The 72,089-nt window shown below is 31.7% G+C and overlaps 1 protein-coding gene across 1 annotated transcript; it reads left to right on the top strand.

Annotated features, from left to right (window-relative positions):
• Nucleotides 1-35,639: 35,639 nt before the first annotated feature.
• Nucleotides 35,640-50,846, top strand: LOC127731820 (E3 ubiquitin-protein ligase TRIM71-like). Its single transcript, XM_052240659.1, has 6 exons — nt 35,640-36,410; nt 37,398-37,442; nt 40,794-40,838; nt 43,714-43,779; nt 44,777-44,797; nt 50,831-50,846. The coding sequence occupies exons 1-6, from the start codon at nt 35,644-35,646 to the stop codon at nt 50,844-50,846; spliced, it is 960 nt and encodes a 319-aa protein (XP_052096619.1). The 5' UTR covers nt 35,640-35,643.
• The last annotated feature ends 21,243 nt before the right edge of the window (nt 50,847-72,089 follow it).

Genomic DNA, 72,089 nt, shown 5'->3' with positions numbered 1-72,089 from the left:
TTGAAAATATAATCCTTTTATTTATTTTGTAGATTTATGGGGTATATCAAAAGAGAGTAAAGAGACAGCAAGCAACACACATTTACTGGAAACAGAAATTGTGAAAACACTCTGATGAAACAACAATAGAAAGCAATCTTATTCTAATGTTTTCTTGTTTTATTTGCATGTTATTTTTATACAGAAATATGTTATGATTTTGATAACATCAAAACGTTTACTACAACGTTGTTTTAGCCACAAATAAATTATGTTGTACTTGTTGCACCACAGGACTGGTATCAGTCACACATTGATATTCTCTTGTTTCAGATAACAGTTAAATGCAATGTCAAAACTGTGCTTTATATTAATTTCGAGTTTTTCGTCACTGGATGAAAGTGTATCAAATCTACAATTAATACAATTGAGTCAATGGGTCTTCAATGCAGCGAGAAACTTCCGCACCCGGAGGCGTCCTTTAGCTGGCCCCTAAACAAATATGTATACTAGTCCAGTGGTAATGGACGTCATACTAAACTCCAAATTATACACAGGAAACTAAAATTAAAAATTATACAAGACTAACAAAGGCCAGAGGCTCCTGACTTGGGACAGGCGCAAAAATGCGGCGGGGTTAAACATGTTTTTTGAGATCTCAACCCTCCCCCTATACCTCTAGCCAATGTAGAAAAAAACAAACGCACAACAGTACGCACAGTAAAACTCAGTATATGAGAAGTCGGAGTCCGATGTCAGAATAGGAAACAAAAGAAAATAAACAAAATGACAATAATACATAAATAACAACAGACTACTAGCAGTTACTGACATGCCAGCTCTAGACCTCAATTAAACTGATTGAAAGATTATGTCTTCATCATATGAATATCAGGCACAATCCCTCCTGTTAGGGGTTTAGTATTATACCGTCAGAAAATATATGAGAAGAACATAACCCGTGTCATGCCAACAACTGGTTTTAGAATAAATGTGTTAATTCCGATGCAAAGACCCTATAAGTGAATCAATATTAAAGCAAAAATATGCAATTTTTAATGACCTGACAACAGTATCGTAACTATATCCCTTCTTAATTAAAGTCTGATTAAAGGTTTTGTTAGCTTTTGAGGTGAATACTGACATTTTTGTGCTTTGTAAAGAATATTACCATACCAGATTGGATGTGAAATACCCGAACGTATAAGATGTCTGCATGTTGAGTTATATTTACGAATGATGTCCTCATACCGATGTTACAATCAATGTTTGAGTGTCCGTTAATAGAAATATAAAATCAATCACATTACATCAAGTTCACTTTTCTAATAATCCTACATTTAACCTTGCATTAGACTTTTACGTACTGCAAATCACTATAATCTGTCTGATTAGTCGTAAATCAATTAATTCTAAACTATTCAAAAATGTACAGAAATACTAGTACCTTAAAATATTTTTTAAATTGTACACAATATAAATGGTAAATGTCTATATATTACGCTATATCTATTTGATTAATCCGTTTTTCCCGCTATTAAACTAGTTATCATGCATATTCAAATTCACATTTTATTATATTTTAATACGAAACTATCACACATATTTTACTAATATGTGTATGAATGTTGTTTTGTGTTTTGTTTTATAGAATGTTATGGTTATATTGAACTAAGTATGATGCTTTTTATATCTTGAAATAAAGTTTGCAACTATTTTTACTATGCCTCGCCAACAGGAACATAAGGTATTGTAACCGCTTGACTCCGGTTCGTCAGTCAGTCTGTTCGTCAGTCCGAGAGATCTTGGGACGAAAACGTTCGTCAAACTTTTCATGATTAATGTATATACAGATAAGGATGTGTGGTAAATCACTACAGATACAAGTTACAGTAAATACAAATAAGGATGTGTGATACACTACAGATACACGGTACATTATATACAAATAAGTATGTGTGGTATGCTACAGGTACAATGTACAGTATATACAAATATAGATGTGGTGTACACTACAGGTACAAGGAACAGTATATACAAAAAAGGACGTGTGTCACTACAGATACGAGGTACAGTTTATACAAATAGATCTGTGTGATACACTACATATACAGTATACACACCTAAGTATTTGTGGTACACTATAGATACAAGGCACAGTATATACAAATGAGGATATGTTGTACACTACATATGCAATGTACAGTATATACACATACGAATGTGTGGTACACTACATAATTAATGTACAGTAAATGCAAATAAGGATGTGTGTTACACTACAGAAAAAAAGGTACAGTATATAAAAATAAGGGTAGGTGGTAATACATGCATATACAAAGTACAGATTATACAAATAAGGATGTGTTGTACACTACAGATGCAAGGTACAGTATATACACATAAGGATGTTTGGTATTTAACTTACTTGTACGTCAATAGTAATGATATTTTGATATCATATGGCTTGGTTTAAAGCATTTGTGACATGTTCTCTCTTCCATTGCACCAGTGTTTTTGTTTTGGAATCCTGGTTGGCCAGAATAAAAAAATGCTTCCAATATATTTTCCAATTGGAAAAAACATTTCTTGGAATTGGTTTGTTTTAGAGTCTTGTTAATATTAAGTCTATCTCCTGTTTCACAATTTATCAGCTTGCCATCTATTCGTAACCTTTCTCTAAATAATCGCTGAATATTACATCATTGAAGGGCTCGGTGTTTTTGCCCATCATCCACAGAAAGGAGGATTTCCTTCACCTTTATACACTTTGTGTCCTTTTGCAACGTAGATGAGCTATTAGGGTTTTGTAGGTAAAGGGGTATTTTCCTGTCAGGTAAGTTTACCGTCTGTATCAAAAAAGACAGTCTGTCGCCCTCATTGTGCATTTAAATTCGCCAAATTTGATTCTCTGTACTCCATATGTACACTGTGAAGGGACTTTGGCATCTTTTGATTTTAAGATTTCAACATTTGTTAGCCATTGCACCCAAGGAGACTTTACCGAGCCATACACATCATGATCTTTCAAAATAATTAGCTTTGCGAGATCACTTGGGTCACTTGGTTCATTTTGTTTACTATAGTAGGAGGGTTTTTTCAATGTAAGGTTGTTTAAATTGTGCTTTGTTCCAGTGGCAGTCCAAATTTCTCTGACCTAGACATGCATTTAAGCAAACAACTACCAATCAGTCAGCCTCCCAAAGATATCGCCTTGATATAGTTATGAAAATGCAGATAGTGGCGTAAAACAGTATGTATGATTAATTGTTGGTTGCCTATTGCCCAGTTGGTAGTGATGCTAGTAATTGTTTCTTTGAAAGAAAAAAAAACATTTCGATTGTATGTCAGTTAGTTTTGTTACGTTTAATTTTATTGGATGTCATTTGCGCAGTTTCAATTTTAAAGATTTTTATGCAGGAATTGAATATTTGCTTTAAAATGTCAAACATCATTTCGATAACATTTGCAATGTAATATTCGTCAATTAATGTAGCAACCAGATAAACCGATTCTTTCAGGGTAAATTGAAATCATTGTTTTCATTCCAATTTTTTACATTTTTTTTTTTTTATTAAGGGAAATAAAATGTTTGCTCCAACGGGTGAAACATCATTTAAATACATTTTTTTAAGTTAACATTCATAAATTAGGAGAAACAAGCAAGTAATTTGTTTAGGGTTACTTTAAATTATTTCTTTCATTTCCCTAAATAACTTTTTTTATTAAATCATATACTGGGTCAACAGTGTGCGCTTGCTCAATATTACTTAATATCTGTTCTGAAAGATTCAAAAATACAGGTGGTAGACGCCATATAACTAAAAAATATACGTATCGAATTCGGAAAGACCCACAAGGTTGACTGGAGTACCAACTTTATTTACAAATTCGATTATTTTTATATGAAAAGTCAATTTAACTTTTCAAGTCATCAATGAAGTTATCTTACTATAGCTACTTCATTTGGTGCATAATTATTCAATATTTTTTTTAAATCAAATCCTTATCTGCTTGATTGTTTGTATGATATGTTTTATTTTTAAACACATTTGATGAATTATTCGAACTAATCAATAAGTATAATTTGGAACATAAAAGGGACTGCAAAATACTTGTTATGAAACTAATCACTACGGTTGAATGTAGAACTGGTTTTTGTTTTTTGTTTTTTTTTTCAAATTATATATTCGTGCGTATTTGACAAATATATATACGTTGAAAGATATATTTACATATTCTAAATGACATGCACGATTCGTTTAACTATGTTGTTTCTTTTTTTTTAAAATTGACTTTACCAATTTTAAATCACGCGGTTTATTATTACAAAAAATGTATTTAAATCCATCTTACAGTATGAACCGTCAATTTGTACTGGCGTATCTATCTATGTTGTTGTATTATTAAACAATGAAACAATTTTTTTCTGTAACAACATTATTATATCTGTTTCGTTATATCGGATTGTAAATTGTTAAATTCATACATTATTGTCATGTAACTGTTAACATTTTATTTCATGAATTTTACTATGCGCACTGCTAAATACATAAATCCCATTGAATTCTCCTCGAATCAATGATTCGTTTGGTCTGATAACATCAACATTTAAATTAGATGCATTGAAGTTTAAACATCAAAAGAATAATGAATCACATACTAGTACACAAACCAGCTACGTAAGTCAACGATCCAAATCATCTTCCAAATTGTTTTATTTTTTAAGATATCGAATTTAGTTATTAAGAATTGACGAACGCTTTTTTTTTACATTTTTCTTAACTGTTGAAGAACTGAACAGATGTATAAAGGCTTAACATTATTTCAAAATTTAGCAATGTTGGTCCTACTACAGATTATTAATTACTAGTAATAGGTTGTCGGTTTTTTAATACAACTTGCCTTCTCTTGGCTTCACCATAGCGGTCAATTTGTTTGAGGAGAAAGTAGAATAACCAAAGAGAACCACGAACCTTTGGCAGAAAAACTGACAATCCTTATGATCGAAGTACAATGCACCTTGGCGAAGCGGATTTTGAAATTGCAGCCCCATTATTGCAGACACTTACAGGCTCAAACTTACAACCTCAGTGTTCACTGGAAATGAATATCAAAACCTCTCAGCCACTGAGGCCTCCGATTTTTGAATTATAAAGCAAACATCTTGATTTGTAAGGACAAAACGAAAATGTGAAATAATTTCAATTAAACAACTGTCATACAAGTATATAATACTTATCCACGTACAAATAAAGTTTATAGGATATAAGCTAGCTATAAAACCAGGTTTAACCCGCCATTTCCTTCAGAAAAGGCGTCTTAGGAATATGATTGTTGTTTTCCATTCATTCCGATGTTTGATAACGTTTGATTTTATAAGTTTTATGAACGTCCTTGATTCGGTATTTTTGTTCTACATTTTTGTGTCTAATATTTTCACAATGCCTTCTAAACAACTTCCTCCAGGTAACGACATTATTTCAACATGGAAATTCAGTTCATGCTATGTCACTATAAGTTTTTTTGTGGGATTCGTGTTGCTCAACTGTAAACTGTCTATGCTATAATTTTAGTAATGATTGATTTTTGTTTCGGCTTTTCTTTTTAAATTTTTGATCATGTTGTTGGCGCTACTTTTTTGTTTTGGTCTAGTGACATGTAATTTCACCTTGCTACCTTCCTTTTTATTCAAGTATTCGTGTTACATGTTACACTTATACAAATGTGCTAATTGTGGAGCTAGAATTGTTTAAATATTTCCGGAGTACCCTGTGTGAACTACTTGTTATTTCTTTTTGGCACAACCATCTCGGTGATCTTCCAGCTATGTGCTTACTTCTAGCACGGAAGGTCGAGTTTCAATCCCAAGATGGGACAAATCAAAGACTTTACAATAAGTAGTTGCTGATTCTCCACAACGCAGGCCGCATTATTGAATAAAGCAAAGACTGGTCGGCGTAGAATCAAAATAATATGTCAGTGGTGGGCAGCATGTCTTCTTGCTGAGCTTCGCTTTATGTGCCAGCAAGTTGAAAATTCAGCTTAGCTTGCCATTATAACACAAACATGGTTCCTATATATATGGCACGAACATATTCACGTCCTGAAATAGCATCTATGTACATGTAAGATCGTTTTCTTTTTAAGTGAGAAATAGAAAAGAAAAACGAGGTGAAGTTACAATATTTATACAAGTGCATTGAGGGAGAAACTTATCTTACCTATCTCTATGTTTTATTGATAATTTGTTCTCGTCCTGAACATGCGTCATATGTGTTGCCACAAGACTAGCAACCAACAATCAATCTAACATACTAGATCATAAACTAAAAGTATATACTTCAATCATGATGTTGAACAACAAACAGAGCACACACGATACATATTCAAAATTCTGAGTATAACGACGTGTTACTCGAGTCAAAAAGAAATGCAACTCGCAAAGTTTTTTTTTCACTTTCAGATATATTGACTATGTCATGCCACTCATACAACTTATATTTCAGTAAGTGCCTGCACCTCATACTGTATAGATGGTATCATTCGAGGGTAGTTTCTCGGTTTTGAAGGAGAATGATTAGGACACATTCTGATCTATTTTTATTTTAGCGAATTCTAACTCTGTTATTAATTATTCTGCCCGATGCAGAGCCGTAAATTGTTTGAAAACACTGAAACGTACCTATACATGATCGACCATTTTCTTTTTAGATGAGAGAGAACAAAATACGAACATGGGTTGAATAAATATATTGATACAAGTGCATTGAGGGAGTCAGCAAACATTTAATTGGCAAATATCTAACAATATAAATCACGTTTAATATACGTATCTTACATCAGATTCATTGACCATTTTGACATTGCGTGTATAGTTTATCAATGGAACTACTTGGGTGTGTATTACTGCTGTAAAATAACATAAACAATTGTGACGGTAATTAACTATGAATATGATTTATTTAAGTATTTTATGCTAGACAAACAACTGTATTTAAATTTGACACTGAATGAAATTTGATTACTTATATTTGAATATGTACCGTTTTTGACCTTCTTACTCTTAAATAAAGAGAAAAACTGTTCATAACAGCTCTAGCTATTTAAAAACGATATAAGAATATAGCATACATATTACGATTATCAGCATTCATTTATTCTTTATATATCTAGCAATATAATTTGATTTAAACATACTTATTTAACATCTGATTAATTGACCACCTTAATGTTGTGTGTATAGTTTATCTATTGACTTATCTGGGTTTTTGTCACTAATGTTAAATGACACGCACAATTGTGACGATTTATTATATACGAATATGATTTTTATAATTATATTATGTTTGGCAAACATTTGTATTTAAATTTAACACTGACTGCTATGTGCTTACTAATCCTTGAAGATGTACCATGATATATCTTCCGACTATTAAACAAAGTAACCGTCGATAACTGCTTAAGCTATTGAAAAAATATATCAATACGGTATACACATTTGCGGAATTAATTTTGGCGATTTAGGTTAGTCCACTGAATAAGTGAAATTTCACATCCCGCAAATTTAACACCACAGTGAAGCTGAGATTAAGAATATTATGGAAAGTAGAATGTCTGCATCATATCTTGATCTTGTTTTTGACATTGACTTACACGGGCTACTTTAATCTAAACTATTTGACATAAGTGGTGATTTCAACATATCAATTTTCAACTTCCCGTTTATCAGCAGCAACATACCGTTTCCGTTTTATGGCGTTTACATATCTGAAATCGAATGTTAGGCTCTTGATGCACCCACTATACTGACTTCATTGAAAGTGTTGTGCTGCTGACACAAACATTTCTCCAAAAGAGTTAAAAGAAGAACGACCCAAATTGACATAACATAAGTCTTACAGTCACCATAACGAATAGGTATATTGATATGCTGTATATGTGTTTCAACTCACTCAACCTGCACAGCCAAAGTGGGGCGCTCATTTTGCCTGGTGAATTGTAACACTCCAGATGTTATATTGAATCAACATTGAATTCCAGACACTACTATAAAATAATAAGTGATTATATTAATATTTTTTTTTTATACTGGTGCATATAAATCGATTTTCTTCAATTCTAAAAATGTTTGTTAAATTATCGTGAATTAAAACAACACATATGTTAAAATCTAAATTAGTTATTCTTACAGTGAAATACATGCAAGACAAACCAGACGCATGGAGAACGAACTATTTGAACCAGAGAGGTAAGGCAATATCTTTGAATAATTTAGTGTGTACAATTTAAACCCCTGACAATGAAAACCCTTTATCAAATGTTTATGTAAGTCACACTCTAGGTAAAAATGTCAAAATAGGGGTAAAGCAGTCAACACCGTGTCACAATCTTAATCACAACAAAAACAAACAAATATTTAACAAAGAAGCACAAAAAACATATATCACATCTAGCAACCTCGTTCGTTGCTTACTTATTTTTGTATCTTATTTATGTATGTCAACCCATAAAGGATCGAGGGAAATTCAGCATTGGGACCAAACCGTAATTTTAACATTAACTCTGGCTTAGAATCGCGTGTTTGACGTCAGAATGTAAAACTCGCACAGGTGCATAAGTACAGAGCCACGTCAATTGTATATCACCAAAAACAGACCAAACAGTAAAAGTAATATTAATAAAGAATAATAAAAGAACACTTTAACACGTTATTAAGATGATAAACAGCGTCAGTACGCAGAACCTATACTTCAAGACCATCATGTATTATTTGTGAAGTTGATACGGAATATTTATCAACAAGGTCTTGGTACCTTCCAATGAACTTTTTTAGAAAAAGGACTAGACGTTCTGTGACATACCCCTGGTTCATCAACTTTTTGCTCAGACACTGGTGACGTTTTACAAAGTCTGAGCAGGAGCTGTAAGCTCTTGCATACCGAATATGTTGGGAAACGTATATCCCATATGCAGGTGAAGTTGGTATATGCTACTAAGGTGGGGGAAATTGATAATTTTAAAACCAACATCGTCTCATTTTTCATAGATTCTGATACTAAGATGACTGTGTATTTCATATCAGAGTTATAAGAAGCATGCTACTAAGGTGGGGGAAATTGATAATTTTAAAATCAAAATCGTCTCGTTTGTCATAGATTCTGGTTCTGAGGTGACTGTGTATTTCATATTCGAGGTATAAGTCTAAAAATGAGGCGGAGGAACTCGTGTCTGTTGTTTCTTTAATTTCTAGTTCTGGGGGATATATTAATTGGAACCTAATCAGAAAAATTCGAATTTTTAATGGAAAAAACATCATCAATGTATCTGAAAGTGAAATTAAATAATCAGGCTTCTTTGATCTTCTTGTTTTTGACAAGTGTCTAAAGGGACGCCGATGTATATAAAAATAAGAAGAGGTCGGCAAGGAGAGGCGCACAGTTCGTTCCCAAAGGAATGTCAACAATTTGTTGAAAAAGTCTACCTCCAAATTCACTCTGAAATTATTTAGATTGTTTATTAATTTGTTATGGTCACTTGTGTTTCTAATTTGCCGTATTGCTTCACCTTTAATAAATCCTCGGAATACATGCTGTGAGTTACAGCTATTTCTGTGCAGATAGATATAAGAATTTGTTTCTTTAAAATGCATTTCAAGGTCAAGCATGCCGTGTGTTGTAAATCTTTGACCTTTAATTACATCAACATCTAAGAACGACATTTTATCGTTTGAGATTTCATAGGTGAACTTTAATAAAGGATTATAAGTATTTGCTAGACGAAACAAATTTATAATTTCATCTGATGTTCCATCATATATTATTAATCCATCGTCCCTATATCTGCCATGGTAGAATATTTTGTCTTTATGTTGAAATGCAGAAATAATTTGATTCATTTTTTCTAACATAAGTATGTCACAGATTTCCGGTGAAGGAACTGCACCAATTGCCGTACATAATATTTGTTTATAAATTTTTCCATCAAATTCAAATACATTGTTTTCTAAAATGAGTCTCAATAGATGTATTAATACATTGACTGGCGGAGCATTGACTTTGAAGTTTGATTTGTCAAAATTGTCATAAGCTCGTTCAACAGCACTTAATAAAGCTTCTTGAGGAAGATTAGTGAACATCTGTGTTATATCATACGTAACCAAAAGGCTATTTGCAATAGGTTTAAATTTCTCAATGATATTTATGAACGATGTAGTATCTTTTATATATGTAGACTGATTTTGAACTATTGGTATAAGAAAGTAATTTACGTAATGACCAATAAGTTCAGTTACGGAACCACACTGTGATATAATTGGTCTGCCAGGTGGAATTATATCTAATTCATTTAATCCATCATGTTGTATTTGTTTGAACGTCTCTTTTTCAAGACGGTGAATTTTTGGAAGAATATAAATTCTTCCTAAACATGCATCTCTTAATTTTTGTCCGTTTGTTAAAAATTTTAATGATATGTTGTCGATTATGCCTTGTTCGTATAGTGATTTAACATACTCAATGACCTGGGTTTTCAAGTCTGCCATGTTAAATGAATCTAATTGGCAGTAATGTTGAGAATTTAGTTGTCTTAGACTTCTGTTATGTAGTCTATTCTGTCTAATATAACACTATTTTTATCTGCCTTTTTTATAACTATTGTTTCATCATTTTTCAAATTGCGTAGTGCTATTCTTTCACCCTTAGTTAGATTGTTTTTAACATTTATTTCTATTGGTAGAAAAGATAATTCAAGCTTTGTTAAATCGATATACTTTTTCAACGTATGGCACGTAGAAGAAGGTTTATATCCTGTATTGCTACGAAATGGATGAAGTTCAGTTTTCTCTCGACTGAACACATATCGACATCGTAGTTTTCTAGCAAATTCATTGTAGTCTTTTAGTATAGACATTTTGTTTTTATAAAACACCCATGCAACTACGCATCCCATATTGCATGATAACCCGACACTATTTTAGTGTTTCGGCAGTTAAGCTTGGGATGGTCACCTTAAGATGCATTATTTAAATATAATCAAATACGAAAATTATTCATGTATATATTGATATATTTATATATTGATCACTTGTTCCTCTGTGTTGCATGTTTTACCCTTTTGTTCGCTATTAACAAAATATGCCTTAAATAACATAATATCAAATAACATTTTACTTTGTTTCAAAAATGTAATACGTAAAAACGAAATATTTATTTTTATCGATAACACGAAAGGTTCGATAGCTTTTCGAAACTTATAGTTAGACACTGCATATGATCATGTTTGTTGCAGACATGTTATGTTGTGTCTTTACAATTAATAGTCGATTTGTATTTTTTAACATCCTACGACAAGAGTGTTTATCAATAAATTAGAAATTGAGCTTTAAACTAGCTTCCAGTAATCAGATTAACGATGACAATTATTCTGCACCAGATTGCCATTTCAACATTAAACGTCTCTTCCTTGATACTTGAGGCAAACATATTATAAAATCCACGTAATTTAAAAATGAAGAGCTTATTAAAACAAAAAATGACAAAACGTAAAGCTAAAACCGGGCTAGGAATCAAAGCTTTTCGGGAGGGAGATACATACATTAATTTAGAAGAATTTCCATAAATAAACAAACATTGCATCTTTTTAATATATACTTATTTGTGAATTAAGGTGAACGTAGTGTACCAATGTTCCAATTGTTACAATGCATGTATTAAATTTTGTTATTTTATTACTTTAAAATACTTATGTTATATATCAAAGCAGATAAAAAGAAGACATGCTGGCACTCTAAATTTGATGCAGACAAAATTATGCAATTTTTGTGTTATGATATAGCTATCATTTGTTATATACAATCCATCCTGAGTTCACAAGTTTACTGATTTATGATATAACTATTAAATTGTCATTACTAAGTGCATATATTGTCAGTTTTGGTTGATGCGGTCACATATTTTTGTTATAATAGCAAGCCTGATATATCAAAACTACTGATTTTTGGTGAAGATTAAATAGTTTGAATAAAAAGAGTACACGATTGTACTCTCAATTGATGTCGCACAATTTTGTAGTCTTTGTGTTCCAATATTGCTGTCATCTGTTTTATATAATCCATACGGAGTTAACAAATTTACTGATTTATGATATGCCTTTTTAATTTCTGTAATAAAGTGCAAATATGGTCAGTTTTGATTGATGCGGTTAATATATTTGTTATACGACCCAGTCTGAGATAGGAAAATACTGATTTTAGATGACTATTCAATATTCAAAATAAAACAAAGGCCATGATGGCACTCTAAACTGACGCAGAAAAGAAAACTCAGAAATTTTGGCACTGTGAATAAAAGCCGACATAAATATTATCGACTGTACACCAATATTGCTTTCATTTATCATGATTATTTTATACAATCTATATATTTAGCGCTATTCCCATTGTTAATCGGTTGTATATGATAACAACGTTTTTAAGCTTACTGCTACATTTTAAAACAGATGAGAGAATATAAACGACTTGAAGAATTTGATATTTATTGACATATATATTCAATCAAATTAGTTGTGTAACCAATATCGTTTTCGATTTGTTAAGCAGATCACGGAGAAATTTGTATAACAAAGAAAGTTTGATGCGGATTTTATTTACACATTTATTCAATATGTATGTGATATATCAAGACACACAGACATTCAAAAATGTTTTACAAATCGAGGTAGAGAGGTCCTGGTCACAAGTTAACTTTGTGTTGAGCAAACAGGCCAACAGTTAACTTTAGATCATGTCTGGTTCAACTGGAGTTGTCAAAATTGAAGTTAACTTGTTAAAGGACTGGCTTCGAAATTAACTTTTGTAGCTGACCTGTATAAACTTTTTCGGCACTCATAAAAACAGTCCTAGGACCAAGTCTGCTTTTCAGGTTAACTTGATTGTGGACCTACGACCGAACGGAGCAGTTCTAAATCATGTTGCAGGTTAACTTTTACCAGTCAAACTGACTGGTAGCAAGTTATCTTGCGGTACAGGTTAGAACCGCACCCATCTGTATAAGTGCATTTTGGTTTAAAAAATGTATTCGAGCGTCACTGATGAGTCGTTTGTAGACGAAACACGTGTCTGACTCAAAGTGTTAAGCCTGGTACCTATCATGAGTTTATTTTCTCTATTTTCTTCCCACAAAATCATGTGTTAAGTGATACATACTATCACAACAATTTTTAATGTAATATCTGCTTTTTTAATAAATGTGTTAAATTCAATGAATCATGTAACGGGACAAAAAAAAAGTTTTTATCGACGAAAACTTCAATATTGATTCAAACAAAGTGTAAAAAATTTAAGCATTTAGAATGAATGTCATAAACAAATGCACTGTCAGTAATAAATCAAGCGTTAAAAAATACCGAACTCAATCTTTGAAGTTCAAGTAATAGAGTACACCATCGAGTGTAAAACATCATCAAAGATACCAGGCGTATACTGTTGTACACTAGACGCGCGTGTTGTCTACAAAATACTTATCAGTCGGATTTGAATTAAAAAAATGTCAAAAGGCCAGTTAAAGTACGAAGTTGAATATGAATTAATATAGCCTTTGATGTTAACATTTAAGTGAGTATCAAAAAGTAAAATCACAAAAAAACTGAACTCCGAGGAAAATTCAAAAAGGAAAGTCCCCAATCAAATGGCAAAATCAAAACAACAAACACATCAAACGAATGGATAACAACTGTCATATTCCTGACTTGGTACAGGCATATCTTATGTAGAAAATGGTGGATTGAACCTGGTTTTATAACTAGCTGAACCTCTCACTTGTATGACATTTGCATCAAGTAACACATATAAATGGAAGTGTTTCATTTTTTTTCAATGATAAACGACTAAACAGCCATTTTCATCAAAGGATGTTGGATTTGTCATTTGTACTAGCACTATACTTCTCATTCAATTAATTCCGCTGTTGTTTCTATTATTCATTGATAAATGGTATTCTGTATTCAATGACTTATTTATTTGTTTTTTTTTTAGGATGTAAGTATCTTATATCGAACAAATAAGTATAACTTGCAACTATATATCCAATTTATAACATAACGATATATATACAACAGTATAAGTCCGTAGTTTGGCTGTTGCAACGCAAGATCAATGTATCATATCTAACATGTATACATTTTAATAGAAAAAAGCCTCCTACAAAATTTTCAATTCATATATTTATTGTTTACCAGTAGCAATGCAGTCTACTGTAAAACATTCAACGTACCAGTTTGATAGAGAACTAGCCGATAAATTATCCCAAAAAGGGTTGATAAAACAACATTATCTGAGTTCTTAAAATGACAATGTTTGAAAGATTATCAGAAAAATCACAGCATTTGTATTCTTAAATTATTGTTGTCAGCTGATGAGATCTGTTAGGTCATAGAAGTAAACATAGATTGAGCCATTATGACATAGTTTGGCAGAATGTTGACATTTGTGACACAAGTTTTAATGCCTAAATCATGTTCTTAATCATATTTTACTTCAAAGCATATTCATTCATTTATTTTCATGATCCAACAAAAAGCAATACCGGTGTAATATGCTGCATTGCCATTGTTTTGTAAACATGTTAAGAATAATTTTAAAATTATAAACGTTGTGATGTTCCAATATTATCTGTCTTGCTTTTCAAGTAACAGGCAACTGACAAAGCGAAACAAACCAGACCACTTATTCGAGCTCTGGTCTCATTAGCAATCATACCACATCTTCATATTATATACTAGCTGGTTATATTTTATCTACTATGATTGCTAAATAATATAATGTTGGGAACCGTTGAAACAAATGAAGCCACATCCAGACAGGGAATCAAAGTTTTTTTCATGAAGGAGACATAAATTGAACTTCTGTAATCTAAACCTGAGTGTCTGTTAATTCTAACAATCGTTGAACTATTTGTTCTTAAGGTTATTTCTAGAATAACTGTATCTAACATTAAAATTAAAAACCAAGGATCTCATGATACCAGAGATCGAAAACTTTAAACATCGGTGGTTTTGTAAATGAACATTTTTGTTTTTTTTTCAAATTGAGTTTATTTCAGTCATATTCTAGCGTTGTGTTAAGGCAGAAGCTATCGTAAAAAAAAACAAATTATGTTCATAACAGTGGTGTCTTACAAAAATTTGGAATATTATCTCACTGTTTTCAATCTTATTGGAGCTACACCTAATAAATTCTCTTTTTAAATCGAATATTATCAAACAGCTGGTAGTTGAATTTAAGCACGGTAGTCTTCGAGGAATAGTTTTCATTACATATTGACGGTCAGGTTTTCGTAGTGTCCATAAACATACGTTATAGCTTCGTTGTTAAGCATACAATATGCTCCAACAAAAATACAGAATGAAACATTCCGGTACACACGAAGTTATAACCTAGTTATCATATTGATGTCACTACACACAGAGATGTGACCACATGCACAACGACGAATCCGTTTACAGAAGTGGTAAGTTATGAACGCGTCAATAGATAGAATAGCTAGTTTGGATTAATTGTCAGGATTTTCGTGAACAGTATGAATGTCATATGAACTTTATAACAAAGCATTGTATGTATTTACTATAATTAATGTGTTTTTATAGGTAATAGTCTTTGCAAATTGCAGCAACTCAGTTTTATATACCGATTTGGCAAAAAGGGGTATGATATCCGTAGTAATGAACAAGACATGTATTTACAACTTGTTCAAAGACGTTGAAATCTCAAAAATGTGTCATTTTTAAGTCCAAATAGATTGTGTCCAAATACTAAGTCTGATTTTATGTTTTCATGTCGCACATTTAATACTTTTGGCATGAAGATTGAACTTTTATTATCAACATTGTTCATAACGAAGACAAACTATGTATGTGCCTGTTGTTTTGAACGATTAATACTTAGCTATTTCTATGTAATTCTGAGCAATAGAATTATAAACTAGTAATATATTTCAAGAAATATAATAGGTTATCTTTAAAACAGGAGATTTTAAAATTGCCCGAAATTTGCAAAGATTAATTCATTTGAATTTAGGGAATATCTTTGTGTCCATAACCATGATAACGACAGAAGTTCAATTTTGATATATTATTATGAACGTTATTTGTTTTATCTTTATTATGCTAACTGATGTTTTACCTAGATACAAATAACAAAATCTTTAACATTCATATCATGATTATTTTTTTTTTCTATCGTGTAACACATTATTTGATTTCTTTGGAATTGATGGCTTTCTTTCAAAATAAATAGTGTTCATAATAGGGACCCTCAATGTCTGTGTCTTTTGTTATGAACAATGTTTATTTAGTTTTTCATGTGTAATTCTGAGAGATTAATAAATAAAAAGTGATAAAATATTCAGAACAATTTCTTGTTGTATCTACACAACAGGAGTTGTTTATATTGTCTGAAATCATTACAGATTTAATTTATCGGGGAAAATCTTTGTGTTCATAACGATGGAAGCGCAGTTTTGATATACTGTTGTGAACGTTTATGAGTTCAAATATCATATTTGTCATGTTCAATGATCATTTACCTGGATAACAATAACAAAATCTGAATTTTATTTCATCATAACACACATTAAATTTATTTCTGGCATTTAGGGTAAATTTTCAAAACCAACACTGCTCATAAAGGGGACACAAACTATCTGTGTCAGCTGTTATGAGCAAATGTGATTTAGTTCTTTATTTGTAATTCTGAGCAATGGTTTATAAAATTAGTAATGAAATTCAGGAAAACTTCTTGCATTATTTGAACATCAGGAAAGTTGAAATTGCAAGAAATCTTATGAAAAATTATGAAACCATATTTGTGTTCATAACGATCGACGTGCCGTTTTGATATTCTGTTATGAAGTTTTGTGTTGAGTTAAAACATTTAGTTAAATAATCATTAATCTGGATACATATAAGTCTTTAAATAATTTTAGCTCTCAGTTAAGCAAAGCTTCCAGTTTGATAACGTTGAACTCATTGCCATTTACATTATTCTCTTAGATACAAATTTGATCATAACTGTCGACATCATAACGAGCATCAGTGGTTATGCACAATTAATTACTAGAAACATTGCTGAATTGTTTGTTATCATGGGACATATTTGCAACAAAGAATACTGGTATATCTTAACACTTAAGTTACCTTAGTATTATCGTTGGATCAGTATAGTAGAGAAATGAGAATTAAAACAAACCTAACTTGTTGTTCATAACAAACACATGACATCGGTGTCTAAATGTTATTATGTTCTCCTTCGCTTGCTCATCCGAACATAAAACTTTTCTGATTACTTCAAAGACACTTAAAGACTGATGTGAATTGAGAGATGCACCATAGCAGTTTTAATAAACGCTTTCAACAATATGTTTCATTCATATTCAATATATTAAAGTCCAAATTATATTAAACTATATTGAAGTCCAAATTATCGGCACAATCCTGGAATCACACAATCTACAAATACAAAATATATGAATTAGAACAAGAAAAAAACTTCCATATACAAGCATTGTAATAAATGATATCTAAATATAACTGTAGAACTCGCTTTGGTGTTTTCTCGATAATTAGAAAAAGGCGCCAAAAGAATTATATAAAGGTCTTAAACCGAATTACTTCTAATTACGCAAAGAAAAATAAATACAATTATTTTATTAAATAAGAAATATTATTATGTTCTCCTTCGCTTGCTCATCCGAACAGAAAACTTTTCTGATTACTTCAAAGACAACTAAAGACTGATGTGAATTGAGAGATGCACCAAAGCAGTTCGACAAAACAAAGATAAAAGTATAAATGTGTAGTGTGGATATTGACATTTCATTAATAACTATAAATTCAAACTTTTGGAAACTGACAATCTATTTTTAAGGTTTTCTTTTATGTAACCGTCTTTAGCCAAATCCGTCTTCCAACGACCGTGCGATTTTAATAGTCTTTTAGGGATGCGATTATGTGCAGCTTCTGAAACCCCGCCGCTTCTTAAACTGTGAAGACCAAATTGTTCTTTTTTACAACCTACTTCTGACAATGTGCTTAATAACAGCTCTCGAGCTCGTGTGTATGACAATGGTTTGTTAGCTTTACACAAAATATGAATATTCCTGGACTTTAAAAAATAAATAGCTCTAAAGATAAACTCATCTGAAGAAAGGGAAATATTTGCTGCTTTCAAGTATCTTTTTGACATTGCAACTGGACATAAATCAGAGTTAGTTTTTGCTATCACAACTACATTGCCTTGTCTGTAAACGTCGGTTTTACTAGATACTATGGTGATTTCGACATGCGAATCGTAAAATCGTAAATTCGGTGCTTTCAAATGAGAAAGGTCACTGTATCTTAAAAATCCCGCATAACTCAAAAGGACAAAACAGCAAATTCTTAAGTCTACTAAATTAGTAGATAAACCAAAATTGTCTATGACTCTCTTTATTATATCGTGAGTGATAGGTTCTTTCTTGTTAACTGGTTTTGATAAAAGTCTGACTCCACCTTCTAGAACTATTGACAAGAAATCACTTGAAAACACATTACTATACATGTTTAAATCATGTTCCCATTTTATTCCGTAAAAAGCGCCATTTAAAACAGAAGATGAAACTTCGGATTGTATCAAGAATGATAAACAAACTGCAAATATTGTCACTGAAGCTGGCAGTGGACATGAATCGTAATTTGAACACCAAACACTAAATCTTTTAAAAGCATAAGAGTACTTTTCACAGTGTTTTTGCTTTTGCTTGCTTCTGCTATATTAGGGAGTTTACTAGCAAAGTCACGTAATGACGGGTTTTGAATTGTTTGCAAATCTTTCCAATATGCAAATTGAAACGTCTGAAAAGATATTTAAAACATTTTCAACAAAACTTAAGAACAGGATTGATATGAATAAATGTACGAAAAATTAATTAGCCAAAATTCAAATGAACAAATCGATTATCAAATATAAGCAAAAATAAATGTATTTAAAAAATTACAACAAAAACTAAAAGAAAATCCCAATAACATTATAGCTATTAATACGTCTTGCAAACTATAAGTGTCCATAAAGTTAAACCCTATCGCAGGGAAAATACTTATAAATATAGACCCTTTGCGGGATGCAAATAAATTGTTAATCTCAAATATCCCTTCACGGGAAAACCCATAACGGGTAAAATGTATGATTGCAATTTTAATTCCGTCACGGAAAATCCCATCACAGGGTGCAAAACTAACAATACCCATAACGGGTGCATCTGCTGATCACTATTACATTTGTTATAACTGAAACATGTAAGCTAGTAAAATCCAAGTATAATACTAGCACACTAAAAGACAAACGATCTGCGACGAAAATACTTTTAGGATCTGGTCCTTTTTGAAAAAAATCCTCTGGGCTGTTTGTATTCTATGAATCTTTTAACAAATGAATGAAACGAGTTTTCTTTTAAAGACCATATGATTGGCCAAAAAACTGACGATGTCCATTTCGGCGTAATCATTACACCTTTACCTTGACACTTTGACAAATGTAACACTGACCTACTTATCAAATTTATAGGCGGAACAATCCAGCAATTATACAAAGACCAATCGTATGCAAAAGCGTTTACACCTCCCGTTCCGGGGCACCAGTGGGGTGAGAAAAACATAGGTACTTTGTTATTATTAGAATCTGCGAATACATCACAAGTAAAAGGATCCCATTAACTGCTAAAATATTTAAAACGAATATCTGAAATATGCCAATTGTCAAAATCAAAAATTTTAGAATAGAAATCGGCTATTTAGTTTTCTTCTCTTGGAACCCAATCTATTGAAGACTTCTATTGAAATGCTATTTTGCACACATAAATTAAATATTTCTATTGCTAAAAATTCATGCTCCCAGCTGTAATAATCCTGACAACGTTTTGATTGTCTGTATAAATTTTTACCAAACGACTATGAAAATATTTCATTAAAGAGTTTAAAGTTATCAAAACAGCTTTTAGTTCTCTGTAAGTAGAACTCTTTTGTTTTTCTTCATATGTCCACATTTTGTGAACGACTTTCTTAAATGTCTCGACTGTATAATCTGCCGCTGCAAAACTGCTGGCATCAGTGTAAACTATTATCTGGCAAAAAATTATTCGAAACAAGTGTTTAAGATGGTAATAAATAACAATTATTGTGCCAAAAATTAATTTCGGAAATTGCATTCGACGTTGACAAAAATGTGTTCGTCCCAATACCGGCTAGTGGATATTAACATTAGCAAATTTCTGCTCATTATCCTGTAAATATTTCCTAAACTAGGCATAAATGAAATAATTTTACCAGTAATTTTGGCTAGTTGTCTGTCTGTAGGTTAAACAGAATGCAAAGAATTGATATCATTTTTAAAGAGCAGGATTTTTTCCGAGGGTATCTCCAAAGTTTGAGTGTTTAAATCCCATACAAATCCTAACCATATAAGCTTCTTTGTGGGTTGCCAAATACTTTTATCTTTATTTACAAAGAAACCGGAAGATTTCAGATCTTGCTTCATCTTATTAGCCAAATCATTACAAGAATCGAAATCATGTTCTATACCCCAACCGTCGTCCAAATACATAACTACTCTAGAACCGTGTGAACGCCAATGCTTAACCAGAGAACGTAAAACTTTTGAAAAAACGTGAGCAGCTGTGGAAAGGCCAAAGGGTAAAGCGGAAAAAACGAAATATTTTGTAACACCTTGAAATTTCCACCAAAAACCTAAATAAGTTCTGTGGTCCTCGTGTATACTTATATGATGATACCCGGATATGAAATCAAATTTTATCATGAATCCGTCTTTAATTACATAATTCATAGCTTCAGAAACTCCTTCAAATTTAAATTTTCTCTTTTCAAACGAATTGATTGACGTGGCGTTGGTCAAGGATTAATCTCTCTTTTCCTTTTACATTGACTGATACCGTTAATGGGTTAACCACGTGAGGAATACAATGTTTACATTTTATTGCGGCTCCACAATCAAGCAGTTTTTTTATCGCTGTCTCAACAAAACAAGCATACTTAATAGCTGATATATTATTGTTTAAATGAGCTGCAGATGGATTTTTAAAGAAAGGAATTAAATAACCGCTTGAAATAACATTTAAAACGAAGTTATTTGCTTGTAAAGTATCTTTCCAAATTGTTAAATTATGATTAAGACTTCCAACTAAAAAGTACTTGATGAACTGCTTAAATTTTTATATTCATAATCCCGTTCTAGTAAATTAGGTATGGACTTAACTGTTCTAGAACTGCTTCCCAGACTGGAGTCTTGAGGCTTTCTTTGGGCACTGGTAGACAAAGTGTCCTTCTGCGTTGCAATAGAAGCACTTGTCGCTCTTCTTTCCACCGTAGTAATCAGACTGGGAGTAAACATTCTGGGAAGTGTTGGAGGATCTGCCTTTAAGTGATTCTTCTGGATATGATGTGTCAGGCCTACGAAAAAGATCAGCATTACCCTTGTCATTGCCGAACTCGTTACTTCTGCTGTACGAGCTGGTTCTCTGCTTATCACGCGCTTTGTCTCTGCGTTTTGCCTTGGCTCTAGATTCTGATTGACGCAACTTTGTGGCGTCTTCAGAATTGTCTGTAAGAGGGTCGTCCATATACTTCTCAACGACATCCCACTCGTACTTGTTAGCGATCCTTATTACCTTGTTACGCTCTTTCAGGGCCTTTTCCGACTCCCCCAGCAACTTTAAAGCGGCTTCCAAAGAACTCCTCTCGATGAACGATTTTACCTTGAAGATTTCGTCAAGGCGAAGACAATTGAAGGAATGTTGTTTGCTGTTACCTTCAAACTTGAATTTCTGGGTGTGGGTTGCGGGACGGGTGGTGTTTTCTAAGGCTTATGAACTTAGCTTTTGGTCAATTTCGAAAACAATCTCCTTTTTCTGTCTAGATAAGGCTGCATCTAGCTTTGTTGAAAATAATGAAAGCGCGTCCTCCGGAGAAAAGTGCTCGTCAGACCTTGGGACTGCTCGACTAGGCATATCTTGAACGTCAGGTTCATGCGAAAATTCTTCTTCGTCACGCATGGCTGCACTGGTATTTAAATATAACTGTAGAACTCGCTTCGGTGTTTTCTCGATAATTAGGAAAAGGCGCCAAAAAGAATTATATAAAGGTCTTAAACTGAATTACTTCTAATTACGCAAAGAAAAATAAATACAATTATTTTATTAAATAAGAAATATTATGAACAATAGTACTGTTTTGATTACATTAAAAACTTAATGTTTATGATTTGTTATCATGTGTATTCACTTATTCAGTATCATCCTGTAGTTAATGTAGTGATAAATGATACATTTTCCAGTAGGCATAGATGTTAATCACTCAAATGGCACAACTACAAATTTTCCTAACAAGGACCTTTTTCAGAACGTTATCCCTTACTGCAATCCAAATACAGGTAATTCATTGGAGCAATATTCATTCCTCCATCCACCCAATTGTTGCAAACTATTTTCTTTTTTACACTTTTGAGTTTCAAACCTTTAAAAAAATCAATTTCATTTCAGATAGAATCAGTTGGGAAAAGAAGACTTTGCAGATACAATTCCAAGAGAATACGCACCAGAATATAGAGATCGAAAAAAGAGTGACATACAATTTTACAAACTACACAGACAATAAGAACAAAACGTACAAACAAATACATAGAAAAAAGTCAGACAGAGGAGGCAAAGCAAACGAACAGAGAGTTGCAGAGGGTCCGACAGCAAAAATACAGAAAGACACTTAAAGAGATTGGAAAAACCAATCCTACAAAACAAAAAGCAAGGCATACCAAGGAAAGTAAACGGAAATCATGGAGAGGAGATAAACAAAAAACAAAGGCTTTGCATGAGTCCATAAAAAAATGCAATCAATTTTAAACGAAAGGAAAAAAGAGAATAACAACAACCTAAGCACTGCAACTTCACTTTAAGACTCAAAACCAGATGAGGTAATATTAACAACAAATGCATTCAACACAGAAAAGTCGTGACAAAAGAAAGAAATATCTGTATGTGCGAGTGCTTTGCAAAATAACCACAGTTTAAGGGCTGCAGCTATCGAATCAACAATTAATGAACAGTCACCAGGAACGAAAAATTAGATTACATTCTTCAGCATTTTCAAACTGACATTGTTGACCCATATAGTAATACTCTGATCACCGGGTTTCAATGGTAGAGTCAGGCTTCTGGAAACACTCGACGAATAATGAAAGGTAAAGAAAGAGAGTGTGGTGGAGGCGATGTCAGAAAAATTTATTTCAAAAATTCAAACTATTTCACTACATTTGTTCAATATCAAATGGCAATACGATATGTATAAACAATTGATCAGAGAGATCACAGTACAACAGCTGTTTTCTGTATAAATTATACAGAAAATATTACCTGTAATGCTCAAGATGCTCCGCAGGGAATTCATTGTAGCAATATTCATTCCACCATCCACCCAATTGTTGCAAACTATATCTGCAATGAATGTAAAAGAGACCAAGTTCAAGTCATCACTGATTCCGTCATATATATCTCTGATGACTTGACACATAATCTTTATGGTGTCCAACATTTTGTGGGCTTTTTCGTCGAAAAGCTTTAAGAAGAATTGAATGGCACTTTTCAAGCAGTCATGCAGTTCTCAGACGGCGCTCCAACACAATACAAGAACAAAATAAGCTTAACGCATTGTTCCTTTTCCAATGAGGACTTTGGTATAGGTACAGAGAAACACATCTACGGCTAACGACAGGGTAAGAGCCCGTGTGACCGTGCAATAGGTGTTTAAAAAAAAACTGCATCCTTCCCCTAGAGAATTTTATCAATTACTGTAACAGTAAACTGATCCTGACTAGACGAAGGAGTTTTTTTTTTTTTTTAAAGAAAGATTTAAAAAGAAACCTTTCAGAAAGAACAGACTTAAGGCCCTTGAAAGAAATCAGGACGATTCATTATATACGGTCTGTGCAGCCCCATGTTATCAGTACAAGAGATAGAAGCTGTTTCTGTGGGAGCTGCATGGTTATTGTCTGGGAGCCTTATTCATATGAAGAGATAACTGGCAAGTGGTCAGTAGCAAGGTAAGTACCGCTTGCAGAAAACAGACGGAAGCAGACTAAACCTAGAAATAAACCTTAGCCAGTACCAGATAAATGTCAGCCAATACCAGATGAAGGTCAGCTAGTACCAGTCAAAGAAAAACCAGTACCAGTAGAAGAAAAACCAGAACCAGATGAAGTTCAGCCGGTACCATCTTAACAACCAATACCAGATGAAGGTCAGCTAGTACCAGATGAACAACCAGTACCAGACGAACATCAACAGGTAACAGATGAACAACCAGTACCAGATGAAGGCCACCCGATTTTATTTTATTTTTTGTAATATTCTTGTGCTGGCCTGATAATTGATTACTTTGTATACATACAAATGGATTGATTGTCGGAATCAACAAAATGTGCTCTATAAGTCTACGTAACTAATATTTATGTCAATAACGATAAACAATGACACTATTTCTTTTTATTATTAATATTCTTGTACTGGCCTGATAATTAAGTACTTGTAATACCTCAGGATGGATTGTTAAACATAAAAGTGAAGAAATCTAAGTTTAAAATTGCAAAATTGGTTTTTCGAATAAAAGTGATACTATTTTCCATTTTGTTAGAATATTATTCAAAGGCATACAAATTATTTTCTTTTTTGGTCACTGAGGAAGAATAGTGTTACACAAATTGAAAGCCTTATAAATCTTTGATTACTAATATTTATTTCAATAACAATAAAAAGTGACAATATTTCTGGGTTTTTTTTATTGATATTCTTGTACTGGCCCGAAAATTGAATACTGTTTATACCTTAGAATGGATTGTATGACAAAAAGTGAAGAAATTTAAGTTTAAACTGCAAAACTTGTTGTCAGCATCAATATATGGTACCAATCGTTCAGTCTACGGTTACTTATGTGTATATATATACCAATAAAAAGTGCCAATATTTCTTTTCTTTTATAACATTCTTGTACAAACCTAATAATTGAGTACCTTTTACCTCCAGATCGATTTTTTGAAATGAGAGGAAAGGAGTTTAAGTTTAAAATAGAAAAAAAATTTTGTCGTCATCAATATGAGGCGTCAATATTTCACCTTGAGATGAAAATTATGTAACAGCAGTCAAATTATGTTTTTGTAGTACCTCAAGAGGATAATTTTTACTCAAATTGAGTGCTCCTGATGTCTTCGGTTACTTATACATGTATAAAAATTGCCTATATTTCTTTTTTTTTGATATATAATTAAAGATTGTATCATTGTACTGGCGGGATGAATTCTCTTTTTATACCTAAGGATTGGTTGTTAGACATGGAAGGAATTCTTTCGACGATTTTTTTTTAAATAACAATTTCTGGTGTCTCCAGGGATGAACAGGTTAAATAAGATTGACAGTGTAAATTGTACATATAAATGTCGATCAGAAAAATCATGTTTAAACATGTAATATTCAGTAGACCATGAAATACGTCAAATATTTTGAAATTAGTGTTTTGTCTGAAAACAAAAATGTCACAGATCATTTTATGTCCTTTGTTTTATTTCAAGTCTTGTTGTTAACAGATTTATAATTTCCACAAATAGGTAACGGAAAATTAAACGCGTTTTTTCTAAGTGCACGTACCGGTAAATTTGTAAAATATGTAGTAAACGCCCGATAACTACTGACTACACGTACGTTTAGACATTAGAAATTTCCACTTTGACCGCGTGAACTTAATTGCAGTAAACGCGACATTTGGAGTTAACAAATGAAATATGTGCATGCGGCGTTAACGAGCGTTTACTTTATGTTATGCTTTTCTGCACCCAACTGTATATAGTAGTCAGCATGTCAGTTCGTTCGCATTTCAAAAGATATTAGTAAAAAAGTTATTGCTGATGATAAAAATAAATCCTCTATTTGGACTGTAGCTAGAAAGAAGGACTCACGGTGACTTTTAGATGAAGAACAATGAAGGCATTGTCGGCCGGGTATTATACTATGTTTAACTCTAATTTGTTAAGGACTTTGTCTAATGCATATTTATCCATTGTCCTTTCTTTTTGTTTTAGTATCAGGTTTGTAAGTTAAAGCTTTGTCCTGCATCAACTTTCTAATTGCCCATTTTGCCACATTATTTCTAATTAGTTTAATACTTTACTGGAGTAATTTGTCATGATAAGATTAATCACTGGACTCGTTGGGAAAATACAAACCAATCTTTATTCAAATTTATTCTTTTCAGATAAAGCCAATACTGACCCACTTCACCTAGATAATTTGGTTTGTCCAACTACAGGACTATTGAATACAGATATTTTTCTACAAGGTGGAGTTATATTGTTACATGTATATTGCTTCATTTAGATTTTATTAGAAATGTTCAATATTTGATCCACAAGTTGTGTATGTTTACAAATTGTATCACCACTGAGGCAGAAGGCAAAATACGGAATGCTTTATTAAAAAAAGAACAAAAATGGTACAGTCACACCATTTCCCATACAAAATATGGAATGTACTCTTTAGTTTAAAAAAAAAACAACATATTTTCATCATGATAGGTTCTAAAGTCAAAATCGACTTCTCCAGAATCCTTACAATGTCAGGTATCTTAGGTGCAAATGTGCAGACAAAAAAACTTCATTAAGAGGACTTTTTTTAAAAGGCAGTACACTTTTAACTAGAATAATAGTTGTACGTCATATATTTTTTGCAGATGGCGAGTTAATGGATACTGATGACAACTTAAGCCCAGTGTCAACTTCAACAGTTCAACATATTCTTGAACTACTTCCAGAAAGTCCTAATAAGAAACCTGGACCAATGTGACTATGTCTCTCAAGCTCGATGCATATTGTCATTAGTATGAGATAATTCAAATTAAAAATATAGAGTCAATTGAGAAGTGTGCTTTTTGTCATATTTTAACAATGACAGTAATGGTATAACTTTCATTACTCTTGATATATTACATATATTGACTGATAATTTAAGGTTCAATGTTGGAAACTATGTAACTGTTTCTCTATCCATTGGAAAAAAGAAGAAATGATTTTTAGCAGAGGTATTATTGTTCTGTTGATGAAAATTTGTTGTTTCTGTTCTCATCATCTCACCTAGTCATAACCATGATGGCCTTTCGCAATCACTATGTATCAATCCGTCGTTATAAATTTTTCATTTAAAGATCTTCTTCTTGGAAACTACTGGGATAAATATAACCAATAGTCTTTGGATGGTTCCTTTACAAAATTGTGTCTGGTAGGTCCAGGTCAGATCGACGATAGTCATCATTATGGGAACATAGTTTAAAGATGGACCTTGAGGTAAATACATGCAAATATCTTACTCCTCAAAACTACTGGACCAATTAGAACCAAACTTGATCAAGACCGTCCTTGGGTGCTCTCCTTTTAAAATTTGGTCAACAATACCAATTTCAGGTAACATACTAGTTTAATCCCGCTGCAAATATTTGCACCTGTCCTAAGTCAGGAATCTGATTACAGTAGTTGTCTCTGTTTATGTGGTTCATACGTGTTTCTCGTTTCTCGTTTTTATATAGATTAGACTGTTGGTTTTTCCGTTTGAATGGTTTTACACTAGTAATTTCTTGGGGTCCTTTATAGCTTGTTTTTCGGTGTGAGGCAATGCTCCGTGTTGAAGGCCGTAACTTTACCTATAATGGTTTACTTTTATAAATTGTAACTTGGATGGAGAGTTGTCTCATTGGCACTCATACCACATCTTTCTATATCTATATAGAGCATATTGATCTTGTGTGTGGTCTATGGGCTGTGGTCCAGATAGGCGATACAGGCTCCTGGGAGTTTTGTGTTTAAGTACTGTTTTTTTTTATTATTAATTTATATACTTTAGTTATAATTTACAGCAGATGTAACCTGTTTTATTCATTTGTTCTATTGGCATTTTTGTAATATCCTTTATTTCTTTTGTTGTTTAAATAAATGTTTCTGAGTTGCCATATTTTTTTCTTATAAACGATTTTTGCAATTTATTTTAGCTTTTACTGTTTATTTAGATGTTAAAATTATGAATCAAATAAAAAAAAACAGATGTTCATGTTCATCAAAGCAAATATATAATTATATGTATGCCAATCATTTACTGCAAAATTTAATTTATATTTAGGGATTATCATTGTGGTTTTTTCACATGATATTACCAATATGTTACATGTTTTAAAGGCCATCATTTTTTTGTTTCTTAGCTTTTGATGTGTATGAAGAGATTGAGGAATTGTGCCTGAAATACATGAAAGAATGTTCTGATGGACTCTATCAGTGGTCTCAACTGACTTACTGCAGTTGAGAGAGTTTTTCAATCATTATTAAAGTGTTGCCAAAACTAGTGCTCTCGAAAAAAAGCACTAAAATGAGACAGTTATATAAATTCATAGAATAAAACATACTTCGTCTTTCATTGTAATATTGGATGCTTTAAGTGGTATATATTTGAAATAAAAATACTCCTTATAGACAATGAAAATATTTTTCAACTTGTCCATGCTTCTAATTGTCAGAAATATTTTGCACTTTTTAGGATTAAAGATCATAGTTATTATTATTATGATTGCAGAGCTCTTTTTATTTTCTTCAAAATGTCTCGTCCATCAAGCTGGATTATCAAGATGTTCAACTTAACAAGTGCTGAATACTATTCTTTCTACAGTAAAAAAAAGCCTTTAAAAATATTGTGATGAGATATAATCAACCAGTGGTGTCAATCAGATGTAGATTCTTAAAAATTCTAAGGATCTACTGCTAAATCTTGATCACAATCTCTGCAATTTAGCAGCAACATTAAGATTTTTGATTGTTCTATGCTTAACATTACTATTCCCCATTCTCAATTGAAAGATCGACTTTACCATCTCATTAAACAGAACTTATTCTTTAAAAATGGGAACCGTAGATATAAATTTCTTATTTTGGGTTATAATAATTCTTTTTTTGTGGAGAACCACACTTATACTATCAGAAAATACACTGAAGGTGATATTTTCAAAACGTTTGACTTTTTGATCGACAATACATTTGTTGAGTTCGGAGGATTGATTTTTCAACAGACAGTCGGTATTCCAATGGGTACTAATTGTGCACCCCTACTGGCCGATTTGTTTTTGTACTTGTATGAAGCAGAATTCATTCGAAACCTTCTAAAAGATAAAAAGAAAATGCACCTTGCGAAATTCTTTAATCTTACTTTCAGATATATTGATGATGTCCTATCACTGAATAACCCATATTTCAATCAGTACTTACATCTCAGATATCCCAGTGAACTTGAAATTAAGGATACTACTGATACAAGAAGGACAGCTTCATACCTTGATCTTCTCTTCAATATTGACACAGATGGACAACTTCACACTAAAATCTATGACAAACGGGATGATATCAACTTCCCAATTATCATTTTCCCATCTCTCAGCAGTAACATACCCTCTGTCCCATTGTATGGTGTTTACATATCTCAGTTGCTAGGTTATGCTCGTGCATGTTCACACTATACGGACTTTATATACAGGAGTGTGCTCATTACGCAGAAACTGCTCCAACAGAGTTATGAGGGGTACAGATTAAAAATGACACTCGGTAATTTTTATAGACACCATCACGAATTGGTTGATCTATACAATGTGTCCATGTCTAAGCTAACTAACGACATTTTTACCACGTCTCAGATTGTGGTTTCCAATCTACGTCGGCTTGTCTGCTAAGTAGCGAACGTGACCTATTCCCGAATATTACTAAGTGTGAATTCGCACAGCTATACGACTTGTCTCAGTATTTATACATCCAACATTCATGTATATAGTTATGATGTTTCTTTTGTAAGTCTTGTTAGATATTGCGTTATGTCTTATCGTTTGTGGTTTGAATTCTGTATTTTCGGTATATTTCACATATGTCTTCTTAATTGTGTCAGTATAGTCGAGTTACTCGTTGTTCGTCTACAGTGTTTTTGATTTATGTTGTTTGTTTTCAAGTGTGTTTACTGTTTGGTCTTACATGATCTTGCCTTATATTGCCGTTTTTTTTATCATTATTTTCATTTTCTATATGTACGCAAAAAATTAAGATAATTAATCAGCTATTTCATTTTTATGATTTTTAGTTTAAAGCAACTATATGCAAAGGATTTTTTGTTTAAACAAAGTTTTGATTTAAAAAAAAAACCGACATGGTTAGAAAATACAAGTAATTACACCATTAATAACACAATTCTATTGTAATATTCTTGTCTACAATAAAACTAATCTATTTCTTTTTCAGAAATTTACCTGTGATAAAATAAACGTCACAAAAACTACAGCGCTTTTTGTGGCGTTGATACATTCCTGTGACGCACAGTTTATAATTCGTTTGTGGTGTCCTGGTGTCCTGTCGTAAATTCATGGGAGGTGTCTGTTGTTATTCTGTGGTTTATATGTTGTTATGAACTATTATACTATTTATTTATGTATGTCTCTGTCCTGAGTCTTCTTACGTTTATTTGTACTGTATTCCTGTCACCTAATATTGTCTTTTTAGTGGTATTTTTAACATTGCCATATCAGCGGGAGGATTTGGCTAGCCATAAAACCAGGTTCAACCCACCATTTTTTCTTAAAATATTCCGTACCAAGCTAGTGACATGGCATTCGTTGTCAACTAGTCAGTTTCTATATATGTTGGCGTTTGTTTTTGTTGCAGTTTAATGTTTCTGTCGTTCCGTTGTTTTCCCCTAAAAGTTGATGTGTTTTCCTCGGTTTTTTGGTTTGTGACCCGGGTTTGTTTACGCTTAATCGATTTATGACTATTGAACAGAGGTATACTTCTGTTGCCTTTTTTGTCCATCTATTGCATCATCCACACATATAGATTAATATACGTCATCATGCGTTCGTCTGTATGATGTCTACATTTAAGCATTATCCACTAGTATTTTCCAATCAAATTTGCATGAACTCTTGGAACCATTATATGTTGCAGATGTGTACCATGCATTTGATGTGTCTCCATTTTTCACTGTCTAGTACTTTGCCATTTCAGTGTAATACAATCTAAGGAAAGTTTTGTGTTTTTATTGGCTTCTTCTTTTTAACTACTTGATAATTTTTAACATAACTTGAAAGAAATCCTCAATGGAAACCTTTAAAATGTCACTTTCAACGTTGTCGTGTTCTTGTTTGACTCGATAACTTCACCTTTAAAGTGACTGAAATATTTGCTCATTAACACAGGGAATGTAATGATAGATCCCAGAACAACATTTCTGTTTTTAACGGTGTACACACATTTTGTGTTTTTTTTTATTTGTTACTGTTAGCAAAACAATGACAAACTGGATAATTGTTTGTTCAGGTAGTTCTTTTAAATAGTATAAAAACCGATTATTCTATTCAACTTGACTTGGTACTAGTTTTGTGAAGCAGAAAAGGACACTGGTTATGAAAAAAATAATTTTTTGGGACATTGCATTAAAGTCGAGTACAGAAAACAAACAGATTTTCCACAGCTCTATAGTTTTGGAAACAATTACTTCGGATATTAGGCTAAATAAATAGCCCATAATATTGGTGTTTGAAAGAATTTTCCAGTTATTGTGTTACATAATGTGACCTATGATCAGATTCGTGCACTTTTACAATTGTATTTCTAGTTTGCTGATTGAAAGTTTTAAGTTATTTTATGAATAAGAATTGTTGAAAAGTTTTAAAAAAAAAGTAAAATGTCTGTCTTTGACGTTTTCTTCATTTTGGTCTTACATTTTCTTTCAGTAACAAGTTTATGTTAATACATGATACTGAATGTTTTTTTTGCAGAGATCATTGTCAAATGATAACATATTTTGATTGTTGATAACATCATATTCTTTATCAAATTGATCCGACTTTGAATTTGTAGTTATTGCTCCTCAGTCACAAACACAATGTTTGGTAGTGAGAGCAAAAGGTTCCAATCTTGGAGTCAGAAAAGTGTGTCTGAATGGGGCGATGAGGTTTTTAAAGAATGCTACCCTGAGAGCGAACATATTAGTTATCTGACTAGCAGAGTTTGTCTAGTATAGATAAGGTATATTGATATCTCATGAACATATTGTAGTCTTTAATACGGATTAAGCAGCTAAGAATCAACATTCCAATCTGATGATCCTTTGTGAACTAATATTTTGAATTAATGTTTAAAAGCGCAATAATATTTATATTTGACTGAGACATACAAAGGTATATAGGAATAGAATTAACGTACATAGTAACGGTTTGTTCGATTGTCTTTTCAATAGCCATGAAACTTAAATAAATGAAGCATCTCCTTTTCTCACCATACAAAAAACAATGTTGTTTTCATTATATTTTTATTGGAGATAGAACATGGATTTGTCATTTGTGTAATACACTCATTTCCTGGACTGCTGAATTTGCTACTAATTGCTCATAGATTGACATCGAAGTCCATCAGGAATGTTACAATCCCAGATGAACGTAGACCCATTTGGCTTGGTTATATTAAATCGTCAAACTATTGAAACTATTTTTCAATACAACAGGAAAGACAAATAAAAAAAAACCCTGATCAATAGTTTATGTGTGTAGTGTTCTGCATTCAATATGAGTTTGTGTGTGGAATAACACATAACTACATTGTATTGTTGAAACTGTGTTGCTGCGTCATTTACATACAATTGCGGTTTGAGGCAACATTAAATATATGTGACATCATTTAAGCACTTTACATCATGAAGAGATGAAGAAAATATGTCATGACTTCCATTTCGAACAAATGCAATATTTAGCAAGGAGATTAATTCACATATTTATATATCTAATGATTTACCAGGATATGTTTGATTGTCCAATAATTGAAGTTTTAGTTATATTTGAAGTTTTGAAATCTAGTAAAATTGTGTGATTGTTTAGTGTTACATCATTTGCAAAAACCAAAATCATAGATTTCAAACTTAATGGTTAATGTGTCATTATTAGGAAAATATTATAACAAATGAACGAAAGCAATATGTTTTTTTTTTTTTTTTTTTGTTAATAAGATTTCCCAATTTCTCATTCTTTTAAAGACAATAAAAGATTAAAATAATTATTTTAGTTAAAATAACACATATTTCTGCATAACTGTAACTATGCATGCTACAGACTTCGAGTTGAACAGGCCATACATAGTTGCTATATAACTGAACAAATATGTAAATACCCCTGGATTTTCTTTAAAACATTGGTTTCCTGATGATAACCTCATTTCCTTATGAGAAGGAAATTAAAATCAAAATTGCTATGCAAAACGGTATTTACACAAATACCGAACTCTAAGTTAAATTCAAAACGTGTATACGACCTGACAAACTCAAATGTGGACCATATCAACCAACAAAAACGAATGAAATACAACTGTCATATTTTTTACCTGGTACGACATTTTTCGAAGCTAAACCACACACTTGTATGACTTTTATTCATACTTCCTTTCTATTGACAAATTTTGGTGAGCAACCCAAATAGACATAATTAGTTATTGTGACAATAATTAAGATCCAGTAACCACAAAATGTAAACATATATCACAGACACTACTGACTAAAACAAAAACACACATATACAAATAAATCTGACATAGACGCCAACAATAAAGTTATTGCAGTGGCTAGTATTTTTCACAAAGAAGCCAACGAAAAGTTTATGTAGTTGATAATACAAACAGCATATCAAAACATAATGCCGTACAAGTATACACTTTTCCGATAAAGTAAATATTAAGTAAATTAAAAAAACAACTGTAAACAAAATGAAAACACCACTGTAAAAATATCTTGCGGCTGAATCGCACCTCTGAACCTACATGCACCAGGAGCACCCAAAGCAAAAACCTGATAGATGCACAATTATCGTGTCACGTTAAGAGCCAGACGACCAAAAGGAACATAATAACACAATGAAAAATATAGGGAAAACTTTAAAGTAATAAAACAAGATAATACATTAGATCAAGAATGATATACTCTGTAGCTGTGACTAAAGTTTTGAAGTAATATTCTTAGCAGGTGTTCAGATTTAAGATTGTCATAAATTGGGACTTTATATACTGACAAAAACGTCTATTATATTCAAACACAATTCTATAATTGTCAAAGTAAAGAATAGTTTTTTGAATGCTCATTGTGATCTTCATTATAGTGATTATTTTGTGACCCAGGACCCAATAAAGAATAGGAAAAATCGTAGCAGTTTGCAACATTGAAAGGGGCAATTTCAACGTTTACAGTTCAAGTAACATTTCAGATATTTCCAAATGACGAGCCAAAAGGTGGTAACGGTCGTGAATAGTAATTGGATTGAAAATTATTGAAATTTGGAATTGTTTGTTAGAGTATTATCTTTAATTTAGTCTGTATAGCTTGATTATGTTTAGTGGTAGCGTGTAGGCAAACATTTAGATCTATGGTGTTGCTACTTCCTGTTTGCTGATAGTTTGAAATTTAACCACGCTTTGTCCAAGACACATTTTTATCAATTTTTTCCTGGCTTCTATGATAGGACCTCAAACATATGATTTGGGCATCTGCTCAAAGGTCTATTGTCATTTTTTTATCACTTAGCAGATAATGTCCAGTGTATATTTTTGTTCAGTTGCCTGGGCACAAACGCTCAGTATGTTAGTACACCTAAAAGTGTATTGTCTGTAGATTTTTCAAAACTGTTCTCAACTGTAACAAATTTGCCAGTTGAAAGGAAACTTGACCTGCATGCTTTAATGTCTTCTTTTATTTATTTGGACCACAATATAAATTCAACATGGTTGCAAAAATTAAACATAAATCACTAACAGAATAGAAGTCACCCTCACATGAAATTGACATCAATTTTACATACTGAACTAGCTACTTACAGAATCATAATTTACAACAATCTTTGAAATGATAGTTTTACAGTTACATTAACTCCAATCATTATTCGATGGAAAGAGGCTTGTTATAAAATTTATAACACGCCACTTAGAATAGCCGTCAGTTTTAGTTTGAATCATATCTATTTCATCAATTCTGTCAAAATGCTTAAGTGATGTTTCCCATATATTCCAAACGTTAGTAGCCTTGTGAATTTTGAAGGTCTATAGAAATGGATAAATGCTATATCAATACATATAAAATATTAGGTCAATATAATTTTTTTTGTTTATTCAAGCTTATAAACTGGGGAAGATTTAAGTTTACAGACTCCCTCTTCTATGTATATATCAGTAAACTAAACAAGTTTTAATTAGGATACTACTTTACTTTTTAGGATTATTTACATCATAATTATTCAATGATGTATCAAACAGAAGTCCATAAGTACATTATTGGTACGAACTTAGTAGTCATGAAAGTAAAGTCTTGTTTGTAAATGTTCAAATATATCTAAACCATAACTTCAGTTTTAAGTTTCATAGTTTGACACTTTAAATGAACGACATACACATATTATCACAATTGATTTAAATTTAGAATGATATTGTCATTGGATATTGAATACCTTACCTGTGTATTACACATTGCCGACCATTATAGCGATATAATGGCTCAGGCAGCCTCTAATAAATGCGAGATTTGTGTTAGTGCGTTAGGATCACGATACTGCTTAGACTGTGAACAATACTTTTGTAAAAATTGTGAAGCCTTTCATAAAAGGCAGAAACTATTGAAACATCACGAGTTTCAAGCTGCTTCTGACGTTATTCGGAAAGTAAAATCAAAATGTACCGAACACAAAGAAGACTTTAGCTTTCTGTGTAAGTCTTGTAATGTACCAGTATGTAGTACATGCGTAACTGACAAACACGATGGTCATAGATTTATCAAGCTATTGGACAGCATTTTACAGCTAAAAGAAGGGAACGAACAACAGCTACGTAAAAGGGTGAATGAGGCAACAAAAAGAATGAAGAAGTTTGAACAGGGACTAGCATCATTCGATGAAAAGATAGAATTTGTAGTCAAAGCTATAACAGATGAAGGCAGGAAAGTAAAGGATATGGTTGACAAACATATTGACCAGATGATTGCATATGTGAAGGATCAGTCACAAAAAGAAAGGGACAAGTTGACAAAGACAATAGCGAAAAACAAAGATGTTTTGAAGACTGGAGACATCTTAGATAATAGAAGTAAGGATCTTTACAAAACCAGAAACGATGACAAATTGATACATGCTTTGCAGAACGTATCTGATGAAATCGCCAAACTTCAAATAGCGGATATTCCCGAGTTTCCGATTGTTCAGTATACGACTAAATCCACAAAAGACAACGATATCAAACAATTATTTGGTTCATTTACGATAAGGTAAATAACTTAAGAAAAATAATGTGTTTAGCCATACATGCAATCCAGCTTGTATGTATAATCAAACAAATGTTTATCAGTGGTGTGTTTGGTGTGTGTTACAGTGATGAAAAGAACAATTGTACAAAGCTAAATAGTACTGATAAAACCTTAGGAAAATATTTGTAATTTTTTTTCTAAAGGGAACGGAATATGTCAATAAATATTGTTCCATCTTCAGGTTGTCATTACACCACACAATCACTTTTTTGGCAGTTTGCAAATTTTGTATTCTCAATCATTTACGATTGTCTGCTAAACCAACACAAAACAATTTGCTGTTTATGATTTTCTGAACAAACCAACACAAGAAGCCATGTTGAAACAATAATATAGTAGAACTTATTACTTTTTTCATACAAAATGACAACAGTGCATATTGATTTGAAAAATTTCTAAATTTAAAAAAAGAATGACTTTCAAAAACTGATGTAACGCGCGACTGGTTTATCAAATTAAAAACCCGATTTCTTATGAGTTATTTTACACTTTAAATATTTCGAAATAATAATTTTACATCCATTATTGCCTTAACGGGTACAGTTTATTCTCATAATAGTGTCGTCTCTTTTTCCAATCTATCAACTACCTGAAAAATTGGTACTGTACATCTTGTGTTCCTGTTTTGTCTTGCTTATTTGTTTCATTTTTTTGTTTGACTGTGTATACATTTTTTTCTAAATTTTATCATATAAATGACCAAACTTTCGGTACATTATGACTTGTCATTTGTGAAAATATTTCTAAACAATAAAAACATTTAGAGGCACAAATGAAACCAAGAATTAGACAAAACGAATAAGAACAACAATCCATCAAACAAACAAAAAATATATATTGAATACTAATTGAAATTATAGTTTGTGTAAAATAATACTAATAAAAGTACAAACACGGATATATAGAAATATTACATCTGTTTTTTATCATTTTGTACATATTTTGCAGAGAGGTAGACAACAGAAGCAACGAGTTGGAACCAGTAAAGAAGAGGTAAGCAACATCAATGTATATAATATCTATCAAAACTCACACAATTTTGTAACTTATCTGCGAACTTGCCATCGAAAATAATTCAGTGTTGTCATTTATATTGTTGATTTCAACTGTTATTCACCAAATATTGTTTTTTTCCTACATACTATTTTTTCTACGTTTAGTATTTTCCTTCGAATTTAAATAAGGGCATGTTATAATATGCATCTATTAAACTGTTTAGCAATTAAGAAATATATTTCATTTCAGTTGCATATTTTGCTCAAAAGGAGACCATACTTTAATGATATGGTTTGGCCTCGTGCATCACTGAATTGAAATATTTGTTTGAAATTCCCTTATTGTACAGTAAAATTGGTACAATGCATATTGTTCTCCTGTGTTGTCTTGCTTATTTGGTTTAATTTTTTTTATCAATTTAAATATAGTTTAAAAGAATGGCCAACACATTCTGTATATAATGATTTGCCATTACTGAAAGGATTTCGAAAATGAATAGTACAATAAGAGGCAAACATGTCAGCCAAACGGTAAAATAACAAAAATACAGAACTCAAAGGAAAATTCAAAACGGAAAGTCCCTTAACAAATGACAAAATCAAAAGCGCAAACACATCAAACGAATGGAATACAACAAATAACTTTTTCAACAACACAAAATGGCATATAGACAAAGTACATAGCAAAAAAAAAGACAAGAATACAAAAAAAAAAGACCATAGCACAATAACACAATACCGATCCACGCAAAAAGTGTATTACCAAAAAAGACTAAACAGTTAAGGTTAGAAATATACAAAGACAAATAAAAAGAACACCTTAATACGTTATTAAGATGATAAACAAAGTCAGTACCTAAAATCTATACTTCAAGACCATCATGTATTATTTGTGAAGTTGATATGGCATATTTATCAACAAGGTATCGGTATCTTCCGGTGAACCTTTTTAGAAAAAGGACGAGACGTTCTTTGACATATCCCTGGTTCATCAACTTTCTGCCAAGACACTGATGAAGTTTGATAAAGTCTAAGTAGCAGCTGCAAGCTCTTGAATACTGAATGAGTTTGGAAATGTATATCCCATATGCAGGTTAAGTTGGTTTATTGCTTTCAAGGTGGGGGAAATTTATAATTTCAAAATGAAGATCGTCTCATTTGTCATACATTCTGGTACTAAGATGACCGCTTATGTCAAATTCGAGGTATTAGTGTAAAAAAAAAAGAGAGAGGCAGTCGCGTCTGCTGTTTCTTTTAGTTCTAGTTCAGGAGTATATTTTAATGGAACCCAATTAGAAAAGTTTGGATTGTAAATGGAAAGAACATCATCAAAATATCTGAATGTGAAATTAAATGATCTATCTTCTTTGATCTTCTTGTTTTTGACAAGTGTCTGAAGGAACTCCGACTCATATGAAGAGGTCAGCAAGGAGAGGCGCACAGTTCGTTGTATTGGGAATGCCGACAATTTGTTGAAAAAAAGTAAAATAGCAAAAAAGTCTACCTCAATATTCAACAAATATTTTGTCAATAAGAAACTACAGCATACTGATCACTTGTTCATCTCTGTAGCATGTGTAACTTTTTTGTTCACTATTAACAAGATATGCCGTATGGTATTAAAAATCAATAACTTTATAGCGTATGCTACCATTTATTCTGAAAATGGTGGTATACAGGGTTACAAAATCAAACGTTTTGAAAGAATTAATTTCTGAGAAAGATCGAGATTTACAACTATCCAGAAGAGTTTTTTTAGAAACCACATATGGTTAATACCACTACGCAAGTAAATAGTTACACAGTATTTCTGCAGACCTTCTTTCACTGCGGACAGAATGCTTGTCAATTTAATGAACAATTCCTTTGTAGAACATGCAATGTACCGTTGTCTGTACGGTATTTTTTGAAGCTTAGGTATCCAACACAAACAAGGCAAGTCCTCAGATTTGCTGTTCAATATAATGTTTATTGAAGCCATAAAGGACTTGTGATTCGCCAAAATCTCATCCTTGTCAAATGATATTCTCTTGTCATGTATGTGGGATTACCTCAGTGATCATGTATTCCTTATTCTTTTACAAGACACTCGTAGTAGTACAATTTACATACAAAAACAATTTCATTTGAAGCTTTGTCCACAGGAACAACATATGTATCGTGAAGATAAATATAAAGTATTTGAAAGGAGTATACAAAAGAGTATACTTGTATAATGTGAATAGTTGTTGTATGTGTCTAGTTTTGGGGATCTGTGCAGAAACAAAACCAACATTTTTGGTTAACCTAATCCATGTGACGACTGAAATTGGGGCAAAACCACCCGCATCAAATAGTCCAGGTTTACAAAAAGAAAAATTATGTTTGCAAGAAACCACCTACTTCATGAGCTGTTTTTCCTCAAAACAAATTGTCTTATGGAGATGTAAACACACCTGAACTCTAAGGTCCACAAATTATCAAATATTTATCACAAATACCGAAGTACCATGAGCTCTGGTTATATTTTAATATGTGGGACTAGTATACTATAAATATATTATATCCTAGTTCATACTCAGGGAGGGTCACTGTGTTGTTTACGGATTTTGCTGTGAAATCAATTCCAAATGCTTTCAAATGATTGTTTGGGGTTCATGAATCACTGTTTTGAGCACTTGTATTCAATTCATTAGCAGACAATGTATACATGTAAAACTTCTTTTATAGTATTTCCACTTTTGACCACATCCATGTTTCGCATTTTTGCAGGACACTTTCTAGTGTAAGACATGGGTGAAATTGCTTCATACGCTACCAAAATGAAGATTGTTATCTATAATGTTCAATCTGCATTACAGAAATCGATTATTGTGAATTATATTGTCTTTTTCATTTCCTCGACGTCAAAAATTCCAAAACGGAATGAATTTGCAACAATGAAATGTAAAAAATATAATTCATAAAGCGATGAAATTGCAGTTTTCAATTATTCAGCTTTCCCTAAATGTATTTAAAGGAAATTGATTATTTCAATAATCACAATTTATTGAAATGGCTAATTACGACAATAAGCATGACTTACGATATCACTGCGCAACAACCTGCGCAGATGGCGCGAAAATTCAAACCCCGAACTTCCTTAATACGATAAACAACGTCAGTACCTAGAATATATTTTTCAAGACCATCATGTATTATTTGTGAAGTTGATATGGAATATTTATCAACACGGTCTTGGTATCTTCCGATGAACTTGTTAAGAAAAAACCTTCTGCTCAGACACTGGTGCTATTTTATAAGGTCTGCGTATAATTGAAAAATACTACATCTGGTTTTGTATTGATTTGTTTTTGTACACTTTTTGCAGTGAAATAGATACCAGCGTCAAGGTGTCTGAACCAGCAAAGAAGAGGTAAGCAACTTCAATGTAGAGACACACACACGTTCATTTGTATCTATAAAGAAGTCACTCCTAACTACCCTACTACCTGTCGATACATTTATTTTTGGCATTGCACAAGTCATGTCTTCTTTGACTGTTCATGACGTTAAGATACTAAATCCATGGGATGTATTTTAGTTGATTCTTTTTTTTTAATGCATGATTTTTTATTTTTAATTGTTATGGCTTTTAACTAGCTGTCAGTAACTGCGAGTACTCTCAAATCGTACTTTCTTTTTAATTTGACCTGTTGATACTATTTGTAATGCTTTTTTGTTATTTAATGTTAACATGGATTTTGTCTATATACCAGCTTTGATTATTTGGTATTACTACAAATTTTCACTTCTTCGTACTATGAACATCAAAATTATTTCATGTTTCCTTAGATGCTGTTCTTGGACCTGTACAGGAAGTTTTATCTAGCCCTAATTGTATAGTTTTATTGTTGATATTCACCCCATATGTACCAAGTGTTAGATTATTTTTTTTTTATATTACAGTAATTTCTTGGTATTCCTAAATGGAAGATTTTATACACACATAAGAGGAAGTATACCTAACAACAAAATTATTTTCATTTACCTGTGTATAATATGACGCAGGTTTCTTCAAAAGTGATGATTTTTCATTTCACAGTGATATCATACTTTAACTTTGTTTAACCTGTTTATTTACTTTTGACTTTAATTATTTATCCTTTGTAATTTTTCATTAACTGTTTATTTGCATTCAAGTGTCACAGGTCAAATTTATTCGTTCATTGTGTGTTAATTTACGTTTTTTATTAAATTAAGCCTTCCAATTGATATTTTATAGTGTGTTTTCTAATTTGTGATGTTATACTATTGTTTCAGAAAAGGGAGAAGGTTTGGTACCATTAAAACGTTTAATCCCGCTGCAAATGTTTGCACCTGTCATTAGTCAGGAAGTTGATTACAGTATTTGTCGTCTGTTTATGAAGTTCATATGTGTTTCTCGCTTCTCGTTTTTTTATAGATTAGACCGTTGGTTTTTGCGTTTGAATGGTTTTACACTAGTATATTTTGTGGGGCCCTTTTTAGCTTGCTGTTCGGTGTGAGCCAATGCTCCGTGTTGAAGGCCGTACCTTGAACTATAATGGTTTACTTTTATAAATTGTAACTTGGATGGAAAGTTGTCTCATTGGCACTCATACCACATTTTCCTATATCTATATAATATCTATCGAGAAACAACACTTACACAATTATGTATCTTTGTATGTATCTGCGTACTTACAATCAAAACACATTCAGTGTTGCCATTTATACTTTTGAACCGAACTATTCATCACCAAATACTGTTATCTTTTCGTATTAGTATTTTCCTTTGAACTATTAAAAAGGGCATGTTAGAATATGCGTATATTGAATTGTTTAACATTGATCGATGTATTTCATTTCATTTTGAATATGTTATATAAATAAGGAGATGTGGTATGATTGCCAGTGAGACAACTATCCACCAATGTTTAAATGAAGTTAATTTAAGCAATTATGTTGCTTATTTGAGTAAAGTTACTTATTTAATCATTCAATCATTTTAAAAACCGTTAATCAAGGAAAACATGTGTTCAATTGAATATGACATTGCACATGTTAATGTGTAGGATTTTTAAAAGGCTACATTTTATCATCTGCCTCAACAGGTTAAATAAATATGATATACACAAAAATTAAACAGAAAAAAATGGTCTTGGAATTCATTGAAATCGACATCATGCACCTTTTTCTACCAAATGATATGACAATGACTACGCAGACACACATTCAAGAGTTTGGACCAATAATTGAAGTTTTTGAAAGTTAAAGGTATCCTTGCATTTCATATTGCATAAGCAAAATACGATAAAAATAGGCAACAATAGTTTGCCTATGTTCATATCTCATAAATCGTTGTTATCGCATGAATTCCAAAAAAGAACTAGACCAAAAGCGTTGACAGTTTAAGAGTATCCTGCTATTGCATGCATCTCATGTGGGGAGAATCTACACTCAGTCAAAACGTCACAATCGAGAATAGGACACAATCGGTAGAAAATACATATTAGACGATTATTTTGGTATCTTAATAATCTGAAACTGCGAAAACTAGTCGCTTGTGAGATGAGACACTGTTATATCCTATAGGGCAACCGATTTATAATGCTGACTGTTAAACGTGTAATGTACCGATTTCGTTGTTCTTCCTCATAACTTTGTTTGAATTTTGTTTGTGTGAATAGCATATGCATGCTAATAAAGTCTGTATTTTTACAATATATTGGTGTCTGCTTCAAAAACCAACCTCTTTTAAACATCACATCATGTTGTTGTAAAAGGAATTACTAACAAATATTTTTCTTATTTTCAAGAAAACAAATCATGAAAATACCACTTTATAAATCGTCTGTATCCGACGCGCTTTTACACCCTGTTTCACCTACATTTTGTACAGAAGTCCACAAAATTGCAGTATTTGTAACCAAACGCGATTCGTTTAGCCGGGTAAGGTATTTACAAACTTCAAGTTGGTTAAATGACGACTGGATTTTTAAATAGGCAAGAACTTTGGAATACATAGTTTTCGTTTATCATCTGTTGATATGTGTTTCAATAGAGCACTACACTCTTAAATTGTGCCCATTCTTGAAGTGTTCCGCTAATCTGTGTCTATTTCCATTTTAGAAAATCCACAGAAAATTCTTTGTAATTGTTTGTGCTTTTAAACCTGAATATTTGTTTTAATGTAATGAGGTATTGTTTAATTATTAATCTCGATATTTTGATTATTACATAACTCCATGTTCAAAGTAATAATTTATTTGACTTTTCGATATATATAGTAACGCCGGACTTGATGAACAACCCGTAGCGGAAGGAAGATACCTTTTCAGATGTGCCAAATGTGGGTAAGTTTCCTGATCTTATTTTTATAGACTTGTTAAATATTCAAATATCGAAACCTTAATCATGAACATTACATGTGCATATAAAATATAAATATGATTGTAAAAACGTATGTTTAAACATGGACAAAAAAACATTGTATTAAAATTAGAAGATCTGTAATTCCACTGAAGGAGAGAAAAACTCTTCGTTCTCGTGATGTCGTCTATAAAGTTTTTCGAAGGGATAACTTTAACTTCATCACTTATAACTATCTGTTAATTACCTTTCTTGAGAACAATTGCAAGCTAAATTTTGAATTATTTAGTATTAAAACACCATCTGTATCGGTAAATGATAAGTAGAAAAGCATAAATCAACTTCAGATATAGGGATTATTTTGATTTGTTTACAATCATTCACACTATTGTAAAAAGAGTATAAAAATAAGCAGGTCAGCGAATGATGATACTGATATGAAAAGATTGTTATTAAACTTTATATAAACATTATATACCAAACTTCTCACAATTACATTAAGGAAATTATTTTGCAGTAAATACAAGACTTTGTTTAAACAATATGGCACAAAAATTGTTGTTCAGCTTTGAATTTCAAATAAATTCTAACATATTAGGTGTTAACCACGGTGAAGAATCGTATATACAATGTCCTTCGCTTTTACATAATGTTGTTTGTCGTGCGATACAACATTTACTCTTTCGCGGCGGTCTTATTCTAATATTTCAAAATGAGAAATGTTGTATCGCTCTCTATGCAGTGAGTCAATCTATTTGTAGATACTTACGTACACTCGTGTTCTCTTATTTCGTACAGATTTTCAGTAATAGATGTTTACATGAGGTGAACAATAGCAGTTTTTTTGGCACAATTGATACCAAATCAAACGACTGAAACTGGATCAGCATTTGTTTTTGAACTATTCAGTTGTTAAACAATGTGGATAAGGTATGACTTATAAATATGTAACTGACAGTTTTGATATTTTTGATCTTTCAGAACGGAGAAAGGATATCATAAGTAAGTATACTTTCGTATTTTGTTTGTGACAAATCTTTATTGTATGAAAAAATCATCTACTGGAAGGTTTTGAAATGTATGTTTAGCACTTACTTTTTCGGAGAATAGAAATGTGCAATGTCTGAAATAAACGATAAATCAAACAACATCTTCAATGCAACGAACACATTGGAGTATTGTTTTAAACACTTTCAGCATTCTAAATGGACATTTTTCTAAACAAATGAACTATTGTTAATAACAGACAAAACCAAATGCTTCTTGTTTATGCATTGTAATGTTGGGTAAGGTTTCTTGACATTGCAATCGCATATGTGCACTTCTTGTCAAGTAACCGTAAATAAATGGACGCCGAAGTACATGCACATTTAAGAGAGCAAATGATGCCAGTAGGTGTAATACCTTTTGATATTTTATACTGTTTGACTTGTTTTGTATAGAATTGACTTTGTTTTCACTTTGTTTTTTTGTTCCTGAACTCTTTTTTTTTTATTAGGAATTGTTATTCCTATGATCGAGTTAAAAAGGGTGAGAAGTTTTGGGATTTTTGAGATCACGAATCCGCACCATATTTGTGTGGCAGATGTTCAAGTTCATAACCTTAGTTTTTGACTTAATAGTAAAATGTTCAAGTCATTTGAGAAACTGAGTTGATTGGCCTACCTAGTATACCAGTAACTACTAAATGTAATAGGATATTTTCAAGGCTTTAGGCGAGTAAGAGTCTATTATTGCGCTGAAATGTTTAACGTTTATTCAAAGTCATAGAATAATTCACATTTAGCATAAGAATAAATAAGTTTTATATGTTTTATATATCAGAATGGCTATTTTCTTTATCATAAAATACGTGTACATATTTTTGTTTTAAAGGAAATTATTTTTATAGAAATTATATATAGAAATACGGCAATCGCACAGCATTGACAAAATAATCAAACATGGAAAGAAGATAGTATTAACTGATTATGAAACAAAATGTTGAATACACCAGATTAATTACAACTGTTTGACATAAGCAAATGAGAACGCACATTAGAAATCTTCAAAAAATGTGAAAAAAACATCGCTTTATCTTCTCACTTATTTTAACATGATCACCGTACTCAATATCGGTGATTTTTTATCATGGTCAAGGTTGGTAGATGTTCTAAAAACACCCGAAAGTTAATCAACAGTCAAAGTTTTCAATATCACTTGTATATTATTGTATTAATTGTTAATGATTTCTTGTCATGCGTATGCTTGATGCATTTGCCGCTAGACGTTTATCAACAACAATCAATCGTAATCAAATATGAGACGAAATCATTTTTTTATTTGAAAAACTAAATTCAGTATACTTGATATCTATATGTAATCTTATCAACAACAATCAATCGTAATCAAATATTAGAAGAATTCATTTTTTAATTGAAAAACTAAATTTAATATACTTGCTATCTATATGTTATCTTATGTATTTAATACGCAATGATGATAAGATAAACGTATTTCATATATCATGAATTAATTTAAGAAAACAAAAGCCAACAAGCATTTTGAGATAGATGCAACAATTGAGCAATGAACAAGAAAAATATGAAAGTTAATAACATTGACTCACCCTATCAGGACATGCTAGAATCTAATCACCTGGACATTAAACTGAATTTAAGATATCATTTTATTACATTACAACGTCAACAACATAGTATTGGAAATTCATAGAGATTTCGTCTGTATTTGTCATCTCAAGGCCTTGACGAAGCTACGTTGTTAGTAAATATTACGTTACATAAGGTATTTAACAAAGATATCGCTGTTTCACTACTGTGTACTTCTTCAGGAAAAAGGTATTGAGACTACAATCTATTTTTTTGTTGCATCGGATATGTCGTTGTCTTCTTTTGTTTCATCTGATACGTTGTTTTCTCCTCTTGTTTCATTTACTATTTTGTTTTCTCCCTGGCCAGGATTTCTTATCCTGGGTAAATTTTGAATAATATCATAATTACGGTCGTCTTTAAAAACGATTATACAGTTACTATAGATATTAGACATTTGTGTGTGATTATATCACGAAACCAATCGACGAACATCATTGATAAGGTTTACAATATAAAGTACACTGAGGATTAGTGATTGCGATATATGGCCGAAATTCGTCATACATATTTATAAACGGGTAGTTGAATAGTATGAAAATTCCGATAATCTCTTGTTTAAAACGGAATATATAGACATGTAATTTAAACAGTGATAACACATCATTGATCTTTCATCTATTGACAGTAATGATTGATATTTAAATTCAATAAATTCATGCTAGGCCATATGTTAATTATATTGTGGTCAATGTATTTGTCAGAAGAATATAATTTTCAGGAGGTGTATCTGTTGAATTATTTGGTCTTTTATGTGGCTTACCAACGCTTATTTCAATTTCATCATCGGAGTCTACAGTTTGGCCCTGTGCTGCATCTCTTGGTCGGATATTTATTGGTTGAAAGTATAAACGTGATTATATTAGAATCAGAATGTGCAGAAAAGACAGGTTGCAACACGTTCGATCCTTTTCAAATAATCGAGCCAGTCTGAACCCTTTGTAAAATCACGAAAATCAACAGTTCCATCAGACGAATCAAGGTCGCAGTTATTACATTAAATGTCAACTAACTTACTATAGTATGAACCTTTACTCGGGATAGTTGTTGGACAGTGACCGATAAGTACAGTTACTATCCGATTTCTGTCGACACGAAGATTTTCCTTTGATACTTACTGTTTAGGTTCAATTATTTTATATTGTAAGTCTACATTGTAGGACATTGTCATTACTCTACAGTCGGTTATTATAGGATTTCACTCATGAAGTTATTCAAAATCTCGTTGATTTAACCCTGCAGGTTGATATTTTCCTTTTTCTCGTTCTCGTTTCCTCTCCGTTGTTATTCTCGTTTTGACTTGCTATTTTAGAAGTGGTCGTATCATATGATCGAAACCATTCACTGAGAAGCATTTCCCGTGCATTGTTTGCTGAACCTAATATTCATGAAATTTAATTTGTTGCAGTGACCATTCATCGTTAGATCCCTGGCGCTGCGATCCATGTTCCTCTTTTAGACACTTGTTTGTCTCTTTCAAAATTTGGTTTTTATTTCTGAAAAACATGCATAAGGTGATATTACCAAAGATGAGTGAACTGCGGTATTGTAAATACTTTGTAAATCTGAATTTTGTATGCGCTGACTTGAACTGTATATTCATTTGATGATTACATTTTTGCAGAGGCGGGTAACAGCACATTTAAACTCTAAACCTTGGTAACTTTGAATTATGTTGGGGTTTCTAAATTCCGAGTACATATCACTTATCTAAAAACAAGCAACTGTTTTCGAGCTTTAATCAGATATTGAACGAAACGACACAATTTTACTGTAAATATGATTTTTTGACAAAGTATATTTATAAGACACAGCGTCTTTCTCTACTATGATCTTCCGCATTTCCGCAAGCTCTTCTTTGAAATTTGTTTGGCCTCAACGGGAATAAGTGGTGGTCTATTTGAAGCAAAAATATCATTTTTTGTCTCTTTAGACTTTAAATGCTCTCTGATTTCAAAGTATTGTTCTTTTGTTTGATGATATAGTTTTGTTGCCCAATCAGCTTTGCTCATATTGTAGAATATTTCTATTCTCTTATCTTTTTCCTCCCACGTCAGGACAATTTTCCCATTAATTGTAATCCTGTTCATGTGTTTCCCTTGATAGGGATTAATTGCATTTTTTCTGGACCACTTCTCTCTTTTGTTTTCTTTATTGCGTCCCTCCTTAACAAAAAATTCGTTAAAATTATATATTATAATTAAATTAACTTAACTTAAGAGTCATTCTTCTCTATCCTTGAACATGATTACTATTTATTCATTTTGTTATCGAGAAACAGTCTATGAAGATAAAAAGATTATATAGCAAAGCTAACTATCTATAAAACTAGCAATAAATGTGCCAATGGTTGACGTTATATTTCAATAAATGCAATTATTTTCTTTTTGTTTATTGCAATTTAAAGAAAAACCGGAAAGATTATATTCAAATGAGTATGTACGGCCAAATGAGAATAGCGTACTGCATTATGGTTTAATTATACAGCAAGGAAAGCATCATTATAAAATAAGGCCAATTTCGATTTATGTAAGCATAAATGGTAGTTTATTTTTTGTCTCTGGTTAAAGTTGTCTCATCGGCAATCATGTCACATCTTTTTACACATTCAATTTGAATTGTTCCTTATGACACAATGGTGTTCAGGTTCAAAATTTTAAAACGATGTCGACAATTAAACTGAAATGGTAGTGATTGTTAACAGGCTGCCTGATTCAGAATATCAAAATAGAATTTCAATTATAAGATGTTGCCTAAATTTTGGACCAGTAAAACTGGACTGCTTCATGATAAAATAAAAGTATAATAAATCAAAATCTTAATCATACACAGAAGTCCCTTTTTGATTCTTATATTCTAAAATATGATCGAAACATTGAATTGACTTGTGAATTTACATGCATGTGACCGGTCCGTGTAACACTTAACAATTCAAAATTAAAAAGTTATAAATTTTTATTTTTTTTTTATTTTTGATCAAAGTTTTAGAATATCAACATTCCAAATTTTTGTAATGCTTTGTAATTTTGAAAATTTCACTAAATAATTAAAATTTTAAATTTCTAACATTTGTTTTAAAATTTTATAGTTAAGATATTTGTTCAAACATTAATACTAAACTTGACGTGCAGTTTTGATTATATCACTTTTTTGAAAGTTTGAATTTGATTACGAAATTAAAAATAGAAAAACGGGCGAAAATAGAACATATGTATCATGTATGGCGTTTTGGGAACCTGTGAAGTGCGAAACGAAATAAAAAGGGAACAAAACGAAACAAGAAAAAACGAAATTTGCCTAAACGAAACAAAACGAAATATGACGAAACGTAATGAAATGAAAATAAAATTTTACTTAAAAGTTACTGTACAAAATAGAACAAGAGGTGCACGGATTTAAGCGGAGAAAAATTTAATAAAATTTAAATAGTTGAAAACTTAATTTCTTTAAACAAATTTAATTTGCAAACAAACATTTTTAGGTGATTGATATGTGGTTGGTTTACGTCCAGTAGCTTCATGCATTTTCGGGAAGATAACTAATTAATAAAAACTACAATATGTAGGTCCTGTAATTGGGATGACGGTCTGTTAATAAGAACTGCCAATGGAAAATAGGGGTATATTGGATAGGACCTAAAAGAGTTGTTGCAAGGGTTCTTAACGGACAAAGAGCGTGACACTCAAACGGACGCCCCACTTTGACAAGGGTTTTACTGCCGGTTTAAACAGGACCTAAGTATAAGAATAAGAAGATGTGGTATAAATCCCAATGAGAAAACTCTCCACAAAAGACCAATTGACACAGAAAATAACAATTATAGGACATCGTACGGCCTTCAACAATGAGTAAAACCAATACCGCATAGTCAGCTATGAAAGGGCCCGACATGACAAATGTAAAACAATTTAAACGAGAAAACTAACGGCCTAATTTATGTACAAAATAATGAACGAAAAACAAATAAGTTACCACATTTCTATTCCCAATTCTCCCTTGTCGGTAAACAATTTAAGAAAGATTTGTTATAAATCACCTCAGACTAAAAATACAAGCTAGATATACGAAAATACCTCTATAAAACTAACAATAGTGTGTCCTATCCTAAAAAAAATACTAAATATTCCTTTTTTACAGAAACAGCAGAATTATTTAGCAAATGTGAGGCCCAAGTGGCAAAAATAGAGGAAAATACATAACCCTTGGTCATAAAACAGATAATCGAACCCGTAAAGGCTATAATTTTATTGATATAAAGGTCTTTTGTATAGACATTAATAACCTATCTTTGAAGTTATGCAAAACACAGATTTAAGCAGTCAGTTCTGTGAAATTTTTAATGAATTCATATATCAAATTGGTAACTTCAGACATACAACTTTTGCAGATATGACTTTGTTTAAACACCTCTAGTTCAGATATTGGCCAAATAATGTTATATATATGGTAAGAGATTATATAATTGTGAAAAGATTTCTAAACTGACCATTTGAGGCAGAAATTGTGACTATATAACTGGGTATACAGTAAGATGTGGTGGACTGGAAACACGGGCATGGTTGGATACTTTATGTAATCTTGAACGTTACGTTTATACTATTCTGAAATGCCTTTAATTTGTTATCAGAATAGTTTTATACAGGTTCTTTTTTTTGGAAAGGGGGGGGGGGGGGGGGGGGGGTATATAATATTTATAGATGTTTTGTTTTGTTAACCTACTGGTTCCCAGATATGATATCTATGTTTCATCTCAAAAAGACACAAATGGGGAAAGTTACTAGTAAAAATACAATTCGAAATTCGCTGTTATCTTTTGATTAATTGTGTATAACAAATAGTTCTGAATAAATTATATTAAAAGATTAGCTTCTTTTAATGATTTTTGTATAAGTAATCTGTTTTAAGCAGCTTTTAATAGATTTATAAAATATTTTCTTTTAATAGATGTAAGACCTTAAAAAATTTCAGAATACTGATATCTCGTGTGATGTTAAATTTATTTTAAAAAATACAACCTCTTCTTTAAATTATTTTGTTTTGCAATTAAAAATATTACAATTTGTTTCGTTCATTTTTTTGTTCCTACTTAAGAATGATATAATCAAAAGTGTTTCTGATTTTAAAATTATTCCTACGCTTTAAATAAATTTTATTTTTATTCAATTTTTCTCCGCTTGGATCGGTCTGCTTCTTGTTTTTTTTTCACATTTACTGTTAAGTACAATTTAATGTTCATTTCTTTTCGTTTTGTCATATTTTGTTTGGTTTTTTTTTTTTGTTTCGTTTCGTTTGAACAAATTTCGTTTTGTTTTGTTTCGTTTAATCAGTTTCGCACTGTACAGGTACCCCCAACGGGATAATGATACATATGTTCTCTTTACATTTGTTTTCTAATTCTAATTTCTTCATAAAAAATCAAAAAAATCAAACTTTCAAAAAGCGAAATAATCAAAATTACACATTAAGTTATTTAATTAAATATCTAAATTATCAAATTTTAAAACTAACTTAAGAATTTGTAAATTATAATCGTTTGGCGGAATTTTCCAAATTTCAAAATAATTTAGAAAATTGGAATGTTAAAAAGATAATTCATGGGGGCTTAAATTTATCGTGATTTTACCACGGGTTGGCCCTTAACGCTAAATATTTTATCACGAGCGAAAGCGAGGGGTAATCTTTAGCATAAAGGACCAATCCGTGGTAAAATCAATATAAATCCAAGCCCTAATGAATTATTTCTATTCTAATAGGACAAAGACAGCAATTCTTTTGGATCGTAGCGCTCTATGTGAAAGGAAATGTTTGCTGTTACCGTAATTTAACACACTTTTAATATTGACGTAAACGCCGAAGAAAATTGAATAAGTGACATTCAAAAACGATATACAATAACATACTAAGACAGATTTAGATGAATTTAATTGACTAGCTTACTTTCAGTTAAGAAGATATGGACATTATACAAATTCTTACCATCTTTTGTTTGTGATTTCATGTTTTGACGACTTTCAATCAGTTTCACATTAGTGCATTTTCCCGTTAATCCTAACATTCTTACGTCATCGTTCAATGGCGTCATTTACATCATCTGACGTGAGGTATCTCATTCATAAAAGCATACGACGTGGGAGTAGGATTGGAACGGCCCAAACAAATCATGACGTTGCCTATCAGCTGACATATGAATATATTCGAATTTTACCACAGGTGTGTACTCAAAGCGTTTAAAGAACGTCATATTAGAAAAATATTTTAAAACTTTGATAAAAAATCCAAAGAACTAAAATTTTAAAACTTTTTAAAAATTTGAATTGTTAAGTGTTACACGGACCGTTACCCCATGTTCTGTTTAACTTAAACTTCATTTTGCCTGCAAGATGACATTCACTTTTTTAGGTATCTCATCTTACGTTATCCTTAATTAAACCTAATTGTTCTTGGGTTGCTGTATCATATATATAAATAATTATTTGGCAATCGCCAATGGCAGTCACCAGGATTTAAGAACATCAGTTGTTCGACCTGTTAGTCAAATGCGTTTTGTTAAAATATACTTTTTCACTTTTTTGGTCTTTTGGAAAATGCTGTTTGTGCTGTATTTAGACCCTTCTACAACTCATTTTTTTTTTACATGCACACGTATAAAAATTGCGTTTTGTATCCAATGCAATCATAGGTTTGAACGTAGTTTTCAATTTAGACTTGTTTATATTTTTTCGTTTGGGCTTGTATCATATTTTCCCTCCGGTTTATATGATCCGTTCATCCTATTTTGACTCTTTCAAATTCAAGAGTCTATTGTAAATTCAGGTAAATTATATGGCCTTCCAAATACCGTTTCGATACCTAACATCACTGAAGAGACATTTATTGTTGAAATCCGGATCTGGCGTACAGATATTTGCACCTCATGTTTGTGGCATAACATCTTTGCCGCAAGTTTATTGTTTTTTGTTTAGTATTTAATTAATATTAAGATCCATTTTGTTACATCTTGTGATCAATTTATTTGGCAATCGCCAATGGCAGTCACCAGGATTTAAGGACATCAGTTGGTTGACCTGTTAGTCAAATGCGTTTTGTTAAAATATACTTTTTCACTTTTTTGGTCTTTTGGAAAATGTTGTTTGTGCTGTATTTAGACACTTCTTCAACGATTTTTTTTTAGCATGCACACGTATAAAAAGTGCGGTTTTTATCCAACGCAATCATAGGTTTGAACGTAGTTTTCAATTTAGACTTGTTTATATTTTTTTTGTTTGAGCTTGTATCATATTTTCACTCCGGTTTATATGATCCGTTTATCCTATTTTGACTCTTTAAAATTCGAGTGTCTATCCTAAATTCAGGTAAATTATATGGCCTTCCAAATACCGTTTCGATCCTTCACATCACTGAAGAGACATTTATTGTCGACATCCGGATCTGGCGTACAGATATTTGCACCTCATGTTTGTGGCATAACATCTTTGCCGCAAGTTTATTGTTTTTTGTTTAGTATTTAATTAATATTAAGATCCATTTTGTTACATCTTGTGATCAATTTATTTGGCAATCGCCAATGGCAGTCACCAGGATTTAAGGACATCAGTTGGTTGACCTGTTAGTCAAATGCGTTTTGTTAAAATATACTTTTTCACTTTTTTGGTCTTTTGGAAAATGTTGTTTGTGCTGTATTTAGACACTTCTTCAACGATTTTTTTTTTGCATGCACACGTATAAAAAGTGCGGTTTTTATCCAACGCAATCATAGGTTTGAACGTAGTTTTCAATTTAGAATTGTTTATATTTTTTTCGTTTGGGCTTGTATCATATTTTCACTCCGGTTTATATGATCCGTTCATCCTATTTTGACTCTTTCAAATTCAAGAGTCTATTGTAAATTCAGGTAAATTATATGGCCTTCCAAATACCGTTTCGATCCCTCACATCACTGAAGAGACATTTATTGTCGACATCCGGATCTGGCGTACAAATATTTGCATCTCATGTTTGTGGCATAACATCTTTACCGCAAGTTTATTGTTTTCTGTTTAGTATTTAATTAATATTAAGATCCATTTTGTTACATCTTGTGATCAATTTATTTGGCAATCGCCAATGGCAGTCACCAGGATTTAAGAACATCAGTTGTTCGACCTGTTAGTCAAATGAGTTTTGTTAAAATATACTTTTTTACTTTTTTGGTCTTTTGGAAAATGTTGTTTGTGCTGTATTTAGACCCTTCTACAACACATTTTGTTTTACATGCACACGTATAAAAATTGCGGTTTTTATCCAATGCAATCATAGGTTTGAACGTAATTTTCAATTTAGACTTGTTTATATATATAAATATACATTTGTGCTTAAAACTTCACAAAAAAATATGTTCGCAATATGTATGAAACGACTTTCCGTATTCTATGCATAATGAAAAGGAATTCCTAAAATTAACACTACTTATATGATATGAGAACTATAAAAATAAAGAGTTTCCTTCATCGATCCAAGTATCTCTTCTAAAATAAAGTGGTGAATTACTCTCTTTTTGTAACAGCTGATTTTGTTTGCTTTCCATGTCATTTAAAGAATTAACATCAAAATACGGCGCTGTAGAAAAAACTGATTTTACATTATGCTTACGCGACAGTCTCCATTAATATGAAGGGGGAGTAGGAGTGTCAGACCCTTAGTTTAGACTTATGATATAGATCATATATGAGTTATATCACCTGAGCGCTTTGGTCCTGTACACCATAGGCCACTGCCGTTTATTGTCATCTGGTGTGAACAAATAGTTTGCCTTGGAAACTTTTGAGACACTCTGACAAGTAGGGGATAGAAGTGTCAGACCCTTAGTTTGGACCTTTGATGTAGCCAATCCGCGTGTTGCGCAACTTGAGGTTTTTGGCCAAAATAGTCGGTTTTTCACTAGCTTTTGTTTTCATCTATTATAAACAATAGTTAAGCCGTATGGAATATTTGAGACACTCCGGAAGATAATAATCATTTTGTAAATTCCATGCGGCCGGGGCACTTTTCGGAGATTATACTCAGCAGGTACATTCAAACCAAATCATGTGAAAGCAAGGGATGTGAAAATACTCTTAACCGTTAGGAACTATTTGACAAAAAGGGACCATAACATAATGCTTGAATTTATCTAAGCTCAACTAAAGGTGAAGCTTTGACACTTTATGTAAAGCATTCGTGCGTTGTTCGACCTGAGCCCATTTTGGCTCAGTGGACCTGAGTCGACTAACTTTTATATGTACCTAGTTTGGGCACAAGTTTTGTCGAATTTATAACGAATTAAATTCGTGAAAAAGAATCTGAGGAATCTAAGATATCACATATTTTGATAACAGATAACATTCGGTATCACAATTTTTCGAATTTTTGTGGACCAAAAGGACAGATCATTTATTTTCTGCACTGTTGAAGCATGATTTTTTCATTTTCATTAACACAAGGGACAGCTTATCTATTTTCACAATTATATTTATAATATTTGAAAACATAAAATTTTTAAATTCTTAAATAAAGAACATAGTCAATTAAGTCAATCAGAATTAATCATCATCCTCTGGAAATTGATCTTCTGAATTGCAAACTGAATATATTGCATACCTACGAGGTATTACAGCTGGGCTGTAACTAGCCTCTTTTAAAACTTGTCAAACATTTTAAGCAAAAAAAATCAGCGAAGAGTCTGGGGTTCGCTGAAGGCCCCAAGAAGCTATAGAAAAAATAGCGCAACATCATGCGTAATGCGCGTTTCCCAGACCCTTTTTTAATCTGAAACGCAAGTTCTGTTTTAATTTTTGACAATATTCTGGTTTCAAAGCAAAATATATAGATTCAGTGTAAGACTTTTAGTTTGTAGGGACAACACCAATAGACCAATATGTAGGAAAAAGCAAAAACATGTTTCAGTTTGCAGAAAAACCTTTTATACCTGTCAATTATGTTTTTTTTTTTCAAATTAAGTTAAGAGGGGGCTGTTTATCATTGATATAACTATGTCAAGTCAATTTTTATAACACATTTCAATTACAACTTGATGTAGTTCCTAACTGGGATACAATTTAAAGTAGTTTGTAATAGACAAAAGGTCATTTAGTATAATAAAACTCAAGTTTAAAACATAATTACTAAATTAGAAATAGAATGCAACACTAAGAGAATAGTCATAAAGAAGGGCAATCAATGAACAAAAAACAAACCCGGGAACAGATAAAACACAAAACGACAAACATTATAGACAATCAACACTGAAGAATAAAAATAAATGAGAAACATGGATCTCAAAAAACAGCGGCTACGTCAGAGGGTGAACAGAACTTGCTTCTTGCAAGACACTTGCCGTGAAAACAATTTGATATGAAGACAAGCTTTTGTTTTGAATTTTCCAACATGAGGCATTTGCCTCAATGTAGTTACGGTCCTGTAATAAAAGTGAGGTAAATGTTCACGAGACAATACACCTCAAGTGAAATGAAACCCATTTTCAAACATTTCAAATACATTAATATTTATATTATCAAATGATTTGGGAAGTTTTTCCCGAAAATAATATGAAAAAAGACGAATTTTGGAAGAGTCTGGTGCCATCTCATACTTCAGAATAGCATTTATAAAATGGCTTAAAAGACCTGCCAAGTTATTTTCAATACATTGTAAGTCAGGTTATTTATGTTCAAACTACCACAGAACAAACCATTCATTTTTGTTATTATCTAGGCTAAGTTATTTATTTTCAAAATCCTCCTGCCCCACCGATTAATACGCAATGCAAAATGATCTTGTGAACGGTTTGCAAAACATTTTTTGAATTGGAATTTAGTTTTAACACATAATGGAGTTCCCTTGGAGTTCGGTATTTTTGTTATTTTACTTTTTACAGTAAGTCCGATTACATTTGAAGCTCGTAGTGTTAAAAGTAAAATAAGAAAAATACATAACTCCAAGCAAAATTCAAATGACATAATCAAAATCGTCAACATATCCAACGAATGGGAAGCAACGGTCATATTCCTGACTCGGTACAGACATTTCCTTATGTAGAATGGTGGACTAAAGCTATTTTCATAGCTAGCTAAACCTCTCACTTGTATGACAGTCCCATAGAATTAGTGATATTTAATAATAGCATAGAATTGATATAAGTACATCATATTTCGATGTTGAAGTGGTAACCTGTGGAAGAATATTTGAAACGCGATGCTACATCCCACGGTCATTAACGGCTTTTCTTTCATTTTATTTGTTTAAAGGCTTATGAACAATGACTATAATGTGACAGATTTATTGAGGTTGTAATGGTTTGTTTAGTTGCATATACTGCTTATTTCGAAACATAAGAAAGAAAAAAAAAGAAGGGGGTTAAAAGATATGTGTATTTTATAGTGTAGCTACTATTGTTTTTGTGAACTTTGTTAGGGTATAAAATAATGTTCGTGTTGTTGTACAGAATTTGAAACTGAGCTTTTCCATTACAAAATACTACGAATATGTTATTTTCCAGCAGTGGATAATTTGTATTTTGTAAAAACGAATTATCAAGAGAAAGGTAAAAAAAGAATCACCTAGTGTTCAATTTGTTAATTTCTTTATACACAATCTTCAATCCTACTCCATAAAATTGAGAATGGAAATGGGGAATGTGTCAAAGAGACAACAACCCGACCATAGAGCAGACAACAGCCGAAGGTCACCAATGGGTCTTCAATGCAGCGAGAAACTCCCGCACCCGGAGGCGTCCTTCAGCTGGCCCCTACACAAATATGTATACTAGTTCAGTGATAATGGACGTCATACTAAACTCCAAATTATACACAAGAAACTAAAATTAAAAATGATACAAGACTAACAAAAGCCAGAGGCTCCTGACTTGGGACAGGCGCAAAAATGCGGCGGGGTTAAACATGTTTTTTGAGATCTCAACCCTCCACCTATACCTCCAGCCAATGTAGAAAAAATTCACCTTTTTTTCCCCTCGCTCATGATAATGAAAGTGGGATCATATGTTTAACGTGTTTTTAACATAATTGTTACGATCACCATCTCATGGTTGCCATGTTGTTGTGTTATATCTGTATATACCACAATAATGGTCCGATCTGTATATTTTATTACTGTGTTCTATTTCCGACAGTATGACTGAATGTGTGGCGCGTTTGATGTATGTATGACAGGAAACACTTATCCTTGAATATCGGAAATCTCATATTACCTCTAACAAATATTCTCACTGGGCGCTATTAAAATAATATTGTGAAACTAAGATGATCTTTCTGTATTCTGAAAATATATCTCAAACAAATAATGATTACCAAAAGGGTTAACTTACTTTTTAATGTATTTTGCAAGTACAATTGTATGTCATTGTAACACAACTGTGCAATATTCTAATATTATATTATCTAAACCTGAAGTTTCACAAAGCATATTACATCGATAATCATAAACAAAAAAATTAACTCGACATAATTTCTCACTAAAAATGTACAATTAAGAAAAATGAATCCTGTTATCTTTTGATTAATTGTGTATACCAAATAGTTCTGAATGATTTATGTTAAACGATAAGCTTCTGATAATGATTTTTTTTTATCGTGATTTGCTTACAATAATTCTCAAGATACTAAACTTGTATTTCTGTTATTTTTCAGTCGAATGTAAGTGTTATGTACAAGACAGATAAGTATAGTGTGATTAGTGAACACAAATGTAGAATAAAAAGATGAAAGAGGGTGAATTTTATATATGGTGTCTTTAACATATTTAACATGTTTAATTGGTATAAAAAAAGATTTGACGATTTTAAAAAATAAAAACTAAATGACATGAAAGTAAACAACCAATTCGTATAGAAGAATGTAAAATATCAGGATGAAAAATAAACACGCTATAATATGAGAATTGATGCTATAGTTTTACTTGAAAAAAATAGTTTGCTTTTGGCTGGAAAAGTTAACATTTAGATCTGCTCATTGTAATTTGAACACGCTTTTGCTTATACTCTTAGGTTGAACTTCTGTAAATATAGACAATGCAAAATTCCCAAAAAAACTCATTTTGCGGTTAAAACTGTTCCACTTTTACTATGAAGTTTCGTAAAAAAAATAACTATTCTAGAAAGGAAAGTTTATATGCACTACTATTTTTTCAAAGGTCAAACATAGGGCTGTGCGTCATATTTACAACATCTATATGCCTCGAACTTCTACGAGTTTAACCTTATAATAACATTCTGTACTACCTCTCCCTTTACTTTGGGTCTTCCTCAAACTTGTATTTATACTGGTAACATTCTCAAGTTGTGTCTGTACGAGATGAAGCATAAATATCATTTTTTGGAACCAGTCGGTGAACAAAACAAAATATAAATGAATATTAAATTTCTCCCAAAAGAGGCGTAGTTTGTGACACAGCTGTATTTACAAAGTGCAACGTCTGGGTTATTGTAAAAAGGAGGGCTTCAAATGGTATTGAACACCAATAATCAATCAATACTGTTGAATATTATTTTAACCCTGACAATTTTCTAATACATTCTTACAGATATGCATACTTCTTCGTCGCGCTATTTTAGTAATTTGAGTTTTATTGTGATTAAAACAATGTAAAGAGTTTATAAAATTCAGACATATTTACAAGAGTTAACAGTTATTAAACTACATACCATATGGTAAACAATGTTATATCATGACTTAATAACTGAACTTATAAAGAGAAGTAATATTTAGATGTTATCGTAGTACACGGAAACATTTAATTTTGCTTAATATTGTATTATCTATAAAACTCTATGGGATAGTTAGTCTCAAACAAATGGTAACAACCGTCAATAAAATTGATACACCTAAATATTGAATTAATGTTTACAATTATTTCATTAAATGATTGTAACAATACTCTAGTATACTAGAATATTTAAATGTATCTTTATTTGTACATTTAGCTTCACAAAGTGTATTAGATGGAATGTGTAATTTTTCATAACCGAATGTCTCCCCAAAAAAACATTCAAGAAAATAAATACCACATATTATAGACTTCCTTAACTTATAAAGATATTGACTAATAACCTGTCTGAGTTCAGTGTTGTTCAGACTTATATAACTGGTATCATAATGATAATTGTACAAATTATAAATTGTATTTTGACTTTGTACAAATTGTAATTTGTCCAAAAAGTGCTTGTACAATTTACAATTTGTTCAAATTTTTATTAAAATTCACTTAAAACTTGTAAAATAATTTATATTATATGGATTTGGTGAAACACGCATTGATACACACTGTAAAATTTTTATTTAATAGCCACAAAATAAACCTGATTTACAAAAAACAATTATAATTTGTATTTTGACTTTCTACAAATTGTAATTTGGCCAAAAAGTGCTTGTACAAATTTTTACTGAAATTCACTTAAAACTTGTAAAATAATATAAATTATACACTGTTATATGGATTTGGTTAAACACGCATTGCTACAAACTGTAAACTTTTTATTTATTGACCACACAATAAACCTGATTTACAAAAAACAAAAACAAACATCTGTATCATTTGCTTGAACATGTGAGTGAATTATGTCCTCGTGAATTGCACAACATCTTTTGCTTTTTTCATTTACATCTATAAGTGATGCACCCCTCTTTGCCTTAACACGAAAGAAACCCCTGACCACCAGTTTTTGGAAGCTTTTTAACTGCTCAATATAACGAAAGTTGAAGCTCAGGGACAGTCATGCGAATATACATAAGTCTTTAAAAGCTTCAATTTGATTTCTAGACAAACATCCTGTTCAAATTCCCACAGCTGTTCCAATGCTTTACCTAAAATTTCCAGATTCAACAATTACGCTTAGATATTTGTAGGATTAGTTGGGGCACGATCATACTGAGGAATAGGTATAATGACATAATCCACCACAATATGTTCTGATAATTTCAGTTTTGTTTTCTTAGTAAGATTTCGACTTGGATCTGTCGGCCAGAGAGTGCATGCAGGATACCTTTTAAAATAATTGACCAAGGATAAATGAACAGCTGAAAAGTGTTCATGAAGAGTTGTATACACAAATGTTTCCCTCCAGGCAATTAAAATTTATTAATGTTAAACATATATAAAAGGCCTTCATTTCTATCACGTTAAATCATCATATATCCTTTGTACAAATTAAAAGTGAATTTTAGTCAAATTTTGAACATAATCGTAATTTGTACGTCAAGCGTCAAGCATTTTTTAGACAAATTACAATCTGTACAAAGTTAACATACAGAATATAATTTGTACATTTTTTTTTTGGTACAAATTATAATTTGTACAAAATGATAACTTGTACACATCATATATATTTACTTATAATATAATTATTTCTGTGACTGCATCTTTCTGATGATGGTAAATAGAGAAAAGCGCTTCGGACGCATGAAATTATTAAACGTGTTGTTTTCAATTTTTTACATCACTGGGTCGATACCTCTACTGGTGGACTATCAGTCCCCGAGGGTATCATCAGCTCAGTAGTCAGTACTTCGGTACTGACATGATTTATAACCAACTTTTCTAAAACTTTCCGTTAATACATTTTGAAATTATAAAGAAACTAAGGTTTCAACTCCCTCAGGCAAAGTTGACCTTAGATGGATTTGGCTATTTGTTTTAGGTATTTTTGTCATATAGCTCTTCAACTATTTCGGTACCTATGCATCCCTCGGATTTCAAATGTTTGGCTTTGAGCGTTCCTGATGAAGGTAAATCCAGAAAAGCGCTTCGGACGCATGAAATTATTAAACGTGTTGTTTTCAATTTTTTACATTAACTTGTAGGATCCTTTACAATAGATAATTCAGCTGATCTGTAACAATTCCATCTTCATGCCTTATATATCATGTACTGTGTTACGACGCTAAATAAAAACTGACGAGGAAAGGTAACACCCGGCCACCGAAAGCTTTACTATTATATAGCCTAGGTGGCCGAGTGGTCTAGCTCGTCGGGCATAGTGCAAGGCGATTTGGTGCCACGATATCTCAGTAGCATGACGCTAAATAAAAACTGACGAGGAAAGGTAACACCCGGCCACCGAAAGCTTTACTATTATAGAGCCTAGGTGGCCGAGTGGTCTAGTTCGTCGGGCATAGTGCAAGGCGATTTGGTGCCACGATATCTCAGTAGCATGAGTTCGAATCCCGGCCAGGGAAAAACTAAAAAAAATTGCTTCCGCAAATTTACAGATCTAATATTGTTGGGCTGTTGTTTAGACTAATTATATATATATATATATATATATATATATATATATATACTTCCTTTTAACAGCCGCCACATAAAAAAACAGTTTTAGTTGAAAACAATATCAAACACTTCGAAACAATATTTGGTTCTTATTTGTTCTCTTTATTTTAAATTGATTTTTGAGATGATAATGTGTTGTCTAATGATTGGCTTAAGATATTGCACTTGATATTAAACGTGATTTTTGTTAATTTGCAGTGGACAGTAAGTATTATGTACCAGACAGATAGATAAGTATATCGTAACAAGTGTCCACAAAATGTAGAATGAAAGTAAGATATATGTAGATAGGGAAATAGTGTTGTTATTGTTATTGAAAAAATCTGAAGTTTAAAGTTCCCTCTAATTTGATAATTCTGTTTGCTGTATCGTATATCATCTACAAAACTCCGTTTAAAAGAAATAAAATTAAGAATGGAAACGGCAAATGTGTCAAAGAGTCATCAACCCGACCAAAAAGCAGAAAAAAGCTCAAGGCCAACAATGGGTCAACACAGCGAGAAAATCCCGCAACCGGAGGCGGGCTTCAGCTGGCTCTTAAACAAAAATGTATACTAGTTCAGCGAAAATGGACGTCACACTTAACTCCGAAACATTTAAAAGAACCAACATTTTAAAAAAATTAAGGCTAAAGAAAGTCTCCTACAAATGATTACACATATAAATCACATGAGCTTACTTATTGTATTAAGTTTTTTTGTTACATTGTAACAAAGCTCTAAAATATGTTAATGTACCTTCTTTATACATTAGGCTTCACAAATCATATTGAAGTAAATGTCTTATCGATTTTCACATTTCTGAATTTCTCATCATATCTTATAATCTCTCTTAACGAATAAAATTGTTGACTTATAACCTGTCTTAGGTCTGTGTTGATAAGACTTTTATAACTTAATGTATCTGCTTCTTTGTAAAAGTTAACACATTAAAAAAAACACAGTTTAAAACGGAAACATTTAAAACAATATTTTGATCATATTTTGTAATATGTATAAATTGATGTTTTTTAGATGATTATGATCTGTATTGTGATAAACTTAAAATATTTCCCAAATTAATAAACTTGTATTTCTGTTATTTTTAGTCGAATGTAAGTGTTATGTACAAGACAGATAAGTACAGTGTGATTAGTGAACACAAAATGTAGAATAAAAAGATGAAAATAGTGTCTTTAACATGTTTAATGTATTTGAAAAGAAAATGAAAATTTTAATCAATAAAAACTAATTGACATGGAAGTAAACAGTCAATTATGATAGATGAATGTCAAATTTCAGGCTGAGAGAAAAGCTCGAAATAATACAATAATTATACTTCATAAATAGTAATGTTCGCAACAAGTGCACTTGAACGGAGAAGGTAACATTCAAATATGCTCTCTTTAGTATGCACAGAGTCATTGTATACCTTTAACATTAATTACAAAGAACTCTTTTGAATAGATGCAAATATATAAATATATAAACCACAAAGATATCTATTTACTTATTGACTGTCTTGTTCAAAGTTAGTAAGTACTACTTTTTATTTTGTAACCTAATTTCTAAATATTTCGGTACATAGCTGCAAATAGGCATGAAAACAACTCCTTTATTGTTAAAATATAATAATATCTAATTGTTCATCAATTATACCGTATATTTATTGAATAACTAATCGAAGAATTCAAATTCAAAATAAATATTTAACGAGTGACCGAACAACAAATTGATTCACGTATGCAGTGTTATTCGGTAAGGAGTTGATTTTTTTTTTTAGATATTTTCAATTTTCGATCAGTTATTTATTGATTACATTTATATTGGTCGTGGGTATTCAGATTTAAAAAAGTCGAAAATACAAGGAACTATATCTTTTTCGTCGCATTCCTATTGCGTTTTGATTATACGTTATCGACAATGTCTATACTACACCCATTGAGGTATGATGAGTGAAATTATTAGATTTATTTCACGTTTGAAATGTTCGGCTAATTATGTAAATCACGGCATTACATTGCAACCAATGTAATAATGGAATCTATACAATGACAACAATCAGATAAATCCTTACAATTATTCTTACATAAATTATCATACCATCCTTGCTATTGGTGTTGTATCGTAATGGCAAATATACAAATTTTATTTTTAACAATCTAGACGAAACTACGTTATTAACAACCCATTTGTATTGGTAAATGCAAATATTCAGACAGAACAAATGATAAATATGCTATAAGTATCGATACGATATTTTGACTAAAAACCTGATTTTGAAAGGAGAAGGGCATATTTTTTATACTTCTTATAGCATGTTAAAACTCATTTAGTAGCAAATCTAATACTGGCGATAATGCATATACAACAAACGGTTTCAACTTAATACATGACTGTTCTTTTAAGTATTTTGTTAAACTGCCACTTGTTTTCATAGAAATACAGTTACTTAGACATTTAGCTCCACATAATCATCAGAATCAACGCGTTTATAGTTAAATAATAAAAATGTCTACGCTTTTTTCAACTATGGTGAAGTATAAATCATCCCTTCGTACGGACGCTATCAAGAATTAATTGAACGCTAAGGAATATCTGTTTCACAGTTGACGACGGTTATGTTCCAATTGTCGTCACGACAATCCCATCCCCTTTTCCCCGAATTTGACCTACCGAATTAGACTTATCAACAGGTTTGTACTTACATGACCAACACGACGGATATCACATGTGCAGGAGGATCGGCATACCATGAGGGAGTATCTGCGCTTATCCCCAGTTTTTGATGGAGTTCTAGTTGCTCGGTCTTTAGTTTTGTTTTGTATACTGTTGTTTGTCTGTTGCTCTTTTTTTTCTTTTTTAGCCATGGCGTTGCCAGTTTACTTTCAACTTATAAATGTAAATGTCCCTTACATATCTTCGCCCTTCTTTTAAGGACTGTCATTTATAAATATTGTCTCATAAATTTCATCATAAACTTGCAAATATACTTATATACTTGTGTTCGGGTTGAATTAATTTGTATCGTCGTTTTCAATGTTTATTTCCGCACATGAACACTCTGTATTTGTAATAGACCAAGGAATACAATTTTGTTCTAACGTTGAAGTGACGTAAACAAATGTGTTAAGAAATCTACATACGTTATACACTTTGTGAGTTTTGCACTCGTTTTGACTGCCTTGTGATATTCTATATCGTATATAACATTTGGACAATAATTTGGAAACTAAAAGAAGGGTTAATAACAAGTCCATTTACAGGATTATAGTTTACCAGCAAGTTATCTGAACACGTTTTCTATTCGTACTATCTAGCACAGCAGTCTACCATGTTGTAGTAGTACAATGTAAACACTACAGAAATATTTTTGAGAATGAAACTATCAATGCCTCTACATATAAAGCTGCACGCTCCTGTACGAGAGTCAAACGGTAGACAATCATGCAATTACCACATCTCAGCTTAGAGCTTCATCGGAACGTGTGAAAGTCCATGCTGTGACTTGGCTTCAAAAACTATGCGAATAATCTGTCAAATAAAGTTTCATGTCTGGCTTCAGTTATGTGTTCCACAACTATTTTGGCGTCCTCTTAACAAGTTGTTGGTTTTCATTATAGAATTTTTTTAATGTTGAATTTATTGATTATTGTTGGAGTGTACAAAATTCTTTGTGTATTTTGAAATAACTGCTTGCGATGAAAGTTTTTCTGTTGAGTTAAATCAAAATAGTATTTCGAAAATCTTTAATTCGTAGTTATTTACTGTAAGGCAAAAGAAAAAAATACTAGATATGATTACTAAAACTTCTCAGATACTATCCCAGTTGTACACTTTTTCAATGACAACATGCAACTACGTTTTGACAATTAATTGTTTTCACGGGCTATAGTTGTTCTTATGAGCACAAGTTGTGCCCTTTAAAAGCAAACGTGTATCCGTATTGTTATAAGTCACGTGTTTATGATAAAAACCTGGTAAAGTAAAGGCGACAGTAGTTTATCGAAATTCAAATTTTGTAAATTCATTGGAAAGAGACAAATCAAGGTTACAATACACAAACCGAGGGAATCGCATGAACTCCAAAAGAAGTAAGACGTGGTGCGTCAACAGGATAAGCGTCTTCTGTTATGCATGCATTAAATTATAAAAAAGTCAGTTGAAAAAGAACCGTCTCAATTCCATTTGAAAAAAAGGCTATTCTACTATAACCATGACGATATTTGAATAATCAAGATTTTCTAATCATACTGCGGAAATTTAACCAAAAGGTCTTACTTTCAATAAATTTGATTATAACAGAAATAATGATAAATTTTCTTTATTCGAACGTTTCATTTCCAATCAGGAAACAATATCAAAAGGAGAAGGTCCGGTAAGGGCCGATTTTGGCCTCAAATTTCAGGTTCATCTGATGAAAGATTTTTGACACTTTTTAAACACTTAAGTGTCTACTTCAGTCGACTCAACTAATTTATGTGAAAGATTTGAACTGATGTAGTCATTAAAGACGCTCAAATTCAAGCTTAAGTATGAAAAATCTATCAAATATGCCAAAATATGTCACTTTTCCGATGGTTTTTGTCAAAAATGAAAGTGGCCGCATCCGTGTTCACTCTCAACCTTTATATATGTTATGTATTATCATCAAATACAACTTACATTTAAATATTAAGAATGAACACAAATGCGGCCACTTCCATTTAAGACAGAAACCATCTAAAATTATACTCAAATGCTAAAATTGTGAAGATTTCAGTAATTTAGCATTACTTAATGATGCTAGTACTCGATATATGTGCATTGTATGGTCAAAAACAGCCAATATTTATGTAACAGAAGTATTTTACTTTCCAACAAATAGCTAAAAGTTTACATTTTAACAATTTTGTAAAACTGCTATATTTTGGGGCCAAAAAGGGGTCTTACTGGACCTACTCCTTTACAATATAGAGACATGTTTTCGTTCTCTATTATTAATAAACTTTTTTTGGACGATGATATAAGATAATCACACACTTTGTACTCGGTTCGTGATTTTTTCTATTCCTACAAGTGTCAACCTTAACTGCCGTGATTAAATTTTGCATTTATCTACCTGCGTTCTACGATTTTTAACAAAAAAGCAATACGAATATACAAGTACATAATTCACTGCATTACATGTATCGAGTGAACACACCTTATTAATCTAATGTTCCGTCTTTTTAAGAACTATTCATTGTAACACACATTTCATTGTGTAATTAGAATCCTTCAAAAACAGATTTATGTCTGTAAATGTATTTACAAACTGACTCAAAGTACAATAAAATATAAATAAAATTGTTTATAATAATTCAAAAAACAATTTCTGTTCGGTCCTGGTGAATTTTTATTTGTACGTCAAATAGACTGAAATCATATGATGCTTTGACCCTAAAACAATCTGTAACTAAGGTGACAATATTGTAGATTTTTTATTGCAGTCATATGCAGTCAGTAAAGATACATTAATGCCATTTGTCAAAACAGACTAAACCATAGCTATTAAATGATCGCACTAACATCATTGAAGTGTTATATTTACATACTATACTGTAAACTTAAGAGTCTGATTAATCACCCAATATTCTTCGTTTGAAGTCAGTTGCTTTTCTTTTTATGGATACAGATACATGTTATGTATCACTGACATCATATTCTACTTCAAAGTGAATGTCTTATCTTCTACTGTTTGAGTATACAGTTCTAAAATTGCTTAAACATCGTGTATTCTTTGTGTTATTTAAGATCTGTGTCATCTCATTATCTATTTCAAACTTTTGTTTTTAATTTCAGTCGGTAAGTGTCACGTTCCAACAAGATAAGTATAACGAAGAACTTTGTTACAATTACTTTTTATGGCATATAATGAAATACGACAGTCTTGTTACATTGGTCTCAGAATGAATGACATTATTTAATTATGTTTATGTGTTTAATGTGATACTACAGAAACGAGAATACTTTATTTCGGGTGAAAATTCCATTCATTCATTAATTCAAAAACATATACGACCCTTTGTGCGTGAATATTTATTGGTTCAAATCCCACTCATGGAAGGAACAAACTTTTCAATTGAAAATTTGCAGATCTTACATTATAGGGCTATATATAAGACAAAGTAAATGTAATTTGTAGCGTTAGACCTATCCAATACTTTATCAGCAGATAGAGGATGTCAGTCGTAAAGCTGTAACATTTTAGACGTTTATGATAAAAACGTATTAATGTGACTGCATGGTGAGAATTTACAATTCTAATCGACTGACACAAATAACTGATTTGCAAGGTATTTCATCTGTATGCCACCATACATCATATACTATGTTAAGCTGGAATTTTTTATCGATAGCATATGTGTTGATATTGGTGAATTGATATTTGAACAGAAGTCGGTATTTGAATGGGTAATAATTGTGCACCCCTCTGGTCCGACTTGTTTTTACTCATATGAAGCAGAATTCAAACACAGGCAAAGAGAAAAAAAAATTGCAAACTATTTATTTTCACTATGACAATAAAAAAAAACTGCAAACACCGTTTTGTAGTTTCATACTGGCAATATATGTCATGAATTAATGCCATTAGTTAATAAATAGTGAAATACCTAACTTCAATGGACGGGCTTTACATAATGTATTGGTCGTTAGATTGCTGCGACGTTTTAAGTATACCCTAATTTTCCATTTAATCATTTTACATTTTCTAAAAAAAAAACAACAAAAAAAACAAATAATTTTCAGCTCTATACGTTAATGTTCAGTATAAGTTATTTTAACACCCTGATGTATCCAAGTACACACGGAAGGTATACAGGGTAATGAAAGGTGTTAAAATATCCTTATCTACTCATATTTACGGATATGTACGTAGATAACGAATGTATTCCCGGTCTTAGTCCGAATTAGGTGATTTAAATTGAAATTTGGGCACAACGTATAACGTGAAAACAAGGTTTTTTTTTATTATTTAAAAAAGTTTTATTCAAATTTGGTAATTTTTAATGGGATGTAGGGTACTTACTACCTTTGATAGAACCTTACAGTTAGTCAAACATAAGACGTGTTTAACCTATAGACAGATAAACTAGAATAAATCAAATTTGGCGCGCAATGTCGCAAGTGTTCATGCATAGATAGGGTGACGTTAACGTGGGTCATTTGCATAACTAGGTCAGTAGTCCCGTTTATTGATGACGTAGTAACCAAGTGATGCATGTCCTAAAATTAATGTCAATCATTGGCATTATAGGATAAAATCGTTAGTAGATTACATATTTAAGTACAGACATCGTGGACAATCTACAGAATAATATGTTTCATTATGAACAACCACGGAAATGAGGAAAGCGCGCGTGAAGTTCCCCGGAGTAATGAGTAGCAATGCCCGGGTAAATGGGTTAGCAAAACCCGTGGCTATGTGTATTTTAACGATGGGCAAGAGCCAATCAGGAGCCGATAAATATACTAAGCCGGGGATAATTTGTTTTACAGCTTTATAAAGTAGTAAAATACAATAACTTGTATCCATATTGACTGGTTACTCATTAAATACTTTCTATCAGACATGTCGATCTCTTTATTGGATGTTCATTGTCGAATAGAACAACATTGCCTCTACATCTATTTAATTTAATTTGACTACACCATTTATCTTTTCTTGTTGGTTTTTTTTTTTTTTTTTTAGTTTTAATAACACCAATCATATTAATTGCTGCCGTGTATTAAATAGCTAAAAAATTGAAAACAACACGTTGAATAATGTCATGCGTCCGAAGCGCTTTTCTGGATTTACCTTCATCAGGAACGCTCAAAGCCAAACATATGAAATCCGAGGGATGTATAAACTATACTGAAAGTGCATTCTAAATACAAAAGTATTTACTAGTATAGTTTAAAATTGATGAAAGGTAATGTCAAAGTGAAATGTGTTAATAAAGCCATGTTTTGTGTAAAAAAACTTTTCTCTTAATGAGTTGATACGTTTTAGGTGTACATATTTTTTTATTGTTTCGATACAGAAATGTATGTTACAAATTTTACATAAAAATGTTTTTTTAAAGAAATATAATGTTAAAAAATCAGACACAAATATATCTCTCACATTAGAATACTTCACCATAACATAGTTTCTATACGTCATTGCTTAAGCATATGTTGTATTCTATGATGTATGTATTTGTATTTTCAGCAAGTAAGTGTCAAGTACTAAATAGATAAGTATAGCTTTCAATCATTTACATAATGCATAACAGTTTGTCATATTCCTCCTCAAGTGTTCAAGTATTTATAGATTCTATAACTTACAAATTTTGGGGTAGAATGTTTCCTGTGACGGTAAGTTCAAACAGTTTCTGACACAACATATTTATCAAGGGTTTGATCGTGATTTTTTAATGTACACACATTTTTGTTCAGCCACCCTTAATGATCGGTATTATCACAGTTTTCTTAGTAAATAAGCTCGGCCGACAAGTGGAAATATGATACTTTATTGATTTGTTGAGTCCGAAACGCTTTTCTCAATTGACATTCAATATGAACGCACATGCCAAAATAAAGCGAAGTATGTATTGCTTATTTAACATGTTAATAGTTTTATGACCAAAATGGACAAACGAAACACGAAATATATCTAAGTTCAACTTAAGGGTGTTGGAAAAAATGTCTTTGATAATTTCTCAATTTATAAACGGATAAAAAAAAGTATGTTATAAAACAAAGCAAAGTATACATATCAGTAGAACTTTATTATGACAATACAGATAATACCTATTAAGTCATTTAAAATAATACTTTTTTCCCTCGTACATCCCGTCGAAAAAATAAGCATTCCCCTTATTTAGTGTTGTTTCACGTTCTTATATTGTTGTGTTAAAGCCATACGATACATAAAAGATCCCTCGTTAATTTTTTCGTTAAGATTTTGACACAAAGTCATTTTTCATATGAACTATCGAACTATGCAAGCAATATATACCATCATGATATACTTTTCTAGATAGTTCAGTTTGAAATTTGTATGTTTCATGTTAAAACACAAAATTTTATTTTTTAATACTTTTCCGAAAATATAACACAACTTGTACATGTAAACGGAAAGAGATATTTTCACTCGTTTTTTTGCAACGTGTTCCTTCAATTACAAGACAGTCCGTATAACATGTAGAATGAAAGTTTATGCGTTAAAATGTTTGTAAAATCATACAATTATCGGTAATAAAAAGCTGAAGACACATTTTTTTCTAATACAAATGCATATAGAAAAAGTTGTATTGTTGATTTTTCTTGCAATTTTGATTTAACATTCTTGAAGTAGTACATATTCGATTGCAAACTTAAAAG

Source organism: Mytilus californianus, unplaced genomic scaffold (assembly GCF_021869535.1).
Source record: "Mytilus californianus isolate M0D057914Y unplaced genomic scaffold, xbMytCali1.0.p SCAF_20, whole genome shotgun sequence".
NCBI classification, from domain to species: Eukaryota; Metazoa; Mollusca; class Bivalvia; order Mytilida; family Mytilidae; genus Mytilus; species Mytilus californianus.
Note: the sequence above shows the minus strand (reverse complement) of the source record. Positions and strands in the feature narration are given on the sequence as shown.

Bases quoted from the DNA above. Each gene is read 5' to 3' on its own strand.
- LOC127731820 (XM_052240659.1), top strand. From the start codon at position 35,644: ATGGCTCAGGCAGCCTCTAATAAATGCGAGATTTGTGTTAGTGCGTTA. The intron at 36,411-37,397 runs GTAAATAACTTA...CATATTTTGCAG, and splicing joins TTTGGTTCATTTACGATAAG to AGAGGTAGACAACAGAAGCA. The intron at 40,839-43,713 runs GTAAGCAACTTC...CGATATATATAG, and splicing joins TCTGAACCAGCAAAGAAGAG to TAACGCCGGACTTGATGAAC.